Raw genomic sequence first — 72089 nt, 5'->3', positions numbered from 1 at the left:
CACTTACACATAAAACACTATACACACACGGCTTGACTTTACATTAATTCTTATCCACAGAATACTTTATTCAGCCTCGACATGACAGAACATGTGACTCATTACATGCTGTAATTAAGGCAGACGAGTGGTACAAAGATTTGAAATACGGCATGCACATCATAGTATTATATTTATAATGATGAAGAATATCCTATAAATGACAGAATTAATCTACAAACAATAAAACCCGTCACATATGTTTTGTTACAAGTATATAATACATGATGTTTTCTATCAGGTCAAATGTTAGAGGAAGCACGTGCTTGCCATGTCACACGAGGCGAATCACGTGAAAAGAACGTGATGTATGGCATAGACAGCTGTACTGTAGAATCTTCCAGAGTGTTGTTTGATATGTTTTAGCTTGTGTTGAAGAATGCTTTTCACTTGTGTGTTATACATTATTGAATGAAGCAAATTAGGATTGTTTTATAGAAACATTTCAGTTCAAGCATTTTTACATGACATCCCTCCCAGACAATCATGTACTGTTGCTGGATTGTGTTCGGTATATCCCATTGAACATCCCACTTAGTACTCAGGGTCAACTTAGGAACATCAAAAATTTGTTTGAATGATTTGGGTATGTCATGACTAGGGTACAAAACCTATGACCTTACCATACCGATAAATTCTCGCTCTTAATGCCGGCTATATAGGGCAGTATCTAGGGACATTTAAGTGGATAAAAACTGTTCAAAACTATACCTAGTCTGTTAGCCTCTTATGATCCGATAATGCTGACAGATTAGATTTCCCATGCGCTATTTGAAGGTCCCAATCACTTTTTGAAACCGTATGACAACCTTTCGCTTAGGCGACTTGAGGAAGTACTACTTAATATGAAAGGTGTAAGCCTGCTTGTGATCGCATGTAACTTCATAGTGTTATCACACTGAAGTATGCATGTCACCTTAACTAAATACTAAAACTGTCTATTGGCAAACCATTTCCTACAATCCTATTTATTCATTGTTAAAGATATATCACACTTATGTCATTACACGTGAACCTTGAGATCGTCCCCGCTTTGTATAGGTACTACACATTACCGTTCACCATGTTCGAAACTTGCTGCAAATGATGAGTTATTTTTAATTTACAAAACGATAATCGTAAGTCGGAGACATCAATATACAATGGCATGATGAAGTAACAAAAAGCGTTCCAGAACTGCCAAATTTGTGTATGTACTCTATTTAGTAAATGAATATGCAATTATCTTTCTGCGATGAAGCAGATCTGAAAAAAATGTTTATAGGTAATCGTATGAAGATACATACAACTGGCAAGAAATACACTTAATTATCTAAATAGTTAGATAAGATACAGGGTACGAAGGTAACGAGGATAACCTTGTGCTTGTATGAACAGGTACATCACATGTGTACGGATATATTATCAAGAAAATGTCAATATGCCAACACTAGTACTTATCCACGTCACCAAGAAGCGGTCATAGACCTATTTACATCCTTAGAAACAGCTGTGATAAAGTACTGTGTGTATTGGGAAGGTCACTGTTACCTCTAAATAGATTGTGACTCACTGTGTAACTGAAAAGTTTGTTACCGCCTTTTGTATATCTAACACGATCACAAAAATACGCTACTAAATACTCAGCTGTAACCATATTGATTTCCTGGTACAGATTAGCTTGCATTTAATATTTCTGATTCTTAATTCTTTTTATTTTTGAAAGGTATTTTACCTACTCCCTCAAAGTCTAAAAGAAGAATTTGCTATTCACTCGTCTTTTGAAAAATCTTTTAATTATCAAACATCTCTCTTCCACGAGTTCCCGGAACAATAAAAAATAAAAGAAAATTAGGATATATATTGTAACTCCATTAAAGCCAAAGTCTTATCAAGATATGATTCACTGAATATCGTCTTTATAGTGTCATCACATTGAAATGACAATTCTGGATATGAATGTGCATACTTGACTCAATTACAATATGTTGTCAATTAGACAGTTCTTACAAACTACACATAGCAGAAAGTAGTGAGAATAGTTGAGGTTATGCACAACAATGCACCAAAGATTTTGTGCATACACGCACTCTACAGTATCTAACGTACAACAGTGAGATAGGATCGCATATTTTTTGCGGTTTGGTAAACATGTTTGCCTTATATCACAGATTGAAAATTAATTAAGTCTTCTTATATTATAGTTTCACACCTCAAAGAGAGGTGAGTGTTGTGCCTAGAGCATCAAAGATGTCTGTATTCGGGCTAGGTATCCCATGCAACAAATATAACACTTGTGATTTGCCTTAGTATATATTTTGCGCTGAGAAAATTAAATTCAGATGTAATGGAAACAAAATTTCCTTTATGACGGTATGAGAGTTTAGATGATTCATTGCCGAAACAAAAGAGACGTCCATTGTATGTATGTATAATGAGTGTCCGTATACAAAGCTTTTAATCTGGGGAAAATGCATGATCTTCCTCATTTTAGAAGGCGCTCAGATATTTTAGAGGCGTTGTGACTGTTTATCCGCGATTTAATTTCTGTTCTGGCGGCGCCAAGTTTTAGCTTAGTTTTAGATACTCGGGTAAGCATTCATAGTTTCCATTTCTGCGACGGACACTGATCTTAGCGGGCAAGAGTGATGTAGTTCCTATCACAGGACTAGAATCTTAAAAAAAGAATATTAAAATCCCGAGATCGTTGCCTGTAACGATCACGTAATTAGGACAACAGATACAGTTCACATGCCGTATCTGTAGTGTTATAACTAAACTCAAACTAAAATAAGGTGCTTACTTCTCTTTGTTTCTCGTGACCTTTAGCAGCGGGGAGGTAAGGACTGCGCAAAGTCCGTTGCCAGTATATGGTGACATCACCAATGCCGGCTTTTCCCCTATCACATTAGCTGTAATTCAGGAGCGAAAATCTTTTAGCAGGGGTGCATCCACTAATAGTATGTTACTACAATATTATCAGAGGTAAAATCATATTACAAAACTTCGTTAAGGGAACTCTAGACAACTTATCAGGACTATTCGTCCCTCCAAACCGTTTCCATAGGAACTATAAATGCCATTTACATTCGGATCACTGCCATGTTTTATTGTAAACCGAAGCAATTCGTCGGTGTATATTTATTTTACAGGAAGGGCGATGGATTGTCGAATCAAATATCTCAAATAATTTTATCCGAAGCATTGTGATATAAAAGTTAACCAAAACAAGCTTGTAACTTACACCATAGTCATTACAAAGACTGGAGTAAACAGACTGGGAACCAACTCGTCAACATTCAACCAATGCACTGACTTCCCTTTTAGCAAGTGGCAATCAATAACATAATAGTGCTCCCCACAAACACATGTAGGTACAGATTGTGTAATGATAGAATGCATTTGAAGTACTCAATGACCAACATTACATCATGTACGTGTCTATATATATCGTCAGGATTATTACAATAATAACACTAAAATAAGTTTATATATGTAGTGACAATAATCTGACGTGCTTTACATAAAATCACGTGAAAATATCGCCTTCATTGGATAAAAGAGGACAAAAAAACAAGGTACGAGAGAAACACTGAAAAAAGATAAATAAAAGGTGGTTTTAAGATGCATGCACTTCTATGGAGATATTTTTCAAAACTAGATGAGAATCAACACGATTGTAGTCAGGCTGACTAATTGCGCTGTATGTACTTCCGCTATAGTTAAGTATGCGTCATAGATACCTCGTATACTTGTTACTGTCACGTTACAGTTAATTCAAAGCTTAGTACCAGACAAGTCAAATACAAGTTTGTAGGCACTGTCTAGGAAAATGGCGCAGTGTTTTACATGTTATTATGCATGCAGATAAGAGACATCCAATAACTTGATTCTTCTCTGCAAACATCATGACATTTCCTGCATGCAAAAAGGACTAGATTTGCTCGATAACGAAGACAATTCCTGTTATACATCATACAATATTTATAAAGAAGAACCATCTTTTATATTGTAAACCTTGATAATGACTTAAAAGCACAAGCTTTTTTGTGATGTCTTCTTGTTCAACAAAGCCTTTATCGAAGCGTTTTTACAACCATTCATCGTACTGTCAAATCAGGGTTAGTCATATTGTGATACTGTTATCTCAAGTAGTTCTAACAGTATGTGGATTTTAAAGAAATCTGAAGGTCTTTTGACCAATCTGAAGCACTCTTTTCTTAAAAAAAAACTAAAAAAACGTTCCTCTATAAGAACGCATTGCCACTCGATACAATACTTAACCCTATCTTAGACTGAAGGAATACCTTACGTTATGAGAGCTTTATTTTCAAAGAAATGTGACCGGCGGCATATCCACATGATCGTAATCTATATTGAAGCGTGTTTCGTCAGAAAGTACCTGTTCGTCCAAATTAAATAAAAAATATACGTAGGACGAAATCTTAAAAATAATCGATTTTTAATAATAATTTGATAATAATTATGATTTTGTTGACATGTTGGTATTTTTCTTGCTGCTTTTTGCCAGGTTTGGTCGTAAAATCTTCCTGCCACTCTAATTTTTCATACAATTATTAGTTTATCGAAGAGCCTCCAAATCCGGTCAGAAAGACCGCACGACGTCTTTCAGTTTAGCTTTGATATATATTGGTGACGTCTTGTCTTAACAAGTCTGTTAATGTCCATATCATACTTAATACCTTCCTAAATTGGAAACAAAGTACAAGACAGATCTGTCTATATCAGACGCTTATCTAGAACTTTCCCTACAATGAAACCAACATGAGACCGCTTTCCACCGCGCTGTACGATAAGCGTGATTTCAATTTCCTTGTTGCTATTTTTGTCAATATATGATACGTGTATGTCGCACAGATCATATTCAAGGGCCTGTTTTCAATGTCTCTATTTTTGTACAAGATGTCGACAACTGGCACGCAGGATTTCAAGAAATGCCGGCAGATTAAGGGGAAAGGGTCATGATTTGGAATTATTGATGTGATATGAGACTGGACGTCGCTGATGCTCGTTTGTATACCTGGTGGTCCTATAGTTGTTCATCCCGTCTTTCCTTGGGAATGTTATATTCTTACCAGGGTTAACTAAGTTTTACATGGCGGGTGTAGTCCATAAAGTAGAATAATATTACGGAACGCCAGGTCTTTTTCCTGGTATTGTTTTCAGCAGTCCCTGTGTTAATATTTTTGCTCCAGTTTCACCGAATGTGAGTTTGAATTAAGAATCTCTTGACATGTCTGCATTTTCCTTATTGTTCGTTTTCACATAGACAGAGTGCATGATAAGTCTCGGTTTAAAATGAAAGTTCGGGACGATTCATTACGAAATAACTCGTTGGACATTTGCAGAATAGTAATCTCCTATCGTTGGTTTTACTTCCAATCGGTACCGGTAAAGATTTTTTAACGAGATACCAAACGTAGGCAGTATAATGTTGTCGGAAGGGGTGTTCCGCTGGAGCCTTAGCAGTATGTGTCGGTGTAGTACAACTGTAAATGCCACACGAACAACCCGCAGTCCCGTGTGCACACATGTGCTTAACACATCCACTCACCTTCCATACACCGCAAGGCCGTCCTTAAATGACCGGACCCGTAGATAGGAGGTTAATCAATCTAAACCAAACCCTAGACAGCTGCATAATTACAAATCAAGATATAGAATCTTGTTCTCCTTATCGACTTAAAAAGCTAGTTACTACTTTCAAACACGAAACACTCCGTTACAATCTATATGTATTAACAACAGCTTAGATAGGAAAACACCTTTTTATTGTTGTGATGTTCAATGTCAAAGAAATAATATATCTGTCGCCAAATACGAAAAAGCAATTAAGACATGTCGGCAGTTTTCACAGCCGTGCAGGTAGAGGGTAATAATCGTACGATGTGACTAAATTGCGGCTATAGTTCTTTCTCTTTTTCATTCTAAACAAGGATTTTTCCTTATCGTCTTCCTTGACTCTGACTTATATTTTTTGCATCTACTCTAACACATATCCCTTTGCATAAGACCTCTACTTTTAGCAATAACATACAAAAGTCAACAAAAAGGTAGTAAATATTTTCTGTTTTACACACTACGGTAGTGTAAAGACTAGTCCGCACTTTATCAGTTTGTGACTGGGCGATACGTCCTGCTGGAAGCCTTTGTGCAATACACTTCGATATGACAGCACTATAAGTCAGTAATAGTTCAACTCAAAGAGGGTTACACACGTATATCAGAGCCTCAATAAAGACGAGTTCAATGCAATAACAGATATTTCACATACACTGAGAGACTCTCCATACACGACAAAAACTGTGGACAGCATGTTTATCTTTATAAAAACAAACCCATGCAGCTTTACATCCAAACGTAAAGGTTTTAATGTGAAAACGTCCCATATGTTGACTTCGCCTACTTCATCGTTGCTTTATTCCGCTACCGCTAAAGTAATAATAAATAACAAGGATATTTAGGTATCATAATATGAGGGCTCAGCAATGAACCCTGCTGCATCCCTCTGCCACTTAATTACTTATTGACCTTAGCTTGAACTCCTGATGTATTCTATATAAGGAATGTATATATATCATTGGCTATTTAATTAATGTAAGCCTATTAGACTTTTGATGTCCGCTTTAGAGAATTAGAATAGTCCTTTGTTAAAACTACAAATTCTTATCACTAGTATGCGTTCATTCCTGTCAATCACTCCACAGAAGCCATCGACATGGCCTGTACGAATTCATTTTTAATTGTTATTTTTTTTATTCTGGCAAACGTTGTACATTCAGAGGTCAAGGTCACGTTCGTCTATATACATGTGTAATACCGATTAACAAAGTAATATAAACGTGCTTTAGGGAGAATCGTGCTGTACACCACTCTACGTGACTCCGTTCAAGCCACAGTAGTTATTTTTATCGTAAGTCGACTAAGTATGTAAGGCGTCGTTTGTGTAGCGTAGTTTCACCACCAAGGATATTACAAACGTTTTCATTTAATTGTTTCTCGCTGAAATATTTTATCGGGAATTTTCTTGCAAAAATATTCGCTATATTTCGCTATATTGATTTTCTTTTGATATTTAATTTTGTTTACGCTATACAGCGGTTCGACATGTAATATAGATAACCTGGTGGTTCAAGATATTTCTCGAGATAAGCGTCTTTATCAGTATGTGTCTACATGTTAACTATGCTGGCGGTCAAACTTTAATAAAGAAAATGGTGCAACATACGCGAGAGACGTTTGGCATTTAATAAATTCAACTGCAAATGCATTGATGTTCCTGGTGAGAATTTTTGGCAAAGCATATGTCTTGGAGACAACGATTTTCGAGCATGATTCACTTATATGTTATGGTTTAAAGTACTCGAAAATTAAAATAACCATAATTTGGTAAAATGTTTCGCAAGGTGCGATGTGCACCACTAGGAGATAATTCTTATCTTAGCTTAGCTTTAAGTGACACAAGCAATAAAAATTGTAAACTCTCGACTTGATATCACCCTTTACCGCCAACTGTCAGTCTTTCACATTTATTATCGTCAACAGTATTATTAAAACTGGTGTTTTATGTCCCCTACAGGTTGATCAGCACTAAATGAGATGTTTAAGACAACATAATGGTATGGATGCCCTGCCAGTATGGCTAGGATATGACATGATAGTGAAATGGCATAATGTCAGAACATCACACCAGAAATACAAAAATATCTGCGATAAAGAAGATTTGTAATAGTCAAGAATGATTGTCTATCAGTTGCATCTACATATGTAAGGCATAGATTCTGTTAAATTTATTTATATCCATAATAAGGTGAAGCAATGTGTCTGATGAGAAAAAAAAACGAAAATACCGACATATCAACATATTTTTTAATCCAAACTCAAATATGATAAAAAAAAAAAAAAAAACAAGGGCGAAATATGAACAAAAGAAAAGCCATGAGGAGAGTCCTGAAAGTTCCTGTTCAGGAAGAGTAAGCGTCTTCTGCTTCATCGAAAACACATTGTCCCCGCAACTGAAGTTAACCGGAATTCGTTCTGAATCTTCGCCGATAACATAGACACGGACTACAGGCTAAAACACCACGGGTACTAAAACCCAAAGTTCACCACCATACAAATACAAGAAACACTATTCGGAATTAGCACTAGCTAAAGTTTATGCGAAATAATGGTCAAAGCTACTGTTTTTCAGTATTAATGACTCCACGATGACGCAACAGTGTAGTTGCCAAAGTATGGAAAGTCTGAAAGAGATTATTTAGAAATTAAAATCTACCGAAATAAACAGTAAATTAGGATTTTTATATCAATTGAAAAAACAAATATGCTGCAGAGTAATTTTTATTCTTCCATTTCAGTTTTAAAAAGCCAGCTTAATATAGCCATTCCGGATATAAATGCGTAACATGTTTAAACGCTCTCAGTAAGTACGTGATGTATAATATTTTAAATCTAATGAGATTCGAGACATGTAATATTATGTAATTGTATTTTTATAACAGGAATTCAATTTTAATGTAAACTCGTGGATAGTGTCAGGAAATTACACAATGTGTTCTAGACACGTAGTCTGTTTCACTTAGTTCACGGTACCCGACAAATTAATCCAAGTAATGTCACGTTCTCAAAATGACAACTGTTTCATTAGAAGTATTGAACGCTCTAGGCGTTCTGGCGAGCAGCGAACAGATATAACTACTGGGAAAATGTTGATAATCGATGTTTGAAAGTTTGTTCCCTGTCATCTGTCTTAAAGCCCCAATATACGTCAAAATCACAATAAAAAAACAAACTTTATCTTATTTTCCCCGTAATATATGTAACAAAACAAATACTTTCCTTTAATTAAACAAAATAAAACTGACTGTTTTCAATTTAAATAAAAATTGAAAAAATCGGAAAATAAACAATGTGGGACCCACAATAATTCATATATTACCGCTCGTAGCGATAACATTGCGCATGCGTATATTCCGCGTGTAAACATGGCAGACACAGTACAGACGTCCACCAGTCGCTTCCTTTCTTTCCAATCATACATCAGGCCAGTTCTGAATTCTTACGTTATAATTGTGCGTCGTATCGTTTCAAAACTAATTATTCCTTCTAATAATTTCCCAAAAAACTGAATGTTTATCACAGGAATACCTCAAATCTACGACAAGACTTTGCAAACAATGTTTGTAAACAAAAACTTACCGTAGACATATCTGCATGTGCTTCCTCTATAAGTAGAAACTTCAACTCTCGCGAGATCAGGTCATGAACTTTCCGACGTGAACGACAACAATCGTAATTTCGATGGCGGCGAGTTTAAAATGGAGGCGTGTTTACAAATAGCGAGTTTCAACTACTCATATATCAATACTTTATGCACAAAGTCATTGTAACTATTGTTTGAATAACTTAATTGTAACTACATCTTAGAGAATATCTCAATAATTATGTGTAATTCTACACTAAATTTTTGGTGAATGTTACGTATATTGGGGCTTTAATATGTCTTGGAATTAATATTATCCACCAACACCTACATGTAGCACAATGTAGAATTGGGAGAAGTAGAAGTTTAGAGACAGAACATTTAAAACTGAGAAATTGAAGACGGTAGAATTTCCCGTAATTTCCTTTAAAATCAAGAAATATTTTTGTATAAATATTTATAAACCATGTTAAATTTTCCTTTGTAAGCCCACTACGAATAGATAAAGTATTCCCAGTGGGAAGTATTTGAGCTTTAAAGTAACTTGTTTCATTTAAATTGAATAGAATATTTATTTTTGAATGATGAGTCAGAATGGCGTCGTGTAGCTTCCATACCTTTTTGTATCCTTGTCTTTATAATTTGCCACATGGTCCTTGATCTTTAAACTTTTATCTATTACATCAGCACGATTTAAATACATCCTGCTCGGTATTTCCGTTTCATCATTTCATGAAAATGTGTGTGTCGATTTTACTGTAACGACTTTTACATTGCATAATGTGGTATGTGGTTTTGTGATATTTCTGGTTTTGTTTTATCTGTGTACACTATTAATATTAAATAAATTTCAACATTTATTTGAGATTATGTAATATCAAGCATATTTCCAGATGATGTTGGCAGTGTTATCATTTATTTTTATTTCATTTCATATTAAAAGAGTGTTATATGGAATCTATATATCATGTCTAAAGTTAGATGGCTGTTAAATACTGTACAGACAATAGTTGGAAATATCGTATCCGTACTGTTTCCTCCCACTTGACTAGCAATGAACAAACGAACTATAGAAATCGATGACTAGGAGCCGTCCAAACCAGCTGAAACCGGCATGTTGTGGTTTTCAAACAATAATTCACGCATGCAAATTTATTCAGATCCGGAGGGAATCGTTTACTATATATAGGGGTGGACAGGTTAGGGTATCTAACAGAAATTAAACCGTCGCAGTATGAATCATGTTAATATATACAAGATTTGTCCTACTGCAGTCTCACAAGCAGGTTCGTGACTCTGGGCTGCAGCACAAGACTTTACTAAATCAATAGGTAGTATGTCTGGCTGTACAGATATCACCTCGCCCGTGTAACCGTTAAATGTAACTGCGCATGTGTACCAGAATCATTTTGTTTGCATTGCTAGTTCATATTCCGTGGAACGTTGCGGTGTATAAGAAAAAACATCGACAGAGCAGACACAACGAGTCTAAAGCAGGTAAATCTTATTAATACATTTACATTATATGCCAATTTGTTAACATTTCATATTGATAAAGTTTCATCTGTTATTTATGCCTTGTCTCTACGAAGGCCTTAAACACACGCGCCATTGTTTACATCCAAATCTATATATAACCTGGCTCCAATACAGCGCTTTTATCATCTGATTTTACATTTATGTTGCGGGTTAGCTCTAAAGTGCGAGACAATTATGACTGATCTCAATACTTGCTGTAGTAATAAGGTATATAGGATACTGTACAGTGTGTAATGTGTAATATGTTTTAAGCAATGGGTCTAGGTCATGTGGCGGTCAAAATAAAAACTAACGTCACGTCTTCATTGTTAAAGGGTGTTTGACCGCTGAGTAACCTTTGCTGGCTCAAACACATGATCAGTCCTAAAAAAATACCAGTGAGATTTAAATGTCTTTTGACGAGTGAATACACGTCATACAATCATTGCCTTTTGACAATGATAGCTATTAACATATATATTACAATCATTGTCTCCAGACAAGCCACAACAAACCTGATGCTAACTGCGTGAGCGGGTATGATTATAAATGTATGTGCATTGTGGAGGTAGTAAAACAGTGTTAATGTAAGACTACGTTGAGTCATATCTGTGAGTCGAGAAATCAGGTAACCATACAGGTGTATAACTTTTATGTGACGAGATACAGCTAGTATAACTTAACAGTGTGTGACAGCAATACAGGTCTTATTGAACAAGGATATAGATGTGTAACAATGTTACAGGTGTGTCAGTAACACGTATGTGGCCCTGATGCAATGCAGATGTGTGATATTGACATATGGGCATGACAAAGATGCAGTGGTTTTGAAATGATGATGAGTAACGTTGATGGAGTTGTGTTAAAGTGATACGGATTTATGCCCTTGGATATCAAACGAAAGCCTGTTAAATATTTATATGGAAGGAAGCAATGCATACATAATTTTACTGTAATTCTCCGGCGTATTTAAGTGTATGATCTATATACTTTTTTTATATGGTTTTGATTTTGATACATACTGTGATATAATTTTGATTTTTCGTTTTCATTTTTGTACATAAACATATGACAGGACACTGAAATAACTGACATAGGTTCAGAGCATTGATCAAAACTATTTCAATTCCCATAAACAAAGGAAACAAGGATGGGAATTTATTATGATAACATTTGACTATAACCTTTGATGCAGTCTAAACTACATAGCTATTTGTGGCGTGGATCACATGAACCTGTGTAACGTACATTGAGGCCACATTCCGCTTAATATCTATATAACGTGTTTCAGTCAGCTGCTGTTTCATTAACGTCTCGGCCTGGCACAGTGCATATACTTCTAAATATAGTCTATTGATTTTTGCAGGCGACAGATACACACGGAGCCTTACACCAGATAACGAGTCGGCATCATGAGTAATGAAGACATGGAGAACCCTGGTCAATTTATAGAGAGTTAGTACATGTATATCGTTTAAGTAGCGAGGTATTTTGTAGATATCACGCAAGACACCATATCCATTCGATTCTTCCTGCTTGCAATGATACCAGCAGTTCATAATTATAATAGAAAAAAAATCCCCGTTGTATTAGAAGTGTTCACGAGCTTCAGGTGAAGTTACAAACTAAGTGACTTAATTTCAAAAATTCAATTCAGCGATAGACAACAGCTATTTTCGACATCATCCGGCATAACATATGTCGGAAATATTTGTTTACCTGTAGGATCGATAATATCCAATGTACCTACTACCTAACAAACAATAATTAATTACCATAAGAAAAATATGTCGGGAGTCATTTTTAAATAAATATAGTTTTCAGATGTGCCTGATAGTTCTGTCCTACATTTATATGCACAAATTTGGCTTTTCCTTTGTTGATAGGTCTCAACAATATGTGTCCTTAGCGTCACTGACGAAACAGCTGTATGATGCTGTTAAAATATCTGGCTCAACTATCCACTTCAAATTTGTATTGAAATGTGCTGATCATTTGTGTTTCTTCGGTACTGTTTTAACTATTGATGAACATTATTAAATACCAGTTGTAATATGTATATATATGTTTGTCAATATAGTTATGAAATGTTATTGTAACAATATTAAATGTTACTTAGGGCCCCCCGAAGATGACCCTGGTCCGTGTTTGGCATCCGGCGAAAACACACAAATTGTACATCCTGATGTGACAGAGGAAGGGGACCGAGCTGAGGTATTGACAGACAAGAAGCCCAAGGATTGTGTTAACACTGAAACATCATGGACCACTGACGTTGAACAAAGCATGGAGAGCTCCTCTTACAACGATTCAATTACGAGTACCGACAGCAGATCTGCGCTTCTAAATGGACAGGCCGGAAGTAACGTCACCCTTCAAGAAAAACCTACCATTCTGGATATCCCATTCATACAGGTTGTGTATGAATACAATGATTTCCAGGACCTTGCCAATGTCGACCAGTACCGATCTCGTTCCAACACTATGGTGGGGTTGCTGGAAAGTCCGGCCTACATTGACTCTGTTAACTGTCCGACAACTGACCGACGGAGGCTAGCTAGGGCGTGCCGTAACGCTGTCTTGACCCTTAGTCAGGAGATTGTGCCGAAGAAAACGATAGATGTCCCTAATGACCCCGATAAGTACGATGACGTCACTCCGACAGATAAAGACGGGGAAGATCAAGGCGATTTCAATTCCATTAATCACCATATGAATAACCTGGTGTTTCTGGGTATCACCGTGTTTCTGATGGCTACGGCGATTGTTTCACTGAAGAACTTGCAGAGCAGTCTCAACCACAGTGACAGCGTTGGTTTGTACTCTCTGGCGGCAAGCTATTGTAGTTTCACAGTTTTCAGTCTCTTTACTCCATTTATTGTTCAAAGGTTCCGTCCCAAACGTTGTCTGGTGATCGGTCTCCTACCACAAGTTTTATACGTGGTGGCGAATCTTTATCCAACCTTTCAAATCCTAGTCACAATGGCTTTCCTTCAGGGTATCGGAAATGCTATCTTGTGGAATGCCATTAGTACCTATGTCACATATCTGGCACGCTCATACGCACTCAAAAATGATGACCGCACGGTTCACGTTGCCAGTAAGTATTTTGGGATCCTTTTCTTCTTCTACCAGTTTTCCATGGTAGTTGGAAACCTCATATCATCTGTTGTTCTGATGTTGGGACGTAACAACGACGCTCAAGTTCTGGCCACACACAACCTCACCGAAAAAGTTTACATGTATTCGTCTTTCAATCAATCACACAATGAACTTGTGGACAACAATCTTCATTCCTCCCAAGAAACTACCCCTGGTGTATGTGGTAGCAAATACTGCCATTCCGATAATTTAGTACTGCCAAATATGTTCGTGAAGGATGAAACTAAGTATATGTTGATGGGAATATTTGGTCTGTGTGCTGCATTTTCTGTTGTTGTTCCAATCTACTTGTTGAGCGCTCTAAAGCCCTACAGGACAACCCATGCGAACATTTCCTTGGTCTGCAAACAGTTTACGTCCGTCCTCAAGTGTACCTTAGATCGTCGCTTCCTTATGCTGTTTCTGGCCTTCATGTACAGTAGCGTTCAAAATGGCTTCGTTACCGGAGACGTTACCAAGGTAACATTCGTTTGTAATACTTAATTATGTAGTAAATTATTTCAATGGACAATTAAACAAGTGCACTGAGGAAGCACACAACAGTTTTCTTACTTTGTATTCAACGAACAATGGTCATCTTCCTCGATCGTGTGATAAAGTCATACCCGAAGTTTTCAAGTTTGTTAGGTTACTTTTGCGTGCTGTTTTATTAAATTCATTTGTCGCTTATTTATTTTCCAGGCATTCGTGACCTGTCCACTCGGTATACACATGGTCGGATACACCATGATCTGTTTTGGCGTCTGTGGAGGTCTCAGCTCCTACGTCAGTGGTTACATCAACAAACACGTGGGACACGTCTGGCTTTTGACAGCAGGTAAGCCGTGTATTTATATAGTTAGGACTTATTGATCACTTTGTCAATCATCGATAATTTTCTAATTCAATATGTTGCTTTGTTTTCTTTTCAGATGTTTTCTTTTCAGGACTTTGTTTTCAGCTTTGTTTTACTTTTTCAGGGTTTTTTTTTCAATTTTTGCCTTTCAGTTCTTTTTTCAGGATGTTTAATTGTTTTGAGTGTAATTAAGGCTGTGTGCCTGTGTGTCTTGTGTGCTGTCCAACCCTTTCATACCAATGAAGGTTGATACTTTAAAAAAAAAAATATCATTATATGCAAAAATTAAATTCATTTTAAAACAAAGGATTTGGGGTTTTATCTTGTAATGACAAATTTGATCTAATTTGATATTACGGTTATTTATATATTTGTACGAATAAACGAGTTTAATATACCTAACTTAGACCAAGTGACAACCTTCCCTTGTTCCGTGTTCAGAAAGCTTATACCAGTTTATTGTCATTGATTTACGGATCACTAAATCAGTTCATGTTAAACTAACATCGCCTGTTTTCGTTAATACCAACTTGTCCCCCATCCTACACGATCACAAATCCTTTGTCGTTTATTTCTAGCTTCTTCCAAATGCCGCGGCCTGGCGACACAGACCACTAGTCCTGGTTGGGCCGTTGTCCAGACGACAGGTGTAGGAACCCGTTCACCTGTTCACTGATTCGTGTTAACTTATTATTTCAGTTTCCGCGACTAGCACTTAAGTTAAATTCCAGTTGCCTACTGGGAAGTGCCGAACCAAAGCGTTACCGCTTGAGTCCAGAGATGATCACAAACTCAGTTGAGTTTTCACCTGATACCGTTGAGAAAAAAAAGTAGCATCATGTTCTTTTCCGACTGGACATTTCGACTTAGTCGAACAGGAGAGAACAATTGAAAGTTCCTGCATGAATTCGGACAGGAATGACCATTTATTTGGTTTGGTACAGCCGCTAGGTGAGTGTAAACCTTTTCTCGGAGGACTCTTGACCATCTGCAATCCCATGCTATGGTCAATGGCACTCCATTTTTGGCATTCTCTCTGCCGAATTTTCTCCTCGTCCTCCAATATTACCCAGGTGTCGACAGTGGAATCATGTTTCCGTGTACGTTGTTTCTTTTCCATTTTTTATTTCGTGTGAATGGTTCCAGTTTCGGCACCCTAAACATCAGAGATACAAACGAAATTAAGATTTCAATATTTCAATTCATTTTAGCTGCCATATTGAACCTGATCCTTCTTCTTGTGATGTCGCTCTGGGTACCACGTGACAATGGCATGATATTCTACTTTATCTTGGTTGGTTGCTGGGGCCTGGGGGATGGTATTTGGATCTCGCAAGTGAGCAGTAAGTGAAGTTTCTTTTTTTTTAAATACCATTGGTTTTCCTGAGGCATTAATCCAACGTTTCAATAATTTTAATGTGTTGTGTTGGCAAACTTATCTGGTTGTCTAAGGTACTGATACACTTGTGTTTGTAGGTCTGATCAGTGAGGTATTTCCAGACTGTATTGAGGAAGCCTTCGCGGCTCAACGGATTGTCCAGGGCCTTGGTGGAGCCCTGTGGTTTGGTCTGGCCACGTCCTTGTGTATGATGACCAAGATTGCATTGATGGTTGTACTGTGCATACTATCTATTGGCCTGTACATCCTCCAGGAAGTCATCACTAAACACAGGCCGCCTATTGAAGACAAGGCCGAGAAAGCCACTGTTTAAAACATAAATTTAACAATAAGGGTATATTATTATTGTTCTCATCTTTTAAACGTGTTTCCTAGACTTTTACTCGTAGAAAGTCAGTTGAAGAGATATACTATATTCCGTGCATTAACATATGTTTTTATCGCTTTTTCAATATTTTTTAATAGAAAAGACGTCGAAACATCGCAAGACATGAAATTTTGAAGAAAGTGAAACCTTTTATCATGACAATATATGGCTGCAACTCGTTTTTGATTTGAAGAAAGATTATTTTATGTTACTTTACATAACGATAGACCTTACAGCGAATCCGTTTCTTGTCAGTCATTGATATATTTTTGTTAGTATCACCTTTTCTGTAATCACTATGTTATTATGGTGTCGATTTGTCACGCAGCGTGAATCTAATTGATAACAAGTATAAAGGAACAGTGATGATGCCTCATAACATCTAGTTACCAAGGGCAACGTACAAACATACACTTTAAGTCATTCATGCGAATCACAATGAAAATGTTCAGTTGGAATTCATAGGTCATTGTTACAGTCGAGCCAATGATTGTCCATGATGTGTCATAGGTCATGTCTATACGAGATGCTTTCAGGTTGAGTATATACACTCTGGAAAGTTACATAGATGGAAGGCGACATCGCCGTATTCACAATCTCCGATTTTAATATTAGTTTTAAGTTCAAGTGTTCTGTACTAGATGTCTTAAATAGCTAATCTGAGTCATCATCGCAAGTTTTGACGTCACAGACCTTGTAGTAGCCTTGCCCTGTTCGTTTTTGGATTCCTTGTCGTAGATATTTTGCAAGCGATTTCTCGGTGTATAAGGACATACATTGTCATTAGATAGCTTAGTCGGTAGATGAATTAACTGTTTATTTCGTCTAGTCGGATCTTTTTAAAATCTAATATCTATATCAATAAATTTAGGTAGGGACTTGTGCAAGTCTGTAGTTTATATCAAGGATGAGTTCGCTCATGGAGGGTTCAAGTTCGACTCAGGGTTACGATTGTTTGGTGATATGTATAATGTTGTGTACAGTGTATCGTTGTTGATACGTTAAATTGTTTATCTCTAAATTCCATTAAAGTTTTGCTATAATGTACGAAATTATTTTCAAAAAAATAATCTTCTCCAAAATATTTTTTCTCCAAAATTTAACTTTAGAGAATGTGAATGATGTCAACGTGTACATTGTATTGAATGGAATATTGATTGTGTCAGTTGTTGAAAACGACATACTGTGTATGTCATTGAGAATGTTAAGGAGCTACTGGATTAGTATCGTACCGAACGTGCGATTGTGAAAAGTGTACTTGCTTTTTTATGTATTTATTGAAATGTGTGTATATACTTGAATGGATCGTTAATCATTTGTATATAGAACTGATTCTTATTATCAGACGTTGAGGAGTACATCTCGAAATCAGACAAGATATAAACTTTTATTTGCCTGTAAGTGCTATTGGACAGCTGTTGTAGGACACTACCTAATGATTAATATTTTTTTTGCTTGATTGCTATGTTAAATTGGTGCTTTTATTCAGTAGGCATTCTCGCATAATATTTCTGCCCAGCGTTTTTTTTTTTTTTTTTACTTTTCTTTTCATTTTTTTATTTAGTAAAAACGATTATATTGTTTTAGAACATTATTCTGTTATGATGCGATGAATGGTTCCATTTGGCGATCATAAAGAGAAATATTTCAATCATCCTTGTGGTGTATTTCACGTCATTATAATAAATTTCCACATCTTGTTTCATGGCTTAGAATTCCATGACAACCAGGAAATTATACGATAGCCTGTTACTTGTAAATGTACACACATGTACACGAACTGGGCATAACGAATTCGAATTTGAAATTTATTATTTGTTTAAAACCATGAAAAGGAATCCTGAATACGTAATAAGGGTCAGTACCTGAATTGCAGGGAGTTTCATTGTTACTTTTATGTTTTGAGATCTCTTTGATTCTTTTCATTTTTTATTTCACGTATATCTTAATTTTATGACAGAATTACCCTATTTCCTTTTATTTCTGTAAATCTGTTTTGATGAGCATTGTCTTTTGTGACCAACCTTTGTTCATTGGTTGTTTTGTTATCTTTCAGACAAATGTAGACTATTATTTTTGTGGCTCAGATGGTATGAGACCTGTTTATCATGGTACTCAAGAAGTGATACTTTTACATCATAGAACCATCGCCACTGTCAGTATTTCGTTAAGATGTACCTATACATTAAGTGTTTGTTAAATGAGCAATAAAATTGAAGACAAAAAAACATTCTTGTTATCTTAAGATCTTTATTTCAAACTAGGTTTCCATGGAACATTTATATATAATATAATGTGGTATATCATCTCCCTCCAGATTTCATTATGTAAACAATTAACCGGACGGAATATCCATGCTTTCACCTAATGAACATCGACGCGTCAAACGATAAAAGATTTATTGTTATCTAAGTAAACATCAAAGCTAACGAGAACACGCCGACAAAGTAAGGTAATAAAGTTTGCTCGTAAACTCCTCGTTACATAATGTCGAATTATCACTTTAAGAAACCACGTTTTTTGTGTTGGCCTTGAAATATTCACTTTCATGTTAGCAAAAATATATCAAACAGGACTACCTTACAGATCACTGTAGCATTATAGCAGAAAATCACTAATGTTTTATTAGATATTCAAGTTAAATTGTTTCTGTTTCTAAAATGGTTGTGAAATGAACTGTTTTTACCTCCTCTCTGTCAATAATACAATTCCGGTTTTCTAAGAAGGATGACAATTTTTCAGTATTTTTTTCATTATAAGAATACATTGAACAACTGAATGTGCTATGAACACTACATGCTGTGATGATACTACAGGAAAAGGATTAGTCACTACACAGTAGATCGTCATTTTACTGCAGACATTGTATTGATTGTAAGACGTATAACACAGCAATTAAGCATTGTTCCAAATAAACAGCAGACGTGAATCCTGCCTTGTAGTAAAAAAAATGGTCGGTATTATACTGATGTAGTGGATTACACGGTAATAAAGGAGAAAGTTTCTTCCCTAGCCAGAGGAAAATGCAGAAAACAACAGGAAAATACCAAAATGTCAACATACTCATAATCCAAGTTTAAATTCAACAAAACTATGGCAAAATATGAATAAAAGATTTCTGAAAACGTACAAGGAGAACAACCCCATAATCATTTCTGTTAATGCTCCATAGATGCGATGTTTTTTCTCCTTTTTATCTAATTACCGTTTATTAAAGACAAACATGTACATATTTTTATCCTCGAATTCGTGAAACAAAGGACACATACTGCAAACTGTAACAAGATTGTGCGAGTTATTTCCCCTTACAAGCAAAATATTATGTTCACGAGTTGCTGCCCTTTGCGCGCAACATTGTTAACATGTTTTATCTTTATATTTGACTTCGGTAATGGATTCCTGATCATATGCAAGTTGATATTTGTTGTTCTGAATACAATTATATATTTTTTTTACTGTGTAATAATCTGTGATACGCTATCACTGTTGATCCTGTATCGTTAAACATTTTATGTCAGCCAGCTGAATGTACGTTAACTGTAGAAACCAGTTGCACTTTGTGGGAACATGCATTATACAAACTGTTGATCAGAAAAGGTCTTAGATTTGCAATCAAATCATATATATAAATAACAAATACTTTATAAAAAAACATATATCATTAAACATACAATTTTCCTGTTCTGTTACCTTCCCTTAATTAAAGAATATTCTATCTTTTGAGTATAATATATTAATGTTATCATATTTTATATTACGTTTCAGGACTGGGCAGAAGTAATAACTTGTGTCCAACCACACTGTATATAATGTTGTTAAAAGGGATGGCGTTAAAAGTCTTAGGTTCTGTACTGTAATGGAGCGTATAAAGTGAAAAACACGCCAAAAGCAAAGAAGAAATATACGGAGGACACAATCATTAAAATAATCGTCATGATAATCAGCCGACATACATATGAGATTTAACTGCGCCTTCTGTTCCCTGCCTTGTTTTTGTTTTCATACGAGTCTGAACTTACCGAATAGCTTATCAAAACAGATCAAAGAGGCCTCGCAAAGTCCTTCATTTTTTTTCTTTTAGACAAATTGATGACGTCGTGTTTAAATAACAACGATCTTTACCTACAACGAAACCAACATGGTCGGCTTTCCACATAGCTGTCTGATAATTGTAATTGAATTTTCCATTTCTGGACAGTTACAACTCTGCAACTAAAACCTATGGTGTTTACATGTTGTTTAGATATTCAATTCCCTGATTTCCAGGATTTGTCAACTTATAAACTCATAGCACCGTTTTTTTAGAGGTGCAGGTTTGTCGGCCATCATAGCGATCTTATTCTGGTTTCATTCTCCTTAATTATTCAGGTTTCTCCGTGTAAATTATATTGTTTCATATTTCGATAATAATCTGATATTTCCCAATGAGATGAGTATGACAACTGTAAAACCCTCACCTTCAAAATTTCCATCAACCTGCATTTTAATATCAACATAATATCTACACTTGGTAATCTAATAAATATCTTACAGAGAGAGCAACTAGCCAAATTACATCTTACATATCTATCCGCGATTTTATGTTTGATCTTTGCGGCGGATTGGCTATTTATCGATAATGTATTCGTTCGTAAGAAATATATATCCATGTTAATTCATTTTAATGGTTCGAATTATCACTGCCTACGTGAATAAATACTTGTCTAAATTTGTGCAAAACTACATAAACGTGGATATCTACACATGAGGTAAATTTACACTAAATACCCGGAAGTCATTCGGCCGCGTTAATTTCAGCCATGCCTATTAATTTGTGACGTATTACATACATATGAAAATATACATCAACTATGCGGAGGTTCATTGGTGTGGAAATAACCCCATGCCTATTGAAATCGTGAAATGACCCCCGCAGAAATAAACAAATTTGCAGTATAAGAATATTGTACCATGTTTCTCTATTTGGTCATTTTATAAATGATATCATGTAATGATAGTTCTTTATGCATTTTGCATCAACGCTACATTAAGAATATGAAATATGGGGAGTGACCTGAAAGAATTTTAATCTTAAAATCTTTTCTCCAAGTGTTCGTTTATACACCAATTGCAAAACGTGCTTAAGGTGAAGCAAAAAAAATCACTATAATTTACTGTATATGTATTTATAGCGACCGGGAAACGTACACAATATAAGTATTACAAACCACAGCTCACTGATGAATTATCCTACACAGTTATAAAATACCCATTTTATTGATGTCATGGATATAAAAACATTTCCCGTTAAAGCCGTGTCTTGGTATAGTCACAGTCATCTCTAACATTGTGTAACAGTCATATTGAGGATTTTATATCAGTTTCCCTGCCTTCCGTATGTTAGACATTATTTGGTATGTTAGATGAAACCTCACGTGGAATTTTACGAAATGGGAATTCTGTTTGTCACATGATCGTTATTGTTTGTGATATTACATAAAATATTGCATAAATTGAGATGTAAAAGTTCGACATTTTGACGAATCTGTGTCTCATTGATGAGTCTTAGAAGGACGAAGTATCTGTATTTCGCATGCCTTTTCATTGTTTGGCTCGACTGTATCATTTAACTCTAACTTTATAGAAAAATGTGTTATTCTTTCGTGTGTTTTTGCAAATCTGTCACTGATTTAGTCGAAACGTACTGACAAATTTGTTATCCGGTAAAGTTGAAGCAGGTTGGATCCGACACCCAATAACACCTCCTCCAGGTGTTATTCAACTTGTAGTCATAACTCAATTATGTAATGAATACTATGTTACATTACTGTTCCGAAACATTGCTTTTCAAGGGACGACAGTCTCATACCTCCTACTAAAACTCAGTGATAATGGGTAGTTAAATTATTATTTTTGTTCTGTAAAAGTTGTCCCCAACGAAGGTAATTTTTCGTGGTTAAAGAAAATTTTACAATTCTGTGGGATCAGTTTTTCGTGCTATCGATGTTGCAGGAACATATTACAGAACAGTCTTATATTGTTCTACAGTTTCTAACGAGATCCTACCTCCAAAAGTTAGTGTAAGTCATATTTTTCAAGATATATTTGTAGTGTTTAATCAAAATGTCTTTACCTAATTTAGATGGCTCCCAGAATCAATAGGTAGATGGAGAATAGAATAATTCGATACAGTAAATACTTTGTGTATGTACATTGGAATAAATCTTCCCTGGAACTATATTTGACTGTTCAAATGCAACCGCGAAAATTAGAACCAAGCGAAAATAACATTTACAGTATTTCATGGTGAAGCTGATACATGTGAAGCCAGAGATACAAGAAACGGTTATGTTTGTGTCTGTAGACTGTTTGCAGAAGATATTGTTAGACTTGGAATCCAAGCAAACGTTTTATTGGTAAGTAGATTTCTGTTAAGCACAGGGATTTTTTATTCTCCGTCTAATTTTCCGTGGTTGCTCGTGTAAATCTTTCTTTTGTACATATTTCGCACTAACTTCGAATTAAATTAACATTCTGTTGACATGCTGTTATTTCTTTGTTGGTTTTTAATTTGGCGGATTCACTCTATATAAGTATATACACATTGAATATTTACCAATATAAAGTAAATAATTAATGAGAAATGTTCTCCATCCGCTGTTATCTTTAATCATATTGCATCTGTCATCACAAAACACATTGAAAATGGATGCAAGTTATTTTGCGGATATTAACAAAACTTATTTCTTGATCCATACCTTAATGAAAAGTTGACAGTGTTATACATCACATGTTATACATAAAATATGTTTATAAGTGGAAGATAATTGCATTCACAGTAATTAAATCCGTTGTCTCTATTCACGTGTTTAGTTGGCAATTTTTCTTGTGAAATCGTTTGACGACAAGTGTCACCGAGACACCACAGCAAAATAAGGAACTCATAGCAGATGAAAAAAGGACGAGGGACACAAGAACAGCTAGGAGTACACTAAGTATACATTTGTCAATGTTAGAAAGGCGTACACAGTGGTAAATTCTCTCGATTCTTCAGATTGTCAATTTTAGTCTCCTTCAACGACGAGAGCAGGAAGATGTAAGATACACAGTCTTTAATACATAAACATGCACTGGATGGTATGTGTTAGATGCTCGTATTTTTTGCCCGTTGTTATAAATCTGGTTCCCATATGAGAAAGGGACATTGCTTGCTTCTATTTAGCCTGAGTTCCGAGTTACATTGTCTTATCGTCCTTTTACGTTGACAGTGGTATTCACGGAAATTTTTCTTTTATATTTTGTGAATTAAGGTTCTATTTCAAATACACTACAAGACCCTTATATTTCTGACCTGGTTGGGAACCAGTGTCATACTGCGATTGTATATCTCTCTTACATTAAATACATCATTACGGATACCAAAATCCTACAAAGACTCCTGGCATCACGAGAGAAATATCTTCCTTTACTGCTGTCAGGTTTCATGTCGACCCTTTGTTCAAATTATCCAGGCTTGGTTTTGATTTTATTTTCTATTGTGTATGATGTGATAGATGTTTGGTGTCTCCTAGTTGATGTCTACCTTTACCTACCGTACCTGTAATCAGAGGTACATTCCTGCTGCTAACCTCCTGGACATGATGGAGGCCAGGCTATGCCGCTAATTTGTCTTATCTCCTCGCTCGGTTTACCATATTCCATGCGCAAATTGAAATCAAATTCACATTAATTGAACGCACGAGAATCGTATAAATATTTATACAAATGACCGACCATCCGCCTCTGTGTGTCGACTACTTCCGGTTGCTGGTCCGTTACACGGATATCCGCATTGTTTATAGCACACAAGTACAGATCAGGAACTGTGTCTACTGACTGACACGCCAATCCTGTACCCAAAAGTCTGCACTAGCTGCCTTGTGTATGTTTCCTACTTGAATAATACATACGAAATGGTTATGGGCAAATACCTAGTATTTTGTATAGTGATTCAAATTTTTCATTTTCTTTTTCAATTTGCTTTCTCGACCTTCTGTAAAATTCACCTATAAGATCTTTCGCCATATATCTATTTAAATACCATAATGAGAGGATAAATCACACTATCACAAATGTTATGAATAAATTGATAAGGCACCCAATGTCTCTCCCATTCATTACCTTATATTAATCATTTCAAAGCTGTCTTACGTAGAGACTTATTTAGATTGCATGTTTTTCTTTCGTAATTGTTTACGAAATTACTTAAACAATATTGTCATTTGAACATTTAATATCAAACATGTGACATACCGGAATGATATATTTACAACTCGTGTGACGAGAAACAAACCACTGCGTAAGGAACGGGAACAGACATCAGTGGAAAAGACAGCTGGGACTGGTAGAATATAAGGTATAAATGCAACACAGAAATGTATCTGTATCTCGTTCGTTTTCGTTTACAATTTTCTGTTTAATCTATTTAAGTGTTCCATTCATGACGTAAATTTTCTATGTTATTTCCTGTTGGTTATATTTGTTGTTGGTGATATTCATGTTTTATTTCCCATTGGTTATATTTGTTGGTGGTGATATTCATGTTTTATTTCCCATTGGTTACATTTGTTGTTGGTGATATTCATGTTTTATTTCCTGTTGGTTATATTTGTTGGTGATATTCATGTTTTATTTCCCATTGGTTACATTTGTTGTTGGTGATATTCATGTTTTATTTCCCATTTGTTATATTTGTTGTTGGTGATATTCATGTTTTATTTCCCATTGGTTATATTTGTTGGTGATATTCATGTTTTATTTCCCATTGGTTACATTTGTTGTTGGTGATATTCATGTTTTATTTCCCATTGGTTACATTTGTTGTTGGTGATATTCATGTTTTATTTCCCATTGGTTATATTTGTTGTTGGTGATATTCATGTTTTATTTCCCATTGGTTATATTTGTTGTTGGTGATATTCATGTTTTATTTCCTGTTGGTTATATTTGTTGGTGATATTCATGTTTTATTTCCTGTTGGTTATATTTGTTGTTGGTGATATTCATGTTTTATTTCCCATTGGTTATATTTGTTGTTGGTGATATTCATGTTTTATTTCCTGTTGGTTATATTTGTTGTTGGTGATATTCATGTTTTATTTCCTGTTGGTTATATTTGTTGTTGGTGATATTCATGTTTTATTTCCTGTTGGTTATATTTGTTGTTGGTGATATTCATGTTTTATTTCCTGTTGGTTATATTTGTTGTTGGTGATATTCATGTTTTATTTCCTGTTGGTTATATTTGTTGTTGGTGATATTCATGTTTTATTTCCTGTTGGTTATATTTGTTGTTGGTGATATTCATGTTTTATTTCCCATTGGTTATATTTGTTGTTGGTGATATTCATGTTTTATTTCCCATTGGTTACATTTGTTGTTGGTGATATTCATGTTTTATTTCCCATTGGTTATATTTGTTGGTGATATTCATGTTTTATTTCCCATTGGTTACATTTGTTGTTGGTGATATTCATGTTTTATTACCCATTGGTTATATTTGTTGTTGGTGATATTCATGTGTTATTTCCCATTGGTTATATTTGTTGTTGGTGATATTCATGTTTTATTTCCCATTGGTTATATTTGTTGTTGGTGATATTCATGTTTTATTTCCCATTGGTTATATTTGTTGTTGGTGATATTCATGTTTTATTTCCCATTGGTTATATTTGTTGTTGGTGATATTCATGTTTTATTTCCCATTGGTTACATTTGTTGTTGGTGATATTCATGTTTTATTTCCCATTGGTTATATTTGTTGGTGATATTCATGTTTTATTTCCCATTGGTTATATTTGTTGGTGATATTCATGTTTTATTTCCCATTGGTTATATTTGTTGTTGGTGATATTCATGTTTTATTTCCCATTGGTTATATTTGTTGGTGATATTCATGTTTTATTTCCCATTGGTTATATTTGTTGGTGATATTCATGTTTTATTTCCCATTGGTTACATTTGTTGTTGGTGATATTCATGTTTTATTTCCCATTGGTTATATTTGTTGTTGGTGATATTCATGTTTTATTTCCCATTGGTTATATTTGTTGTTGGTGATATTCATGTTTTATTTCCTGTTGGTTATATTTGTTGTTGGTGATATTCATGTTTTATTTCCCATTGGTTATATTTGTTGGTGATATTCATGTTTTATTTCCCATTGGTTATATTTGTTGTTATATTTGGTGATATTCATGTTTTATTTCCTGTTGGTTATATTTGTTGTTGGTGATATTCATGTTTTATTTCCCATTGGTTATATTTGTTGTTGGTGATATTCATGTTTTATTTCCCATTGGTTATATTTGTTGTTGGTGATATTCATGTTTTATTTCCCATTGGTTATATTTGTTGTTGGTGATATTCATGTTTTATTTCCCATTGGTTATATTTGTTGTTGGTGATATTCATGTTTTATTTCCCATTGGTTACATTTGTTGTTGGTGATATTCATGTTTTATTTCCCATTGGTTATATTTGTTGTTGGTGATATTCATGTTTTATTTCCCATTGGTTACATTGGTTGTTGGTGATATTCATGTTTTATTTCCCATTGGTTATATTTGTTGTTGGTGATATTCATGTTTTATTTCCCATTGGTTACATTTGTTGTTGGTGATATTCATGTTTTATTTCCCATTGGTTATATTTGTTGTTGGTGATATTCATGTTTTATTTCCCATTGGTTACATCTATTGTAGGTGATATATATATATATATATGTATGTTTTATTTTCCTAGCTTTTAGTAATTTATACCTGTCACATTTTTATATCCGTTTTTAATATTTTATATCTATATAAATGTCACGTATTCTCCTTATTTTCAAAATACTTCCGGTTTTGATTTATCTCCCCAATACCGACCGTCCGTCAATATTAGTGTTTTTCTGTTATGTGATTACATTAACAAAGTGATTAATAGCATCATTGTCTCGATTTTTACCGATAATAGGTCGTATTGTAATAACACATATGAAACACCGACAATCGTTGAATCACGTGCCCTATTTCTATTACAATAAGAATTAGAATGTTGCAAAAATAACTCCCTGTTTGTGACCTAAATATTTTCACATGGAATGGCCTATATATTCGCGAAAAACTTTCTACCATGAGCTATTTTATCTGACCCGACATGTTATTTCAATAAAAAAATCGTACAGTTTCTGATTTGGTGATTATAATAATAAATCATTTACGTTCGTGTAAAGTGTTCTGTTTACATTTTTGTACAGTCATTTTCAAAGTTTTTTTTTATTATTATTACTAATTTCAAGGCCAATATAAATCATTGGTATTATCTAGTAAGATCAAATAAAAAAAAATCAAGATAAAAAATATCTTGATATTTCATTTTCAAATTTACCCGGATTTAAAATGTGCTTATTTCAGCGAAGTCACTGAGTAAATAATCGTTAAATAATTACTATCGGTCTCCTTAAACAATATATCTCCCTTATCTTGTCGTAGTATATACACTAGATGTGGATTCTGATGTGCTCCCTCAGTTCCCACCACTCCACACTGAACTCTGTACTGATTCCAACACATGCTTGTCACCCTTTTTTGTGTAATTGCTCTATATTTTTCAAAAGATAACATCAAACGTTGATTGTATGTTTGGATTGAAAAGTTGTATTTTCGGACGATGTATATCGTATATGGGAATGCAAATTGAATAACATTCACAATTGACGAAAATCTAGATCGTAACTAGTGAGAAATGCACATCTATCTTCTATTTAATCCATACAATTTATATCTATCATGAGTAAATCTGACTTCTGTTCATATTTGCCCTAGTTTTATTGAAATTGAGTTAGGATCATGATTTTTGTTGACAGGTTGGTATTTTCTTATTTTTCTTGATTTTTTTCCCTCCGCTAAGGTGGGTGTTATATTATCCTCTGTAAATACCATCAGGTCAAAACAACCAAAATTTTATATGTCAGGTTGAATTAGTCTGCAAGTCTAGTGTGGAAGTTACATCCTTTACTGTGGAATACAACATTAGTGTAATGTATCCGTTATTCATTATAATAGATGTTTTTGCATTTTTTTTTTTTTTTTTTGTATTTCAATTAATACGGTATTTGCCATGGAAGTTTAGCTTACGGTTAACCTATTGTACTTATCACAGAAATATGTGGAATGCGAAAATATATATTTTAGTTTTGTTCAGTCTTCTTTTTCTTTAACAATAACAATTAATAGTAACAGTCCTTAATTGCAAAAATACTGTAATTGTTTAATAATGTTACTTATATAAGTGTGATTACAATAAGTAATAATAATAAAATTTGTATTGTTGAAATAAATCCCATTAAACAAAGCGGGCATTCCACATTGTCCTCTAATTTGAATAAGCATTTTGTTATGAAATAAAATTCATGCAAATATATTGTTATGTAAATATGTTGTTGTTCTGTTGCAAATACCAGTAAAAAAATTCTAATCTCTTCATATCACTTTCTGTTCTTTTCGAAATTAATATGGATTTTGAACAAATGTTTTTCAAACAACCAATATTAAAATAATTATTTACATTATTCTAATGTAGAAACAAACCTGACATAATTGCGATATACATGTATATTACCCAGTTTTTTAAATATCATTTTTAGATAATTTTAGGAAAGAATACAAATAAATAATAAATATGCATGCACAATTTAAAACATTTCATTTAGGAAATAATTGTTTTCAATAAAGCATAATGTTTATTTAACATCTCTCATGATCTTATTAGCAGTTTTTATAACAACCAGTGACGTGTATTTGTTTAGCTATTTCACCGATTAGATCCAAGTATTCGCTACACAGTGTCGAGTTAGGCCAGTGTTTAGAAAAGTCGCGCACTCGTCTTTCACGTAGAGACAAAATCACCGTCAGACTCCGGGGCTTGTTTGGACACGAGTTAAATATTTGTTCCTAGCTCGTATTCAAACCATAATATTAAAGAACTACTGGATACACAACCGTTCAATGAGGATCAAACACAGATCTGTTGGAGGTTGCACGAGCTTTACTTGCCAAACGCGCTCTTGCACGTGTCAAATTCATATCCAATTATCATTAATTGATAAATATTTTGATGTCAAAGTTTGCCAACATACTTCACTTATTTTACAACAAAAACAGTGAATTTATTAAATAGAATACAGATGAACTGTTATCTATTAATATATGTTTCCACCATTCCTGATTTTGATGATTATCGCCTGAAAAAAAAAATTAAGGACTTTTGGTTAAAGGTCTTTTTGCAAGAAATTTCATTGTAGAATAATGATAATTTGCTATGTTTAAATATCGAATATTATATACGGCAACTAGTATTGATAAAATAAATCATTGTGATATCTTAATAAAAATTATTCGAGAAATATATAATTGCTAATTAATATTCTCTGGTACATGGGAACAAAAATATCGCTCTTATTTGGATTTAGTTCACATAATATACAAAACAATTTAATTCATCTCGAGATATGATTTCGTAATACAATATTTATATAAAATAATGCTTTAACACTTCGTCACACAGCTGTCTCGTCCTCTAATGACTGAATTTAAGTTTTAATCATTATACATCTCTTTTTGGAGCAACTGCGACCCTCAAAATAAAAAGTGGGGATAGGAGGTGCATAAGTCTTAAAATTAAATTAATTTGGGATATTGGATGGTTTCCAAAAAATGTCAAGTACCTGTGTTTATTCTGATTGATAACCACCATTCAAAGGAATGCAGGTTACGTCAGACCCAAGGATCTTAAAAGTCAAAGCTTACTAGCAAACAATAGTTGTACTACATGGTTATGCTTGACTGAACGGAATACGAAATCAGTAAAGCAGTACCCCTCCTGTCAATTTCATTACATTAATTGTATATTTACCTATCTATTTTTCATTGTTCATATTATTATTTTAAACATTAATTTACAACCTACAATGTTACACATTCAGTTTCATCAAAAGTTAACACCAATTAATTATTTCCCATCGAATCAAGTTTGGATTTGAATAAGATATTCATTTCGGGTAATAAATCCTGTCTATGAAGCCATAACAGATTTTATCTCTTCCCTGATTTAAAAAAAATGCATGGGAAGATTAAGACACATTTTTGTAGCTACATTTCTTCCACACACGAGTCTTATGAAACACTTATTTTCAATATGCCAGCAGATTTTGGATATACGATTATAAATGGCTATACTTAACTTTTTTATCTGTGAATTAAATCTAATTTTCATATTATAGTTATGCAAAGATTTCCGGTGTAGTATTTCTACTGTAAAATGATGGTGTATTAACGTAACTGTATTTTTAAGACTATGTTGCCTGAATTTCTAGACCTCGGAATTATCAAGGGGAAATTAATTACAGTTCGAATTGACAAAATCCCATTTTAGTTCGTCGATAATAAGACAATAACAAGATCAGAAAATTAAATGCAAGGTCGTTACAGTTGCCGGAAACAATTTTTTAGATGTGTATCGTTTCCCCTCGCTCGGTAGTAGCTGCTGTGACAAGATAGACTCCCAAGGTCAACAATCATTTTGACTTTAAAAATATAGATAAATTTAAGTCTATCTTCAGCTACATTTATACATGATTTAATCGAAATAATGTTGTTATGCCTTTCATTATTATGCATGATATTCCGGCATCAATTTTATGAAAAATCTAGAGTAGTGTCATTTGTTTGAATCACATGGTAACGAAATTATCTCAACTAGGAATTTTTAAGTATTAAACGCATTAATAGATACGATATGAGTGGAATTATGAATGAAGTTGTATCATTTAACTGACATTAAGGATCAAGAGTGAAGAAATGTAAAAATAATAAAACAAAATCTATAGTTTACACATTGCATTGTAATAAGGTCATTCTGAGTAAATAAATCCACCAATAACAATAAGGATACACAATGATGTTTATGCACGTGAATAAATATAACAACATCAAGATAGTTACAAAATATACGTTTCATAATATATACGACGTGCGTGCGTGTTTTCTTGTATGTATCGTGAACAAGTTTCAACAAATAAGAACAGTTTTTTGCAACATCAAAATGACTCTACCTTCATTTAGCATCTAAATGTTTCGGCTAATTCTATAACAGCTCGATGTAAACTTTCCATTTTTTATTATCCGTAACGTCAGTCCATGGTTTGCACACACATTTTATGAATCAGACTTCAGTTGTTAATTTTATTTCTCGTCGCAATATAAAATACTTACATTAGTTGTACTTATTCAATTCATTGTCGGTTATAGTTATTAAGGGACCAGCCAAATGTAGGTTAATTCAAATCAATGATGTATAAAATTCATACATTACGAGTTTATTTTCAAATAACTTAAAGATTCCAATTCAGCAACATAATATGGCATTTAAAAAGGAAAAAGGGCAACATTTGTAGTGGAAATAATTCCTAACTGTAACATGCATTCTGATTCAGTTTAATTATCACATTTTTTGTTTTCAGTTATAAATACGGATTGGGCATAAATCGTATCAATCAACATTTGTCCCACAAAACAAAGTGAAAACACTAATATATATGTAAATATAAATATGCACGAAGATGGTTTTTTAAGATAAGAGCTAAAACCATAGAAATGAAGGGCAATGACGAATGCAACCAATATCAGCATATGTCTGTCTAGCGCAGACTCCCTGTTCTGTTTAGATATTCATACAACACTGAATTAAAGAAATCCTTTATATTTTTGTTAGTATTACGTTGACATCTATTATTTCCATTTCAACTAATTTTGGTCTTTTATCCAAAATCTTTCATTGTTGAATATAAATATATATATATATCTCGTCCAAGCTTTATATTATATATCTATATATAGATATATAATATAAAGCTTGGACGAGATATAACAATATCTATATATAGATACATAATATAAAGCTTGGATTATAACAATATCTATATATAGATATATAATATAAAGCTTGGACGAGATATAACAATATCTATATATAGATATATAATATAAAGCTTGGACGAGATATAACAATATCTATATATAGATATATAATATAAAGCTTGGATATAACAATATCTATATATAGATATATAATATAAAGCTTGGACGAAATATAACAATATACGTACCACTTCAGTGTCTTCTATGTAAATTATAACAAATTGATCATCTACATATGTTTTGAAAAAAGAGGCTAGTGTTCAAGGGTTAATTAACCTGTCTGTCAACAGTGGTGAGAGGTGACGGTGCCCGTAAAACCAGGACGCTGAACCTGGGTGTGTAATTGGTGTGTTCCCTGCTCGTGCAATGTATCACTTGGACAGCTGGCATGAAATTAACAACAGGTCGTACGTTTCAGTCGCCATTGCGAAAACTTTGTTTATTTGTTCTGAAACTCATCAAAATATGAGCGGGAGTATCTGGCAGACATTAGCATGAAGGATTCCTATCGTATGGACCGCCCAACCTAACATGTCGTTAAAATCACATCCACCTTTGAAGATGAAATAAAACCTAGTGATGCTATACGTTTGATAAATTGGATAGTTAGCTGGACGTTTAAATCGTTAATGGGTATTAGCGTGCTAACAGGGCTGGAATGGTTTCCCACAGAAAGGAGTAGATTTCCGCATTATCATCATTTGGACTTAAGTATGTAATAATTGTATAATTTGAAGTTATTTGCATTGATTATCAAAATTCGTGATTTTCAGTCAGAATATTGAATAATACCGGGTCATCTATATTCTCTCTATATTACAACTCCAAGGACTTGTAGATATTAACTTGTGAATTACATATACAACATATACAGTCATGTATAGTGTTAAGGTATCATTTGTCAATATCATCATATAGCCAGTTATAGAAAAGAGAGTGGATATCTACATCAAAATTTGACTACTAACACCCAACATCCCCTTAAATACAAACTTCCAATGAATTAACATAAAGCTAAGCATTGATTTTTACATAATTATTTGTGATAAAATATCCAAAGTTTTCTAGATGGGAATATAACACTCATTTTAATATATAGTCACATGAAACTGCAACATACATATAACTGTGCATCTGTATAATTAGACCGGGCGAGATGTTATGTCACAGTTCCAGTATGATGACATTACAAAACCGCTCTTGTGTTACCCATTATTCCTGGACACTTTTTTAATCATCATAGTCGTGGCCAAAATAAATAAAACCAAACTATGTTGCAGTAAACACTACGAAAACAGACATAAATTTAGTAAAACAACCAAATACTACTACAGACTCTTTGTAGCTTGCAAAACACTATCTGCACTGGAGTCGAGTATGAGTGGTCAGAACTTGTTAATATCAATGCTCCAGTAGAAGGGAAGAAAGTTCACTTAACTGTTTTTCATATTACTGAAGATCCAAATATTAAGTTCTTCAAGAACAAACTACTGCATAAACTTCGATGTACAAATGACAAATGATATAAATATAAGATCAGAAATGACAAATTCTAGGGATCAATAATCTGGTGATAACTATGATGTATTGAATTTGTTCCTCTAGATAATTGATTGTTATACACATCTAGATGCAATAACTCAAATTTGTGTTTACCTACAGCCATGAGATGTATAGCTTCTGCAATAGATGTTCTGATTACATAACGTTATCTGCTTACACTTACAACGAACTTGATTTAAAATAGAGAAACATTGAAGATGTTTTCAAATAATTAACATCGTTGGTCTTTCTGCCTCGGTTCTTATGATACCAAAACATTTCATATAGTGTTCATCTATGTGTTAACGCTGTATGACAGTCCTACTAAAGATATGTACTTTTTAATTTATAAATTATTAGACAATACATTTTGCGGAATCGTGAAAACACGAACTGCAAATTATGCTGTATCTTTTCTTGCTTCCATGTTGTATTCCTGATGAGTAAGAAAAACACAAATACATTCTCACATATACTGTACGAAGAAACGTAACTTCTCTCAGGAAAAAATTTCAACTCAGGAAGATTTTTATGCCAGTTATAGTGGTTGTTTTATGAATATCCATGACGTTGTTTAGTTTTGATCTCTTCAATTAAGTATGGTAGAACCCTGGACCAAATCTAGGAATCTGGGTCTACCAAAGTGGCCTCATCTCCATTTTCTATAGCAATACCTTGTTGGCATTGTCCTTGTACTCTTTAGACTACTGGTTATTCAAGGTTATTATCGTGTTAACGTAATAAGAATATAACGGCTTGACAGCTTCGGTATTGAAACTGACAATCCTAAAGGATTTAGCTAATGCCCTAAATGAGAACAAGGTTAACAACATAGCCCGCAGGCATATTAACGAGCATCAAACACACATAACTTCATATTGCGCAATCCATGATATTACTCTATACTATGAAACTAATTATATAATCAATTTGTCTGCTTGGAAGAAAATTATTCTTTTTTATGTTTTTACTAAAGTATGCTATACAGTTCCGTCAGATATTTATATTCTGGGCAAAATTGTTCTTAATCTGTTTTAGACGATAGTTTTAACTACCAGATATACACGGAAAAAAAGTATTCAAATATCCAAATTGCAGCTACTTTAAAAAGTATTATGTGAAATATAAAAGTAACAAATTTATTGATATTTGTGTTTATATATTGTGCCTTCATAAGAAGTGGATAAATTGAATAAAAACATATATTTTTGCTCAATTAGCCAACAAAACTTGCCCAATAATAATATCTTATATACCACGTTGATATTTTTATTGAGATATCAGATATTGACTATGAGGAGAGGTACAGTAAAAATTAGATGTAAATTTCCTCATTCTCGCCCTTTTTCTTGACATGTGTATTATACGCGCCTGTAGAACGATGAGGAACAAATTGGTGAGATGTAGGGTTTGTCGGAATGTCGATGCGCAACCTGATACTGTAGAGCTGTTTGTCATCGCTATCGGGCCGTGATCGCGGTAATTTCTGATAATTTCCATCTTTCCACAGATCCCAGAGAAATATGGCCGCCGGGCTCCAAGAGGCGAGCATGCGCATAAAGTATGGTTGTTTTCAAGGTCTTTGCTGCGTTTTATCAAGACCACCTGCTAAAGAAAGATTTATATTTTATTAGCAGTATCTGCAACATCTATAAGATAAATTAAATATCATAACACTATCAAATTTTCTTTTAAGAATGATTCTCGTATAGTAAAATCGCTGCGTAGAATTAACATGTTAAATGTACGTGCCAAACTGCAGCAAACCCAAGTACGGTGAATGCCCAAGTCATTTCAAAGCCATTACATCAATATCGATACTGTCTTAAAACATAGTACAATCACGCTATGACTACTCGAAGTTGTATTTTGAGACAAATGCTTCTAAATTTCAACAAATGTCAACATTACACTACCGATAGGTGTTTCAATAAAAAGTAGAAAAGCAATCATGAACAAAACAGAGAGAGAAACAGCAAAGTGATGCAAAAAGTAATGGTAAGTAATATTAATGTAACAACAGGTAGTACTGTTACAACAAATAGTAAAACTAATGTAACAACAAGTAGTACTGTTACAACAAACAGTAAATGTGACAACAGGTAGTACTGTTACAACAAACAGTAAATGTAACAACAAGTAGTACTGTTACAACAAACAGTAAATGTAACAACAAGTAGTACTGTTACAACAAACAGTAAATGTAACAACAAGTAGTACTGTTACAACAAACAGTAAATGTAACAACAAGTAGTACTGTTACAACAAACAGTAAATGTAACAACAAGTAGTACTGTTACAACAAACAGTAAATGTAACAACAAGTAGTACTGTTACAACAAACAGTAAATGTAACAACAAGTAGTACTGTTACAACAAACAGTAAATGTAACAACAAGTAGTACTGTTACAACAAACAGTAAATGTAACAACAAGTAGTACTGTTACAACAAACAGTAAATGTAACAACAACAAGTAGTACTGTTACAACAAACAGTAAATGTAACAACAAGTAGTACTGTTACAACAAACAGTAAATGTAACAACAAGTAGTACTGTTACAACAAACAGTAAATGTAACAACAAGTAGTACTGTTACAACAAACAGTAAATGTAACAACAAGTAGTACTGTTACAACAAACAGTAAAACTAATGTAACAACAAGTAGTACTGTTACAACAAACAGTAAATGTAACAACAAGTAGTACTGTTACAACAAACAGTAAATGTAACAACAAGTAGTACTGTTACAACAAACAGTAAATGTAACAACAAACAAACAGTAGTACTGTTACAACAAACAGTAAATGTAACAACAAGTAGTACTGTTACAACAAACAGTAAATGTAACAACAAACAGTAAATGTAACAACAAGTAGTACTGTTACAACAAACAGTAAATGTAACAACAAGTAGTACTGTTACAACAAACAGTAAATGTAACAACAAGTACTGTACTGTTACAACAAACAGTAAATGTAACAACAAGTAGTACTGTTACAACAAACAGTAAATGTAACAACAAGTAGTACTGTTACAACAAACAGTAAATGTAACAACAAGTAGTACTGTTACAACAAACAGTAAATGTAACAACAAGTAGTACTGTTACAACAAACAGTAAATGTAACAACAAACAGTAAATGTAACAACAAGTAGTACTGTTACAACAAACAGTAAATGTAACAACAAGTAGTACTGTTACAACAAACAGTAAATGTAACAACAAGTAGTACTGTTACAACAAACAGTAAATGTAACAACAAGTAGTACTGTTACAACAAACAGTAAATGTAACAACAAGTAGTACTGTTACAACAAACAGTAAATGTAACAACAAGTAGTACTGTTACAACAAACAGTAAATGTAACAACAAGTAGTACTGTTACAACAAACAGTAAATGTAACAACAAGTAGTACTGTTACAACAAATAGTAAAACAAACAGTAAATGTAACAACAAGTAGTACTGTTACAACAAACAGTAAATGTAACAACAAGTAGTACTGTTACAACAAACAGTAAATGTAACAACAAGTAGTACTGTTACAACAAACAGTAAAACTAATGTAACAACAAGTAGTACTGTTACAACAAACAGTAAATGTAACAACAAGTAGTACTGTTACAACAAACAGTAAATGTAACAACAAGTAGTACTGTTACAACAAACAGTAAATGTAACAACAAGTAGTACTGTTACAACAAACAGTAAATGTAACAACAAGTAGTACTGTTACAACAAACAGTAAATGTAACAACAAGTAGTACTGTTACAACAAACAGTAAATGTAACAACATGTAGTACTGTTACAACAAACAGTAAATGTAAATGTAACAACAAGTAGTACTGTTACAACAAACAGTAAATGTAACAACAAACAGTAAATGTAACAACAAGTAGTACTGTTACAACAAACAGTAAATGTAACAACAAGTAGTACTGTTACAACAAACAGTAAATGTAACAACAAGTAGTACTGTTACAACAAACAGTAAATGTAACAACAAGTAGTACTGTTACAACAAACAGTAAATGTAACAACAAGTAGTACTGTTACAACAAACAGTAAATGTAACAACAAGTAGTACTGTTACAACAAACAGTAAATGTAACAACAAGTAGTACTGTTACAACAAACAGTAAATGTAACAACAAGTAGTACTGTTACAACAAACAGTAAATGTAACAACAAGTAGTACTGTTACAACAAACAGTAAATGTAACAACAAGTAGTACTGTTACAACAAACAGTAAATGTAACAACAAGTAGTACTGTTACAACAAACAGTAAATGTAACAACAAGTAGTACTGTTACAACAAACAGTAAATGTAACAACAAGTAGTACTGTTACAACAAACAGTAAATGTAACAACAAGTAGTACTGTTACAACAAACAGTAAATGTAACAACAAGTAGTACTGTTACAACAAACAGTAAAACTAATGTAACAACAAGTAGTACTGTTACAACACACAGTAAATGTAACAGTAGTAATAAATGTAACAACAAGTAGTAACAACAAGTAGTACTGTTACAACAAACAGTAAATGTAACAACAAGTAGTACTGTTACAACAAACAGTAAATGTAACAACATGTAGTACTGTTACAACAAACAGTAAATGTAACAACAAGTAGTACTGTTACAACAAACAGTAAATGTAACAACAAGTAGTACTGTTACAACAAACAGTAAATGTAACAACAAGTAGTACTGTTACAACAAACAGTAAATGTAACAACAAGTAGTACTGTTACAACAAACAGTAAATGTAACAACAAACAGTAAATGTAACAACAAACAGTAAATGTAACAACAGGTATTACTGTTACAACAAAAGGAAGACCATGGGATTGGAAAGTAGTACTTTGATAAGTATTGTAAAAATATGACATTGTTTTAAAATAGCAATTTCTAAAAAATTAACACTATTAAGATGAAAACATTGTTGTAACAAAATGTTACAATGTTATAAAAAGAGACTGTAATAAAAAAAATTAACACCGGTATAAAAATCATCACAACAGTCAAAACATTAACACCTTTTTTTTAAAAAATCAATATTGTTGTTAAGAGTTGGTAAAAAAGTAACACTGCTTTAGTATTTGATGACAAATTATCACGTAGTAGTTTTAGATACCGTTTGAACGTGAAAGAGATCATCCTACAGATGTTCTTAGAAAAGCGAAAAAGAATCTTAATCTTTAATATATTTTATTTTGAAAATGAATTTTGATATCACAATTCAGAAATGACTGTTTTGTCACGACGCCATTGGGATGTAAGGGAAAAAATAGAAGAAGAACAAGAACAACAACAACAATGACAACAAAAACAACAACAGCAACAGCAACAACAACAATGACGACAACAACATCAAACTGACGTTGTCTGATAGGTAATATCACGCCTTCCTTCGGTGCAAGTTTATAATGTAATTTGAAACAATTCATTAATTTGACATAGATGTTATCACCTTTACAGGACGGGATGTATAACCAATTCGGTACTTCATGTCCTGTAATTACTCCGAGAACGAGAGCGCGTGCTGTGAAGACTTTACCAAGACAGTTCAGGGTTATAAGTGTGTGAGCCGGCAGAACTAACCACAGGACTCTCACATTCACGTACATTAAGATAAATGGCGATAATGTTCCGAAAGTCACTTGCCAAGCTATCTTATCTAACTCGCCCATGTTTTTATCCTACACCGCTATACCTCAAGCTCTGCAACAGACAGAACAGTTTCACAAAAGAAAATCTCGGTATACGCGATCATACCTATTTAGTTGGCTTTTTGCAGTAGATCTAGCATCAGTTGGACAAATTAGTCACACCTATCTCCGAGATTCTCATAATCAGCCAATCAAACGCCAATTTAAAGGTTAGAGGTTATCATAAAGACCCCTGCGTGAAATCGTCAAGAGATTGTAGAGACGAAGTTAACTTGACAAATACAAAGCCCAGACCCCCAAAAAGTCGGTCCCCCCGCTCGCCACACACGCAGTTCGGCTTTGATGGGGGGTTTTATCCTCTCTCGCTGGGCAGACATAGATATATGAGTATTTAAAAGCTACGGATTTAAAGATTATGATCAAATTCATAGAGAGAAAAAGATAGAAATGGAGGCAGTAAAATGGCTTTGAACTTGAAAGAGGTATTGATTGATGGTAACTAGCGGTAACAATCTATAAGTCTCTGTATCCTTGGAGGCGAAGCGAAAACCTCACAGGAAGGAGGAGGGCGGGGTGTAAAACGACTGGTGAGGGACCAGAGCGGTCAGGTCACGTCGAATCTTCACAGTTTCAAATAAATCATTCTTGTTTTTTAATTGAAAATTCGCAATGCCCGACTAGGTCTTTAAATTTTTGGAACCTATGTCCTTAGTTATCAACGAAGAAGATGACATATGTACAATGTGAGAACATAGATTCCTCGGAGGTTAAAATATAGGCCGGAAATCTCGGTAAACTTAACAACTCTTAATGTGATATCTTTTGTCAAATAACTTTCAAAAACGCTTTGTTTATTTGTTCATTTAATCCAGACTATAACATATTAGAAAAGAAACAAAAGGATGTGTATGAGATTTAATCTAATTATTTAAAATCATAGCGTAATGACAAAAATATACAGGAGATTACCTCATATTTCTTTTTGAAATGCAGCTGTACATATATAGAAATAATATCTGTTATTCTAATAAAATAATGTTATTATTATTATAATTTGTTCTTGTATATTTATTTTGCATATTTACGTAATCATTACGTCTTTAATTATATAGATATCATCATCTGATAACAGCTATATTTTTTTCCTTTCTTTGTTGCAAAAACATAATTTGACGAAATTCTCTACAATAATTAATTTTCGTGGTTATGTTTTGGTTATCGATTGGGTACTCTAGATCAACTAATTTAATTAAAGATAAAATGGCAAAATTAGTAAAACTAGATTTCTTGGGCATTATTAACTCACGAAATCAAGCTCCCATGATAAATATATTTCTTAATCACGAAAATTGGACTCCACGAAAATATAGTAAGTATAATCTGGTCCCCATAAGTATGTGTTATACATTTAAAGGGGCGTAGATATTAGATCTGGGAGAGATTGGAGTGAGGTAGACTAAGCTGTGGGCTGATGGAAAGGGCAGAGAAAAGAAGAAATAAATGACTGAAGCAAATTAAGGAATTAGTGATCTGATATTAAAGTTAATAGCTCTAAACCTACAGTACCAAACTCAGAAAATAACATTCAATAATCGGAAATAAATTGACTCTTCCTGGCCTTGACAAATTATACAGAATATAGTAATAACAATAATTCTTTCCGGACTCCTCTGAAATTTTTTCCTAAAATGTCCATGGTGGTCTCACATGTTCTGAATAATACAAGGTCATAAGTCACACTTTCTATTACTGTCTATAATTATCACAATATATTAAAGTGCTAATAGTTCAATATTTTCTAAAAAAAAATTTTATGAATAGTAGGTTGTCCCATTCGGGTGTCATATTTTCCTAAAGATAAAAAATCATTATCATTTTGTATAATACTTGAAATATTCATTTCTAATCAAAAACATTAAAACTTACCTTTGAAAGGAAAATTATCTCGAAGATGACAGTTGAAGTGGAAATTTAACTATTTCCATTTGTTGGCGTATCTTTCTACTTCATTCACTGTATTTTTCCCTTAAACGGTTATCGTTAAAACCAAAGATATTTATTTAAAAAAATGGGGAGTCAGCTATACACAGCATATTCCGAAACAATATTTATAGATAAAGTATTATTTTATTCAATGCACTTTATTGTATCAATGTTTATCAAAACATCGCATCAATATTATCCGGAGTGTTTACAGAACCAAGCGTTGTATCAAGGTGATTTATGTAATATCACATACGAGCACTTTTTTTATATAGAAGGACAGTCTTTTTTTTCTAAATAGAAATTCGTAAACGAAGGGACAAACTGTACATATTTATCTTGTATTTTCTTTTAAACGTTAATGAAATAAGGTTTGCTTGCAGTACATAAACATGCAAGAAAAGTGTGTCAAACAGCCATTCAGAACTTGGACATATTTGAAATATAAAGAATTGGAAACTATTTCAGCAGGAATGAGAGGACTTACAACATTATACAGTAAATAGCCTTTTCAAACTGTGAGACACAGTTATTTTGTTTATTTTCTCCTATTCATTCTCAGAATTAATGTTTCATACCAGACATAAAAAAAACAGTTATCAGTTCAAATAGTAAGCTTCACCATTCTGATTGTTTCGAGGGCGCCCCCTTTACATGACAAACTTAGGCCAAACTCTCCACCAGAAGCAGGCGGCTATTGAGAGGAGGGGTCGAATTTCCTTGCTGCTGGTCGTGGGGGAGAGAAAGTCTTACCCGTTATCTGTGATAATGACTCCGATTAGCACCTCCCCTGCCGGCAGCTCTTGTCCAATCAGATACCACCTTTTCAAACCACCACCACTAAGCAATTTGCTGCGCTAATTTGCCGGTATATTATGCATAAAATGCGAAATACATGTCATGGTTAATCAAACGGACGGCGTGCATACGTATGATAGAGCTATCAGGCCAACCGTATATCTATCTGACACCAATCTAAAACAGATAGGCCTATCTCACCACCGAGGCTGCAAGGCAAGAAACCCGTACATCTACGTAAACCAGTCATATGTTGTGTTATATCTGCTGTTTGGTATAAAGATGACATTTTAGTTCTGAAGAAATTTCAACAGTTGTACGGTGAGAAGCTGGGGGGATTCTATCCTCTCTCGCGTTTTACTGGCAAGTTTACACAAGTCGTATACAAAATAATAAACATGGATGCAGCAGAGGTAAAGGACATTACCGAACTCAGAGGAGTTCTTCACTGTCAGGAGGACGGATTCGTCCCCAAGAAGGAGCCATGTTCTGTCAGCGAGGAAAACGATTCGGACGACGAATCCGATGATATACCCACGACGACGACATCGTCGATGAGTCCCGACTCTCCTTCGTCCACACAAAAAGGTGTGAAGAAACCAGGTGTCGGAGTGAGGCGACAGGAAAAACCACCATATTCATACATCGCACTCATTGTAATGGCGGTACAAGCGTCGCCAAACAAACGTTGTACTCTCAGTGAAATTTATCAGTTCTTACAACAAAGGTTTCCGTTTTTCAGAGGTGCTTATCAAGGATGGAAGAATTCCGTCCGACATAACTTGTCGCTTAATGAGTGTTTTATCAAACTTCCTAAAGGTCTCGGTAGACCAGGTAAGGGACACTACTGGACCATTGATCCGGCTGCAGAGTTCATGTTCGAGGAAGGATCCTTTAGGAGACGACCAAGGGGATTCCGAAGAAAGTGTCAGGCGCTAAAGCCTTTCGGAATGTTGGGAGTTAATAGTATGGGAGGCAATCCTGCTATTATGGGGACACATTATGACATTTTTCATCAAAATGCAAATATGGCGTCGATGGCAGCGATGCAGACGTGTTCCGTCGCTGCGACGACACCGAATTATGACACAAGTGGGATGATGAGTCCTCAAAATGGCGGAAGTCTGCAGCATCATGCAAGTTATCCATCAATACCACAACATAATATGTCGTCCAACGTCAACTGTGGAGGATTCAACGTCAACATGGCCGTCAACGTAAGCGGTCGATACGGACCGAGTTGTGCGATGGCTGGAATGGACAGTACGGACTATAGTGCTACGGCCAATTTGACCAATGCTATGTACGATCGTGACCACTCCATGCAGGGTGTCCTTCCACCTACCTCTTGGTCCTCGCAGCGTTACATCAAACAGCCCCTTAGCCCCGCTGGAAGTACCGGATCCGTCCCTAGTATGTCCCCTTCCTCTTCCGGTGACCATTCGCCCTATGGTCACGTTCCAACCGCGTCGACGGAGCCCATGGATCTGGCGTTAGCAGGTAAGTTGTCTCTTAATACAAACGTTCTTCTTAAATTACCTGCATTGAGTTTAACGCACATTTCGTCTACCCCAGATTTACGTTATTATTATTATTATCTTTAATCATTCGAAATTATGGCTCAAATTCTGAGCAAAATATAATGGCGTATTATGAAGAAAGTTATTCTTTCGTATATCTAATGCAAATACAAATGTTTGTAATTAATTCCCAACATATATTTCATTTTCCAATATATTCGTATAACAAATATGAATGATATCATTACACGTGTACATCAACATTAAAATCATTATAAGAAATTGCCAGATTTATAATTTTCCATTAAAATGCGCAGAAGTGTTTATACAAAAATACCATGAACTATAAACATCATTAGAGATATTCAATCAGGTTTTATATTTTTCAGAGACTGAAAAATAAGAAACTTAAAATATTTCAAACGCAAAGTAACATTCGACTTTGAATTTTTAGATAGCAAAATCTAACAAATAATTTATCTGAGATCAACACAGAAATCATTTATTCATTTCTTACAATTTTGTTGCTGTTATCGCAGAAACTCGAGAGTACTTAGCCGACAGGCATCACTGTTTTTACTTCAATACTACAAAAATTTTGAATGTAATTCATTTTAAAGATTAAAGTGGTGCTCACAGAAGAGAGACAGGGAGAAAAAAGAACTCCGATTTAGCGCTGTCTCCGTGATAACATAACCTTTGGCATGAAGTGTCATCAATTTGATGGAAGCACGTGTGCTGATGTATTAAAAAAGATACATATCGATAACGAAATTTGGAAAACGATATTTTAATGAGGTTGCCTTATGGCAAGATGGACGAAAATATTCTCGTGCCACTATGAATAAAAGCCGGACGTCGGATATTCCGAATACAAACGTTGGGTGGACTACGATCTGTCAACATGACGCTAATCATTTCGGAGTACCTCACAAAAAATAATACAATGGTCGTTTTCATTCGGGAGCCTTTCTCCGCCTGGTTTTTGGTATCCTTCATCAGAGAGCTCCCTACCACAGGCATGTGATTCAAACGCATGTAACATTAATCACAATTTCCTACTTATCAATCGTGTTCCACATTTCTCCCTTTTCTGCTCCAATTAAATGTGGTGCTAGTCTCAGAGAAACTCGCTGGCAGCATTTAGACCTATGTAGAAAATTAACTATGACATTTTAACTTGAGGAACAAACGGTGTTTGATTCTGCAAGGCAAGCAGTAGGGACTCTGGTAATGCTTGAACCGCGGTCCCAGTAGGTTAGTGGGGAATGGAGTCCGAACTATTATCAGAACTTCTTTTCAAAAATAATTATCCGTCAGAAATGTGATATATTCTTTGGGGGAAAATAAGCTCTAACTGGACAGTATAAATGACCGGAACTAGATCAATTTTCACTGATCATGTACATTGATTTTAACTTTAATAGCAAACTATCCCGTTTTGATATTTATTCAACCGTAAAATACAGCGAAATTGAAAAACAAATGATGCATAAATTAGATATATTTATAGTATCGGTAATACACCAGTAATTATATTATCTATCACGAGACAAATGTTGATATGTTATGTCAACAACATTGACAAACTGCAATAATTGATTTTTCTAAAAAAAAAAAAAAAAATACGTTACCTACTGTTACATGAGGCTAAAAACACGTTTTTTCAATTTTTCAATTCTTACTTTGAAGTTCTTTTCTTAAAAAATAACTCCTTAACGTGTCATATACACGTAGTTTATCACCAGTCAAACCCGTGGACAGCAGATGCTAAAAATCTCCGCCATCTAATCCTAGCTATAGGGCAACGGGGCATGGGAATCACACCCAACTCCAACTTTCACAGGATTTGGATCTGATTGTGTCATATCATACAATTTATAGATTCTGAATTAATTCGTGCATGCTATGACGTATATCCGTGAGTGTCCGCCATGCGAGCTCCCCCTCCCCACAAGACGTGGCTGTTATTACCGCCTCATCTCAGACAGAACAGGACGTTAATGGTCTTGTAAAAACCTCCCCTTGTCGAGTTGATAAAACCAAACGTAATTCCGGAATTTAGAACACACAGGTTTTCTGTTTAAAAACTACGAACTTTTTTTTATACATACGAAATTCCTTCTAAAGAATAAATGAAGTTGTCTTCATAATTTAGGGAGTTTTTTGTCAGCTCGTAGGCGGTACAGTATAACTTGGGCCTGTTCAGTGCTAATTGCCCTGACGAGGTCCTCGCTCCCACATAAACAAACATTGGTAGGGTTTTGAACGTCGATAATGATCAGTATTTATAAATATGATGATATACACGTAAATAAAAACTTTGGAAACATGTTTAGGATCATTGACTCTATTCTAAAGTATAAAAGTCTCGCAGAAGAACCCCAAGATTCGTTAATTGTCCCACAAATGCATTTAACTGATAAATAATTTTTGACTTTGATAATGCGTCAGTATGTTTCGGCAAATAAAATTAACTTCTGAGTCTGAAAATATAGATGTTTTTCATTGTAATAAAATCATTTTAAAAATTTACCTTAAGGACTTTCGATTTCAATTTCATGTAAAACAAATTACAAAATAAGGAAAAATAGAGAAATGTGAATATAGAATTAAGCTTCCGGTTTTGAATTTCTCTAATTAAGATAACTATTTATTTATTTATTTATTTATTTATTTATCAAACCCGTCACTTATTACACGACACGTATTGATAAAGATCCACACCTATATAACAGACAAAAATATATTGAAATATCAACAAATGTCTGTTTATATCTAATTCAAATATTCTGTCGCAGAAAAATGTTATCTATTTTCGATCAATTCTTATATCCATCAGAAAAGTCTCCTGTTTTGACGTAATTGCAATAATTACACATTATTCAACATAACATTATACACAAACAAACGATAAAGAAACAGGAATTTGCCTCTCTGTTGTGAAGTCTTTTTTCTACAATAACTTTCATAGCCTAAGTTGAAATTCTCAAATATGTATGATATTACCTGGATATAGTAATATGTCAAAAAATAAAAGTTTTGTTGGTCAGCCTACAATACTGAAAACGAAACACGGATATATCGTCAAACTACATGTACTGGTATATGACATATTGATAAACACGCTGTATCTGTAGTACTCCACTGTACACAAATTATCAGTCTGAAATGACCTATAAGTCGGGAGACATTCTCTCTTTCTCGATTAAAATGGACGATTCAAAAGTTGTGACGAATTTGTGTGCATCTTTATGTATAATGAGATATGACAACCAAATTCCGTAATAAATATGCTAGGTATTCCTTTTTGATTGAAGTAAGAAGTAAATGTGAGAGACATCTTAAGTTAATTTTGTTGGTGTCTTTATCTGTGGTCATAAAAATACCGACACGTATTCGACATTTACATAAAAACTTATCTCGGTAAGTTATGTGTTGGAGAGTATAAAATTGTATATGAAATCAATGTTTCAAGTCAGAATAATCTTTAATATTAGTCTGACAATTGTTTGTTTTCTCATCATCCATTTAAACACAGGAAATGCTGTGAGAAAATACTGTTAGCGTCCAGTTAACTTTTAGCTGAAGTACATAAACCAGTTCCAGATGAAACTGACATACATTGAATTTAGCATCTAGTTATTATTTTTAATTCTGGTGAAATGTTAAATATTCTTAAGGAGAAATAATTATGACTTTCATGTTTAAAATGTCCTGACGATTATACAATTTATATCGTACATCAGACAAACAAACATACACATTCATTTTAATCAGATGAAGTGATGCACTCGTGAGCTATTTCATTTACATATTTAATTAAATATTTTTCATCTTTTCTGGTGTGCCTATAGTTTTGTTAAATATAACATAGGTAATAAAAATGTTAAAAACTCATCTAATTCAATCTTTACATTTTTTCTGATCTCTAAGATCTATAGATAGAGTTCCAGCAGGATATTAGGTTGAATAATTGGAAGTTCTCTAAATAGCGTTCCAGCAGTATTCTATGTTGAATAACTTGAAGTTCTCTAAATAGTGTTCCATAAGGATGTTAGATTGAATAATTGGAAGTTCTCTAAATAGCGTTCCATAAGGATGTTAGATTGAATAATTGGAAGTTCTCTAAATAGCGTTCCCGCTAAAATTTAAGTTGAATAATTGGAAGCGGCAAAGCTATAGCTCGATATAACATATGTATGACAACGAGTGGCTCTATATTCGATACATATAGGACGTCAGGCATCAATAAACTTAACTATATACTGATCTGGGGACCCGGGACAGATCATCTAAAACTTAACAATATTCTTATCCATCTGATCTGGGGACCCGGGACAGTTCATATAAAACTTTACAATATTCTTATCCGTCTGATATGGGGACCCGGGACAGATCATATAAAACTTTACAATATTCTTATCCGTCTGATATGGGGACCCGGGACAGATCATATAAAACTTTACAATATTCTTATCCGTCTGATATGGGGATCCGGGACAGATCATATAAAACTTTACAATATTCTTATCCGTCTGATATGGGGATCCGGGACAGATCATATAAAACTTTACAATATTCTTATCCATCTGATCTGGGGACCCAGGGATAGATGTTACAAAACTTTACGATATTTTCATACGTCTGATCTGGCAACCCAGTGACAGACACTGATTTGTAATAAAAATGGCGTCAACCCGTCCTATTCATTTTCCTTCCTTTTTTCTTTAATTTTTTCAGAAAGTGAAGATTGATGTTAACGATTGTGTATAGAATATATTTAAAAATTAAACATACATGAACAATTTAGTCGGAGATAGGCCCGACTGATAGAAATACTGGTGATTGCATGTAACCCTGTTTTGATAGAAAGGTTTCGTTACGTTTTAAATTGTCTCCCCTGATTAGACAAAAAGACAAGTAGACGTGCTCTATAGTAGGGCTATGTTGCTTGTAAAATGTTGGTAATTTATCAGCCAGATCCTTACTCAGATTTTGACCCCCGTGAGTTCTAATTTCGTTGAGAAGGGTCTCTATGCGTCTTGGGGATAATACTGACACTTGTACCAACCGTTATACTCGCTAGTCTGTTTTGTTGGGGGTCAAAAGACGGATGTGACGTGTTGAACATTACTGGTGACGTAACACGCTTGTCATGATATGATCAATACACAGATCGCAATTTAGATAGAAACGCCATAGATATGACACGTCATAATCATCTAATCTCCATAGGCGCGTGACTTACGCGTCCATAAGTGTTGTACAGTGGTGTTCATCTAATTGTTATCTGTGATGTATCTCTAAACCCCTTCTACAACACGCCAGCACGATCTTTTATAAATAACTTACAATATCGTTGTTGTATATTATTTTTATTAAAAATAAAAGTATAAGAAAGAAAAGATAACATTTGTAACAAACGAGTATGGAAGCCACTGGGACACATACAAAATATTAAGATGTTTCCATATCAACTTTATAGGATGTAAGCATTTTAAAGTATAATTCGGCATTCTAATGCTTATTATAAAACTCATAGGTTGATAATGAATCAAATAAAATTTCACTTCGGCGATGGTTAATGCTTAAGCTGATATATCAGTTTAGAACTGTAGGTTCCATTGACTGAAATTCATTTTTGACAATTCACTATATCTTCTTATGTCGACTACACACGATATTTATAGAATATGTCGGTTTGATTATTATTTCAATGAGTGTTTTGTTGCCATGAACGAATATTTGACGTCATTAGAAATTGACTGAAATCAAATTTTGTATATAGAAAGAAAAATAGTATCTTTTGTTTAGAGTACATGTACAAGTATGTATTATGCAAAATAATTATTTCACGGAAACTTATCTATCAGTGTTTTGGTGATGATTTATTTCTATTTTTTTTTTTTTTTTACAAAGTCAAAACCTTGCTCACTCCCCACCAGCGTCCTACCATGGGACGCGGCCCATATATACATTCTCGCCACGGAATAATCAAAAGCTATCACATTATTAATCTGTAATGGTAATGCTGATCTTTTAAAGAGATATCTTCAGGAATGAAAACACGATTTTCCACGCCAAGACAAACGAGCCTGGATCTAAAGAAATTGTGTTATTATTTCTTCTCTCAGTTTTCGTCGCGTTCAAAATCAAAGAAATAGTGGATAAAGTGTTGCTTGTATGCCATATTTCTCTGGGGAATACACTGACCCAGCAGTGGGTCAGTTTGAAGGAGATTGATGGGCCATCGATACGATAGACGGACTCTGGACACGATCTGATGATAATGGCTGGCGCTTGTTTGTTTATTTTGGCCTCGCTATCACGCGGGGAAACCCCAGGATGTGACGTAACCGCACCGCGTTCCCCGATGTGCACGTTTTCTCCCCTCGGCATTGATCGACGGATACCTGTTCGCATATCAGACTCCGGGTGTGTAAACCGTAAGAAAAACAATCCCTCGAATTATCGGCTTTGATGAGGTTTACCCTTCACGTTTCTTTGTGCTTGAGAGCAGGTCGTCTCAACGATCTCAATTTCTCTAGACTTCCGTAAAATATGTAAATCTCCAGAGAAAAACAACACAGCTCTTTATACTAGCTGACCGCGTTTCTATAACCTGTAGAATGTCCAGAAATAAACGGACTTTTGTTTATTCGTTTTAATGCCGAAGAATGCGTTAGAATTAACCATTACAAAGACTGCAATTTTACTTTTAAATTTTGATAATAATTGAGATTTCAGACAATGATGTGATTGGAATAAAAAGTTTACATCTTCAAACCGATCAGCATAAGACATATTGAAAAACATCGTTATAGCTACAAAAAGACAATATCAAAATACAAGACATGAAACTCTAATGTCTACAAAATACAATATAAATATATAATTTTTTCGCAAATGTTCCCCATTTTCCAGATTTGTGTAAAGTCTCGTGATATCCAAATACGTGTACACGCCGCTGATGGTAATGAATATGATCTGGGTCTTAATCGAAATTCCACATTGAATATTAGTATGAAAGACATACCCCTGTGTAATAGATCCTGTCCTACCCACTGTGTAGTGGTCAGTAATGACGCATAAGTCGGCACGATTATCTATTCTCGTCTGTTACCACGACAGTAGCCATGTGTCCAGACCACGCTGGAAGAATGTGCCCTGTCATCCCTGCGTTGCACTCCGCACAGCTAACTTGTAAGCGCGATTTTTTGGTATTACAGCCAAGAGTTTGGATTGGTAAACAAAAGCATATTCATATATCTATTTAACTTTCCTAAATATAGTGGAGCCGTTTCAAGTTTTCGAAGTCTAGCGAAACAAACCTTTAGGAGCTAAACCTATCCTACAGTTTTTATTGTAAGTTTTCTTTGTCAATAATGTGCCAATGTTTCCTTTACTTGTAAAATCATGATACTGAAATATACCTATTTCGTTGGTTTTGTTTCATAAGCGATGTTATGTACTTTTATCCATTATGTGCCAAAGTGGCATCAAAGCACACAAAATTAATATATGCAATATGTTCTTTCCTTTATTGTGATATCAAGACAGCTAGACAATTTTCAATGTCGCTTATAAAACTTTACATTAAAGCTTGTCTGTTATGTTTTTCTTTCTGTCTTTAAGATGACGATTAATGTCACTTAAGCTGTTATTAATATTTACATTTGATTGAATGTGGTCATTTTATAGACAGAAGTGTTCATAAAAGTGTTAGAAACACATCCACCATGGACATGGTGAATTAAACAAGTATTCCTACAACGTACCCAGAATTCTTTCGTTCAAAGAAATAATGCAAATTTATTTCTCTCGTTACCATATCAGACCTGTTAATAGTGGAAACTAAAACATTTCAAAATGTGTTCATAAATATGTTGCATACTTTCATTAATTACATTACTGGTCTGTAAATATCATCCCCACTTCATGGAGAGATAACTTTTTATGGACATGCTAGAACACAAAACTTTATACATGATAATTATAACTGATAATAAAAAAAAAAAGTAAAAATGCATTTTTACGTTATGCTATAGTACGTTTCATTAAAACTGGAAAACATTCAAATTGCTTTAAATTTCGAGGAAAGTCTGTAAAAATAAGACAAGGAATTCATGTAAACTTTATACGGAAACACAAAGGAGAGTATCACATTTGTAGTGGTTTGTTACTCTCTGCTGTGACGTTGTGACCCTAGAAACTAGGGACACCTGTTTGTTAGCGGTCTAGGACGTAACTATAATTAGACTGGATTTGAACAGAAACATTATCCCCCATGACGATTCTGAATTACAATTAGCAGGCTTCAGTAAATCATGAGGACTCCGCAACCTGTTGTCATCAACAGTTGGCGAACATTATCCCAGTAATTAAACATGGGTAATGGGGACGATAAGAAATCAGTTTATGATTTAAACGGCTGATATAATACCGGGGAGGGAGATGGTATGGATTTAACCAAGTAAGTAGAAACAAATGATATTCCAGAAATGTGACAGAAGAATGCGATAATGGTGGGATAATGAAAGAAACTTACAGAGAAATACGGCAGCTATGGACGAATATGTGAACACACATATCAAATATTTTGTGATTCTATAGCAATACTGATTTGTTGTCATCATAAAATTTCTTCTGTAATTCAGAACGTTTCTATAGAAATTTGATAACATTGATTTTTTATAAAAATTAATGAAGTTATATAAAGCAAAATTGTTTCGAATCAATTGAAACCGGAAACTTTGTCGATCAGTAAACCCAGTACACTGTATCACACCATCAAATTTAACTATCGTTTTTCTCGTGAAATGACGAGAGTCGTCAAAGATTCAAACAAGCAAAAGAAAATAAATACAATATTTATTAGATGGAAAGGAAAAATGTTAATAAAGATGAAGTCATATGTATTTGAAATATTCAAATAACGAATTGTTTTCCCAGTCCGAACATGTCAAGCGATTTTCAACAAAAGTTGAAGATGATATCTAGGAACTAACACTGGCTATACAGATCCAGTGAATAGCCGTTTAGATGGACGTTGGAGGGAGCATTAGTGCACGTAACACAATGTCCACTGATACTGAACAATAACGAGGTAATTGAGAGCCTCTCCTAACCATCCTACCTCAAACATCCCGGATCCCCAGCCTTCTCTGATGGTGGCCATTTGTTCTGTAATTAGGATGCTTGCCAATAAATCCTACGTCATGTCTCGTATCATACGTATGTAGACAATACACATATCTACATGGACTAATCAGACATGTTATTGGTATGCTGTAAACCTAGGTCGACTTTCTAGAAAACGAAATACTTGTTAGTCGGCCATTTTGAATTATTTGACTAATGTAAATGTGGCAGTTTGTTCAGTAAACGAAATATTCAGTTTATTACTAATGGAAACAAATTTCCAATTATAACACTCTCAATATAACATCATACACATGCTTTTATATATGATATTGGTTTTTAAGAAATTATCAATTATTCTTTGGGAATTGTTGTTCAAGGTATAATTATTCCGTTAAGCGATAATTACTGACTGTGCAAAAATGGTACATGTAAAATGACGGAAATTGGAACAAAGATAGTGTTTTAAACTGTGAAAGTGTTCGTTGACAAGAAGATAGTAGTATTTACATTAAGACGCTATCTTTAAAATTAAACCCAATAAATCCAAGTTTTCATATAAGTTACACATGTAAATGCGTTCCTTCCAAATGCATAATGTTGTTTTGTAAGCTTTCTTCTGTGGAAAAGTGACAAAATCAAAAACATTTATCTTTATTGTTTTCTGTGCTCAATTTGATAAATAAGTATGTTTTATAATCTGGTATAATTATTTAAGGCAACGCTCCCTCTGACAATTACTTTTATTCAACATCCGCATTCCTCAGATTTTAGATTAACCGGATGTATTATATCGCTACAATTTATCATTTTGTTTGAATGTTTCCCGTGTAATCATACTTCTTAATCAAAATGCAGTCTTATCACAACTTAAACTTTATTCAAATTGAAATAAATCATTAAATAATGACAGAGCAATCAGCCACCTAAAACAGCCATTCTGACGGGAACCGTCGCCTTTTCCTATGGCACACAATTCTGTCATCGCACCATTATCTGACCTTAATTTGTCGCATTAAATCCTCATGGTCATAGTAGAAATGTAGCACATACTTATTTCAAGTCATTAATATATTTAATGTCTGTCAACAAAATATAGATTGATAATGTTTTACCTATATATCTGCTTAGAAACATGATATATCTAGTGTGAGATATGAAATGTACATATTTCATAACAAAAAGTACACTTATCCAAACTCGAACATTTTATTTACTTACTGTTCTTGTTTTCTGTGTTATTGATATAAAGTGAACATTTTCTATGACAAAACGTGCACTTTTTTAACTCAATAGAAAGAGTTTCCGGTTCATTTCTAAAATTTAACAGTAGATTTTTGAACGAGAAGACATCTATTCTGGGATTGTGTAGACAACGTAAGAACTTCTATTTAACAATCATGTCAGAAGCACCCTATCTAATCGTACCTTATCGAACAACATGTTAAATTTGTCTACAACATAAACCACTCGCCACTCCTTGCTTGTCTGAATCTTACACTTATCGTCCGAGTGATTGACTGTACGGTCAGTCACCTTCTCTGACACTTTCACTCAAGAAAAATAAAGTTTACTTCATCTGTTCTATATGATACATCAAACAATTTTTTTAAATAACAGTTTTACAAAATTCTTTACTTTGGGGCCTCCTTTTTCATCTATAAAACATGTTTGGAATTGTTTCTAGTCCGATGTTTCAGGGATGACATATGGATCTGCTGCAAATAAGTAATTGTTCAAAATACTAACCGAAATAAATATCCCTGTGCTCCTTGTATTGGACAATCTCTGTATATTGCCATCACAATTTCCTGATATCGTTCGTCAGGAAGTATGGCGGTTCAAGATTCGCGTGAAGTTCTGTTTGTTTTTTATTTAACTCTTGCTATCGGCCAGACTTGCTTGGAGGGCTGCGAATCTTTTCTTTCGAAACACAATTAACATTCAATAAAATGGAGCATAAGGATGGATGGCTATATAGATCTGACTTGTAAGTTAACAAAGAAATCTTTACATGCGTATTCATAGGTATTAAAATAAACCAAAATGTCATTATTCATTCGAGAACACCAGAGTAAGACAAATTACCAGCAGTCAACCGTAGATACCCTGGAGACAAGAAAAACAGGACAATACAATTAGCTAATCATGATCCATTCACTCTTGAAACGACAAATATGTGAAGACGCCGTAGAATACAAATTTAAAGTGATATACATTAGATCCAAACAATGAGCTGTTTCGTCCTTCTGGGGCTCGTCAGTGGTGATCAAGGGGCCTAAACTTTGACGACTAGGAGGCAATTGAGGAAATCCCAATTGATCGAAAGAAAAGCTAAGATCTAGATGGGAAGGTGCACAAGCCTTAGAATTCAATTCATTTCGTAATTTCCATACTTAAATGTTTCGAACAGAAATTATTTTTAACTGATATTTGTTATACAGTGCAGAGGGATTTTCGAGAGAAATTGCGGTATATAAAGACGTCATTGCTGAGATCGGATTTCTTCGGTGTTTTACATTAGCAGACATCTGAGTTATTGAAAATAATGGAACAGATTTTTTTCCTTTATGTTCTTCCATATTACTCCTTAATAACATGTAATGACATGTACTAAATATATATTACATAGAGCAGATAGCATCTTAATGCTGAGGTAAAACAGTCATCGGGTCATGTACCCTTGTTATGTGTATACAGGAAAAAACAGGCAGCTAAACATAAGTGAGATGTTGACATTGACACGAAATATTCTGTGAATGTACAGAAGCATCAGGACACATTCGGAATAATGAGTGATATGCAGGCGCCGAATGTTTAGTTTTTGAAATACAATTCAATTTTTTACTTTTTTCACATGGGTATATATATAGGGGAGTTCTGAGATGAAACCAGCGATAATACTATGGGAGTCTTCGGAATGATAGGGAGGTTGATAACTGGGGCTCTACTCTGCCATATGTTAATACTTGTCTCTCCGCCGCCGCTTCCCCAGATATCTCACTACCTGTGTGTTGTTTTAACACCAGAGGGGTCAAAATAATTTGTGAGCGCATGGCCTCTAACTGGTGGTCTGAAATACTGCTAAATATCGTATGGTTTACCAACAGGATCCAATTTTATTTACAAAGAAGAATTACCGATTTTATATTATTTTAGATTATGCTTGAGTATTTCAATACAAATAAAGGGGTTGTAAATGTCAACTGCCATGGAAGGGGGGCCAAGTGTAAAAGCAGATGGTTGTTAACCGATTCCCTCCTCCAGTGGACCACCCGGCGTCTAGTGTTTATAGACTTGTACACTAGTTCGGCGGAGAAGAAAATATAGACAAACGGTATAGAAAATAACAACTTATATATCAGTATTGTGTAACTACAACTTATATATCAGTATTGTGTAATAACAACTTATATATCAGTATTGTGTAATAACAACTTATATATCAGTATTGTGTAATAACAACTTATATATCAGTATTGTGTAATAACAACTTATATATCAGTATTGTGTAATAACAACTTATATATCAGTATTGTGTAATAACAACTTATATATCAGTATTGTGTAACAACAACTTATATATCAGTATTGTGTAATAACAACTTATATATCAGTATTGTGTAATAACAACTTATATATCAGTATTGTGTAATAACAACTTATATATCAGTATTGTGTAACTACAACTTATATATCAGTATTGTGTAAAAACAACTTATATATCAGTATTGTGTAATAACAACTTATATATCAGTATTGTGTAATAACAACTTATATATCAGTATTGTGTAACTACAACTTATATATCAGTATTGTGTAATAACAACTTATATATCAGTATTGTGTAATAACAACTTATATATCAGTATTGTGTAACTACAACTTATATATCAGTATTGTGTAATAACTTATATATCAGTATTGTGTAATAACAACTTATATATCAGTATTGTGTAATAACAACTTATATATCAGTATTGTGTAATAACAACTTATATATCAGTATTGTGTAATAACAACTTATATATCAGTATTGTGTAATAACAACTTATATATCAGTATTGTGTAATAACAACTTATATATCAGTATTGTGTAATAACAACTTATATATCAGTATTGTGTAATAACAACTTATATTAGTATTGTATAAAACAACATATATATCAGTATTGTGTAATAACAACTTATATATCAGTATTGTGTAATAACAACTTATATATCAGTATTGTGTAATAACAACATATATATCAGTATTGTGTAATAACAACTTATATATCAGTATTGTGTAATAACAACTTATATATCAGTATTGTGTAACTACAACTTATATATCAGTATTGTGTAAAAACAACTTATATATCAGTATTGTGTAATAACAACTTATATATCAGTATTGTGTAATAACAACTTATATATCAGTATTGTGTAACTACAACTTATATATCAGTATTGTGTAACTACAACTTATATATCAGTATTGTGTAACTACAACTTATATATCAGTATTGTGTAATAACAACTTATATATCAGTATTGTGTAACTACAACTTATATATCAGTATTGTGTAACTACAACTTATATATCAGTATTGTGTAATAACAACTTATATATCAGTATTGTGTAATAACAACTTATATATCAGTATTGTGTAATAACAACTTATATATCAGTATTGTGTAATAACAACTTATATATCAGTATTGTGTAACTACAACTTATATATCAGTATTGTGTAATAACAACTTATATATCAGTATTGTAAAATAACTTATATCAGTATTGTGTAATAACAACTTATATTAGTATTGTATAAAACAACATATATCAGTATTCTATAATAACAACTTATATGTTTCAGTAGTGTGTAACAACGTGTGGATCAATATACATTTAATGCTATGTATATAAAGATATATAAAGCTATATTGACGTGTAAATTATATGATATAAAGCATTTATAATATTAAGGATTGGGTTAAAGCTGGATACAAAACAGTATAACATTGAAAACAAAAAGATAATTTTCTGTCAGAATCCTTGAAGCTGCTATGAAAATTGCCATGGAAACCAATGCATCACTTTAATAGTGTTACATCAACAGTTTTGTAACTTTATCGAGCTTAGAAGATTGATTTATTATTCCGACACACTTCCATGTGCTAAAAGAGGTAAACATACAATACAATTATGCTTGTGTATCTTGTCGAAAACCCCTCATATAATGATTACACTCATACATGACGTAAATAATATCAAATAAACCGTTACATATATAGGAAGATAACGTCAAAGAGTACAAAATATAGAAATATACCTTTACTAATATACAATACATAGTATATCGAGAGAGAACTTTGATAAATACCTAGAATACCGAAATGTAATATATGATGCTACCTGATAACAGCGGTAATTGGTTTTAAAGATTCCTACAGTTCAGTACGTTTTCGAACTAAATATATATTACAATTGCCAATATATGTTATGAATAATGAAATGAACTAGTATCATTACAATAGATAGTTTAGTTATAAACTTGATTATTTTAATTTCCCTATTATGAAATTTCTATTTCTGGATAGCAATATACCTGCATCCCAAACCTACGGTAGTTATATGTCACAGTTGATTCGATATTCAAGGACCTGTCCCCATTATAACGATTTTCGTGCAAGAAGTCGTCATCTGACGGACAAACTTGTAACACAGGTTTTCAAATGATGCAGGTTGATAGGAACTATCGGAAAGTTTTACGGTCGTCATAGAGGTCTCATTGGGAAAAAATCTATTGTTTTGAACGAAATTAAGCTGGACGTGTTTGATACTCGTTAGTTTGCTTATTTGTGCCGTTTTGTACACCTTGTTTTTATTTGAGAACGTGAACAGGTGTCGTGGTGCCATGCTAATATTTTCATGTTGTTTTTTCTGAATACTGTAAATGGTGTATCTTTCGAGGGGCTCTTATTCTCGAGAATGGAATGTTATCGCAAAAAAATGATTTCTTTAGCATAGAATTAGTAAACAAAATTTATAGTTTGTTTTATAACGTACCTGAAAGATATACTCTGTTTTAAATCTGTGACGAAGTTTTGAACGATGGAAATGATAATCATTTCAGTATATATATTGTGGCATATGAAGTTTGTAATTTACGTTGCCGGTACGAGACGCTTCATTTGATGTGTTTTAATAATATATAGAAAGATGTTGCTATATTAACAAGTTTGTGTTTCTAAACGAATTTAACAAAGAGAGTCTTTATTCTATAACAAAGACTAGAGTGTAGCATTTAACAGATTACCATTTGTGGCAGATATAATTTCGCTGAACTCAATATACATCACATTCTTTGACGTTCTATACGTAGTTACCTCTGACATACCCAGTGCAATAAAAGTTATTATATATGATCTATCTCTATACAAGGAATTCTGATCCGTCTCATGTGTTTAAATTATCTTTGTCAACAATATCTACTAAAATCAAGCTGTCCCACATACATGTAGCTCTATAAGAAAGCATATAGCTAGCATTGTTACATCATTCTATATATCTTAATCCGTAGTATTGCACACATTAGCTATCTTGATACCAACCAATAATTTCATTCTTTGTTTCTCTATGTTTTTATAAATTCCTCCATATTTGAAATTAGTATTTGAATTTTCGATAATCTACATTTTTGGCGATAATTCTCAGTTATATAATAAAATAATGTCATTCTTGTTTTCATCTCATGCTAAGTTTTACCAAGTTTGTGCTGATTACCGTATATTTTAGATGGGGATTTTTGCGAAAATGCTGAAACGTTATGTTCGCATTTTTTGCGCAAATCAGATTTAGCTAGTTCATTGTCTGCGAAATTTGAAAAAAAACTCTCAAAATTCATGTTATCAGCTAACTTTATTTATTTCAAATTTAGACATATATAATTCTTTGAAGTCATTTCATCAATTTCAAATAAAATGGGGAATCATGTAAAATAACCCATTGGTCTTAATATATTATACCACATTATGACCTAATATCACAAAAGTTTACGCTGTGAACGGAAGTTTTGGTTTTGAAATGAATGAATATGCATGTCATTTTGAACTTTGATTACATTTTGAAATGACAAATTATATTTTCATTTCTCAGATAAAAAATATTCTCGCAATCAGTAAATGACTAGTTAGCATGCACCAATGAAGCTACGTGTGTAAGCTTGGCTTGATCGTTAAATATCACAAATCGCGACCCAACAGCTGTACACTAGACGATACCATTTATGTAATGTAAAAAGTGCTGAAGGATAGGTTTGACGAAAAATCGGAGCAAGAAGTCACGGGAAAAACACATTTTTGCGAAGCGAAACATTAAACAGACGAAATTCTTAGTGTTACTATCGCTAGGTTTCTCATAGCGATATGTCGCAGCATTACTCAACAAATCGCGGCCAAGTAGTTAAAGCTATTTCCAGATCCGTATGTCCGTAGGTGCTTTGTCTTATCTTAATAATCCGCTCTTTTTTTACCGATTCGTAATTTCTACGATGACATTTACCGTCGAGTATCTCCACCAGCCAATGTTGTTTAATGCGGCTGCTACGCTGTTGGGAATCCGCCCAGTTTAAGCATTCGTGTGACTCAGTTTATTTACAGATTTAGTCTCTGCCCTTTTGTTTGGTTTCTAGAAAATGAAATTTGCGTGTTTGATTTAATGAAAATAGAAAACATTTATTTACCGAATTTGAAAACAGCGATGATATATCTTTTCTTATAAAACCTGTTGTATTATCAAGATAATATTTTAAAGGTGATTCTTTGTTATATTTTTCAGGTATGAGACTTCCACCTCAGAGTTATAATCAAAACACGTCATGCGACCGGAAGTCATATTTTCCCTACAGTACCAACGGCATGAATACATCTCTTCACCATTCTCCATATTTCGAGAAATGTGCGATGTGATCACGTGACGTAAGTCTTGGAAGTCTCATCATTAATTGTCATTTTTCCTCGTCAACCATCGTTCTAAACAACAGGTGCTCAACAAAAACCGTCACAACGGCGAACTGGACTTGACCAATCATTGCGGATCATGTCGACGTTTTAATTTATTTTCTTACTTATTAACTATTAACTCCTATTATTGTATGACGAGTGCGTGTCTGTCTCTAAACCGTGTCGTGTTACCACAGAATCTCATATCAGACCCACAAACACCCTATCGGAAAAATGAGAAACTTTCCTTTGATCAGGAAATCGAGCAATCAAGGAGATATATTCTTTAAAAAAAGAACCAATTCAATGAAGTTATCTGGCGACATTGTATTTGAAGATGGAGCAGTTCACGATCCCGACAGAAATTCACATAAATGTGAACTCTCTTTCTGTGATCTCGTAGTAATGTGACGATGCGCACGGATATACACTTTTACATGTGTAAATGTTGTGAAACTGTGAACGTATTTTTTGATATACAATTATGTTGTACATATTAATAAATATATATTATATTGTTAGAATAAAAAAAGACTTAAAACTTATGTAATTTGAAGATGTGTTTTTTCTCTTCTTTTTTCACATTTAGTTATTTAGTAGTGTTAATCTCGAAATGTTTTCTTTCATTTTGCTTTTAACAAACGAGTTATTACTACTTCAGTATAAATTAGGTCGATACATTACATGTATATCGGATATAACAAGTTCATCTTTTACTGAGGCATCATGTATACATTTATATCATGAAATGTTATCAACATTCTTTGGGAAACAAAATACAATGTAATATTTACCTTGTGTTTGTGTCACCCGTAGTCAGTTTCCCTTAGAACTTTGTCACCTTAAACAAAGTACAAAACCACTGCGCAGTCACCTCTTCATTATCATCAACATGATATTAAATCTATGTACAATGAAATCATTTAATTTTCATATTAAAAGAAAATCTACCAACATTTTACAAGGAGAAATGACCTAAGAACAGCTGTCATATTTATTTATTAATTCAAAATCTAGCTTTCCACAAAGAATGAAATATAGATTGCCGTGTAAATACTTAATATAATATCAGTAATTATTCATAATATGATATCGTTGAAATTTGTCGTTATAGCGTTTATCTATTTACGAAAATCTGTTTCGTTCTTTGTAAATAGTTTAATTTGAAATACATTAAGCATGACAGCATAACATGTATCAGTTCAACACATGACCCGTAGTTGCTCTGGAACAAGCTTTACTCTACAAGTAACGAATATATCTGGGGAAAACTCTCTTTATAGTTCGGCTATGCGCTAAAATATTTGGTAACAAACTTCATAATTGCGACTAGGCTTGACATATCGTCAATTTTATTGAATTTTATGTTTGACGGTTTTTGTCCTACCCGCAGATCATGGAGAAATTTTGCTCGAATGATAGTGGGGGAGTTCTATTTCAACAAATGGCAAGATGCATTGAATATTGCCATAATGTTGAAAACTTTCAGTTCTTTTTATTCCAAGCGCAGATCTAATTCTCTGGATTACGCATGGATGTTAGGAGAGCTCGTAAAACTATCGATACGAAAGAAATATAGTGGTATGTAGGCTATGTAAAAAACATCTGCCCATATCCCTATCCATTTTCTAATCCAGTGTTCATCATTGTTGAAAAGTCGCGATAAAATTCTAGACTTCCTCGTCAATCCATTAGATGTATCAGAGTATGTCCTGTTCGATCACCTATCAGAAGAAAGACAATGTCATTCTTTACTTGGAAGTAAAGATAATACATACCGTGAGCGAGACAAGTGGGCTACAATGATGGTTAATATTACTGACCTGGTACCATAAATGAACTCTCTTCTATAGGAATTTAACATATATATTTGTTATTAAAATACATGCTGTGTGTTAATCTCTGCAAAGAGGAAACAAAGATAGTCTGTACGTCTGCCCTCATCAGCACGATAATTCCTTCTGTTAACTCGTTTTGTAATACCCATCAAGTGGCCTTGGTCGGCTTTACTTTCTCATTGTTGTTAATATTGATATCAAAGCAGACACTGTCATATTTGTCTTTGAAAGTGAACATAAAGTCATACAGAGTATTCAGTGAGTTTCCATTTTCGTGGTAGATTTATGAAACTCGTCCTGAACATTTTGCTTTTTGCTGGCAAACTAATGTTTGTAAAATCTAGATTTATCCTTGATAGTTCATTTTATATCATACATTTAGACATACTGGAAGCAATTTCTCCGGCCTTCTTACTTAATTTCTGTTTTATAACGAGTTCCTGGCGAACTTCCTGATCCTGGGAATATAGAAAAATGTGTACTACAGAAATGTAAGTTACAACTTTACAATGTTAAGGTTTTCCATGATCGACTGTAATATCCTATATTTTCGCTGGCTCAAATTTAACGAATTTTCCATACAATACGAACACTGAATTTCGAGAATAAATGGGACTCAATAAATATTCTATTATAATCCGTTGAAATATGAGTATTCACAAAAGTATCACCAAATTCTCAGCGACAATTAATGAGTTTTGAATTCGTCAGATTTTAAAACACTGTAAGAACATTGTGTATAAATTAGAATTACAGGGACAAGTTAAGATTTTATGACGCCATCATAGTGGGTGTGGCTGCCTGGAGGACAAGACCTGCTGGAAAGACATTCCACCGTGGTATTTATGCGTAATAATGTCCAAGAGGGTTTATGCTTATATTAGTGAATTTTATCAATACACAAATTAATATACACTGTGCAAACCATGTTTGGAGTTAAGACATAAGAACATTCTCAAAATCATCAATATAAAGAAAAAAAAACACAGAAAAAACGACTGATGGTAAACTATTCCAGCTGAAATAATGCGACGTCAAAGGACTTGATAAAACAGGTTAAAGAACATTTTAGTCAAAAGATAATCTTTGAAAGCCAGCATCCTGATTTTGAAAGTCTTATATTGATATTGTGACCATGAGGAAATAAACTTCTCTTATACCTTTAACAGGTAAGATCATGTTTTTTCCGGAGTGTAATCACCTCTTAGCGCCGTAAGTTTGAGACAGAACAAAGATATAACATCACATTAACAATTCACTGACGACAATAACGTTTAACAAGTTAATACTGTGAGGTATTGGGACAACAAAAACACAAATGAGAACCTAATAAAATCAGCAGAATAAGAGAAAACTAATCATGCACTCCTTTGTTGGTGAGATAGGGAGATCCACACCCTCGGAAAAAATGTTCAAGTTTCAACTACGAGGCTATCAATCTTAAATTGCAATAACGTTTGCATAATGGAAGAAATCTAGATATACTTTTGTCCTTTTGTATGAAAGGAATACTTGAAAATAAGTTATTTGACTTTGAGTGCTGACTATCGATCTTATGAAGATATCCAAATAACGTTTTCCAAGCTGTGTCCGTTTTAGACAAATTCCATTCATCCACTGCAGTAAGGACATTTATATTCATTTTTAGTAGATTCTTCCAATTGCTAAGTTCAGCTAATATCAACAGGAACGTAAAGTATCACGCAATCGGAATGACATACAATATAATTAAATATCTAGCCGCGATTAGTTTGTTCGATTAAAATATTCACAAATTAGTAAGTAAAAAAGTACGGATGCTTAAAATAAAGATATACATATTAACGATTTCAAATCGTGGAACTCTTTCCATCTGTTCGTTGACCACTGAACTCATGGAGATTAGTTTGGTTATGTTATGGCGGTTGTTCAAATGAACATCCTACAGTATTTTGTTATGATTTAACAAAATATTGAATTCGATGATAAAAAAGAGGGTTTTTGTTAAAAGGCATTCCTTATTTGAAACAAGTTTATGAAGAAACTTAATGGGAAACGTATATTTTTCCATGGTAATAAAGTAAGCTCCGATATTCAAAGTCTCAGATGACCAGATTACCCTGAAATTACCGACGCATATATACCATGTTTAAACAAGGTGAGTGTATTTTCAGTACAATTATTGATAGACAGTGTGGTCCTCCTTTAGGTATGAATTTTGAATGCAATAGCGTAGCATATTTCTGACTTTCGAACGAGGAAATTTCCTTTACTATGTAAGTGTCTTTCATGTGATTTTATGAAGGGTAAAGATCAGTATGATTTAGCGATATATGTTCAACAACCTACTTTACGTTCGATTCTAAATATCGATTACATGCAAGAACTTAATATGTTGATTTAATCACCAGGACTTTGACGATCAATATTTATTACATAATGTCATCTTTTTATAACACATACCCAATTAAGTACGAACTCTGGACATTTTACAGTGATTCAAATTCCTCGAGGACACTTTTTTGAAATGTTTGTCAGTTTCTGTAATGTATAGATAAGAAGCGCTTTTTCTAATATTTACAATAACTGATAAACACATTTTGTTTTACTTATTTAGTTTAAACAATATTTTATTCGATATTTACCAATATTATACGCGCATATTATACATGTGGGTGGATGTGTATAATATATAAGTTTCTCTCACAAGTACAAATAAATTCATTGACACCAAACTTACACGGAATGAATAATAATGAAATTAAACTATTAACATATATACGCGTGGTGAATCGTGACGCCGTAAGTTGTTTACGTGTATAAATAACACATTTTGTTAATTTCAATGAAATTTCGACAACGAGGAGAATCGAAAAATTATCGCCAGGATCAGAGGATATGACAACAATTGAAGTGATATTAAAACCAAAATTTGGGAGACACCGAAAACGATTTCGACAGATAACTGAAAAAGGAGAGGCGCCGAGGAAATATAAAACCGCACGGAGAGCCAAGGACACGTGAAAATAATATATATGTATACACAAAACTGTAATGAAAACTGGAGACATAAATAACCATTTAACAGAATGCACATAAATATAAAATAACACATTACAAAAGAAATAAGAAATGAGGAAAAAATACAAAACAATTAGAAGTACTGAATAATGAAATCAATATTCACAATTTTAAAAAATGTCCAAACCCTAATAATGTAGGTACATGCATAGGTATTATAACACGATATGATATTACGGAATTTATTGGATTATGAGATTAAAGCACCAGTTTGGTATTTCTTTCGATCAATATTGGTTTTCATATGTCGCCTTCAAGGTTTCAAAACTTAGAAACTTAGCATCACTGACGATTCCAAGAGAAAACAACAGCTGTATGATGCACTTTATTCATAATTTGTACTGTAACTAATTCTATTTTTTGTACATAATGATATTTGGTTGGTTGATAAAAGAAAGAAAGTTTTTGGAAAACAAAATGTTTTTATGCATGCTAACATCAGTAACATCAAATATTTAACAACCATGTATGTATATATGAATTTCCCCGGGCAAACTTCTAAAAACGCAAATGTAAATTTTAACAAAGTAATAACAGGGAAAAAACTTTGAATATAAACTGAAATTATATGAGAATAAAAATATGGGAGGTGAATATAGAGGTACAATACAATATAATATAGTGTAATGACATCTGAGTTTAAAAATGTTTTGTTCACTATTCAACAGCATTACACATGTACATTTATTACTAATGGGTAACATCCTTAGAGTTTACATTGATTCCTTACAAGTACATGTCAAATCCAATGAATCCTTCGAACTGGAAACGTCCTACTAAAATGAAATTAAGAAAAATAGTTTAGCAATAACGTATATAAATGTGGTGAATAGAATTCATTGTAGACATAATTCGTGACGCCTTTAGTTACAAACACAAGTTGCGTTATAATACTAAGTACAAGAATATGACACCTCACAATAATCTTCATATTTAGAAACAATCAGGACAAAAATATTAGCTAAAATAGTATACTTTGTTTGATATCATTTTGGATGGTCTAAAATATTTCTGTTTTGAGTGAGCATCATTTTATGTTTTCAGTGGCAATGATATGTATTTGTACGACCGTATTCTATCTGATTGACACAAGACAGGAACATGTTAACAAGGAAGACGAAACCAGTTTTGATTTGCACTAGAAATCAAAACGAAGAAAGACTAATTAATAACGTTAAATAAATATCCGAACTGGTAAACAGTTAGTCTTCAGATGATAAGGATCTTGTACGCGGCTTCTGTCTATGTATTAAACAAACATTTGCTTCGGACAGTGGGCGTGGCTTCTTTTCCAGTTGGCATAATGTTGTAAAGATATGTTCCTTTCAGTTACTGGTTAGAATGAGATATACCATGAAACAGGTTTGATAATGTACATGTAATTATTCACATATATGTTATCTGTAAAAAAATAATTGCCATTAATTAGGTCGATGTAGAATTGTTTCATTCGAGGGGCAGTTATCTTTTATTTATTGATATGAACATTTAGCAAATAAATGAATAAAATAAGTAGAAGTCTATTCGAAGAACGAAATCATCTTCGCTATAAGAAGATAGAAATCAATATACATCTACCATCGTTAGTACTTCATTAGCTGCAAATTGTGTACATTTTCTTCAGATCATCAACGTCAAGTCTACATGGATATAAACTGAGTCAAAATAATAAGGAAAGCATGCTTTCTGTTGAAGTTACATTTTCGAGTATTTTAGAATATATAACTTTATATAAACTTTGTAATACAATAATAACATAGATTGGAATATAAAAAAAATACAAACTAGCCTACCAAACATACAGTACAAACATATATAATCACTGTTAGTACAGTAAACTATTTTAAACTTATTTCAGAAACATACATTAAGTTAATGCTTTCATTCATTTCAGCGCTGTTGGACCCATTGAGTGCAGAAGAACTAGGATTAAACATGTTTTTAATAAGTTCGGTATTATTTAATAATAAAAACGGTAGTATAATGGAGTACAAAATTGTAAAATGATAATTTTGATTAAATTGCTAGCGATTAAAGTTTCACATAATTTTGGAACTATAGCATAAATACTGATAGTTTTTATTACAATTTTTAAACACATTAACGAAATTACTTTTTCAATTAAACATTCCGTTGGGTTATGCAAATGTTACATTCCTTTATTAAAGAATTAAGATTCAATTATTAATTTCTTGACACATACCGATATTATCAACCATTTGAAGTCAATACTGTCAGCTGCTAAATATTATTGGGCCTGTAATAACATTTATTCTGCAAGTTCTAATGACAGCAACTATATATTCCTGACAATACAAATACCCCCGTTGTCATATGACAAAATGTACAATTAAATAATTGAGTTTTAAGTTATAAAAAGATTATTTACCTCCTCGTTAAAATTCGATGAGACGACAGAGAAAATGTGAAAGACATTAAATACGAATCATTCAACAATATACATCTCAACTTTACATCAACCTCAAAACTATTTTGCTTTTGTATTCGACATGGCCTTATTCTTTCTGAGGTCGTTATGTGTTAAGTGCATGTGCGTAGCTTTTGGCGCCGTTTTGAGAAATTATAAAAACAAATTGAAAAAAGTCAAATACGTTACTGAAAAATATGGTGTTATAAATCAGCGAAGCATTCTTATAAAGGTTTTTATCTGATGGTATTCTAGCAAGGTGAGCAAAGAAATTATATGTTTTGTGTTTAATTATACAAACAACCCAACCTTCAATAACAATTGATGAACATAGTATTGCATTGTGTAGAAAATACCAAATCAAATTAAAACAGAAATCCATTTCAACTTAATAAGTAGCCAATGACGAGAATCAGAGAAAAGGCAATTCTATTATCAATTTGAGCCATTTTGAGGTCACTCAGTAATAAGCGCGATTATTTAGCAGGAAGATAGATTCAGATCACCAGCGTTTATTTTATAATATGATGTCAGAAAATTGTTTTGGATCAAAAAGGAGACGATTGTGCAATGAAAATTGTAATGTTATTACAAATTGTGGTTAAATTGCAGTTTTTATCATCAATTCATGTTATAACAAATAAAAAGAATGAATAAACAATCAAAAGGACTCAAAATGGTCACATAGTTTAATTATATTTTCCAAATTAACATCCTTCCTTCATTTGACCACTACGTTCGTTCATGTCTGTTAATGATTTATGACAGACAAACAAATTAATAGAATAAATTAAGAATTACATACGGCGTATGAAAACAATGAATTCAAATGAGCTTTATCCTACAGCCGTTTCGTCCTTCAAGGTCTCGTCAATGAGGCCAAGGACCAAAATGCTTAAAACCTAAAAAGCTATTGTGGAAAACCAAAACTGGCTGATATAAATGTAACCTGTAATTCAATCAAATTTTCCAAAAATAGGTGTGCATAAAATTCAAACATGACTTATGTCAATCATCTTAAAACTAATTGTATGTGCTTTCTACCAGAATATTTGAGCCCCTGAATTGTGAAACTTTCTTTTGTTAGCTGTTAACTTCCTTGGTGTGTCTACATTTCCCATGAGCGTCCGCATCCTAGAGGTTAATTTATCACCGAGTAAAAGAATGGAACTTTAGGTTCATGATGTAATACAGCCAATGTAATCATCTGTGTTCACTTCTCAGCGGTGACGTCACGGTAAAGTCGTGGACATCGAAATGGCGATAAGCCTACCGAATACTGTTGCCCGTGTTTTCAATGAGAATTATTCTTTTTCTTTATACAATATAACATTGAACATGCTTGTTACTCGTTAGTATATCTGTTGGTTTCGTTGTTGTTCTCATTTGGGAACCTGAAATTACTTCGATTGGTTGAGTTTTTTTATGGGAGGAGTCGTCGACGAAGGACACATCGTCTTATTCTCACGAGTCTCGGTGTTAATTTTTCTGTTGTTCATATTTTGCCTTCATTGTTTTAACTTTAGTTTTGATGATGATGCTGTTGGCATTTTATTTTCTTTGTTTCTTTGAATACCTAATGGTGACTTCAGAAAAACTTATTTGTCAGCCATTTTCTTATATGAATTTTCATAAAGATTAGGTTTAAACTATTCGCTGATGTTGTTTGACAATTAGCTGGAAGATCTCTCAAAAATATTGAATACGTGAAACAAATTCGACTTTTAAACCCAACCACACGGATTCCAAAAAGCTCCAGCAAATTCGAAATGAACAATATTGAAGTGTGTATATAAAGAGGTCTATTCCAGAAACATACCTTACACTACAAGTCTCTCGGTACTATACATACCCAGAAATGTCCTTGACATTTCTTAGAGATGCTACAAGTTCATTACATCTACACTTTTACAGTTTTTAAGTCTTCGTGTAAATTTCTCTTTTGTTCTTATTTTAATTGAACATGGATTATGACTTTGATGACATGTTGGTATTTTCTTGATGTTTTTGTTTCATGTGTCTGGTTATATATCTTTTGTCTTTCTTCTGTTTGCATTTTGTCAATCTTGTCCATATTAAGTCAGAATTTCTGTTATCATTACAGTCTGGTATTCTCTTCTCGATATTATACTGATCATTACCGATCATTATAAGCCAAGGTGGAAGCATTTGGTATTCATATTTTAACCTCGCGGATTTAATCTAAAATTCAGTCTTTTACTATTTGTACAAAGATGACACAAGATTCAATTTACAGGTAAATGAAAAGAACATAGAGTAAAATATCAAACTTCAATAACTCTATGATTTTGACTCTATACAAATTTAATGTACAGGAAATCTGCAGGAAATTTTAGAATTTGTAATAGTGCAATTAGTCCTTTTACGTATTCTATAAACTTTTATTTCAATTTCTTATTTTTAGCATGTACTTGTATCAATATGCTTGCCTTTGTTCAAAATAACAAAAGCGTTTCTGTTAAAGATCAAATCAATTTATCAACTCTTTAGACATTGAAGAGTTTTAAGATATTCAAATTGTACATGAACAGGAAATTAAAGTTTTACATAAATGTGTATCGTGATCATTATCGGTCATATTTGATTCTTTATTTCTGAATTGATTGATTGGTTTCCTTTTATATGTTTGCCTTTGAAAGAAAGAAAAAACCAGATTCGATTTTCTGAGGTTGGTACTAATGGGCTAATACAATACCATATACATCAGCGTAACACAAGTATGGACTTAAAGGAAATCAAGACTTGAATATGCCATTCGTCTGTTTCCTCAGAATATGTGGAAATTGCATTGTACCTATTCAGAGGGATAACTGGGAGTTCCATGAACTCCACATTGCTTGCAGAAAAGCGTGGTAAAATATAAACACACGGAACATTAAACTCTGTGGTCTTGGAACATTATCTTGTATTAGAATCTAAAACATTCCCATTTTTCTCAATTTTCTTTGAATCTTACATTTGTTCGTGTCAGTGAGCACGTAAATTTGTTTGTAATCGTCTCTATCATCAGCCGGGAATGTCCTCCCTCCCCTTTTCTCTCTCTCCCTCTCTCCCCCTCCTTTGGACATGGAACCACAAAGCGAGAAATCGTTCCCGTGTCACACGGAACTAGATTAATGGCCGCCACGAAATACTATGTGTGGTCCTGGGATTGCGATTTCAAAGAAAACAGACAATATGCGGGAAGGCCATTGGTACGATTTCTCCGCCACATTTGCCAAAGAAAGCACTTGAAAAGCAATTGAACACATGCGGCAGGGCAATGTGGCGAGGCGAGCGGATCTGCAGCTCACATGGGTTGAGAGGCAGGCCTTATTTTATCTCCATCGTCTAGAGAGTGATCTCCTGGTGGAATCTAAAATCAGAAGAGAAACACGGACCCAAAACTTGAGTCTACAAGGAACGTACCAATAAAACAACAATTTGTTGAAGATTTGTGATCACAGCAGGAAAATGTCAAAATGCACATATGATTGACGTAAGCGATACTCTCAGAGTCTGCCAGCGTTCCATCGAAAGTGGGCGTGTCACGATGACTGACGATGATTGCCGAATATAAACAATCCTTTCGGAACACGGAC

The 72089-nt window shown here is 33.5% G+C and overlaps 2 protein-coding genes across 3 annotated transcripts; both read left to right on the top strand.

The window, feature by feature from the left end:
- Window positions 1–10637: 10637 nt before the first annotated feature.
- LOC132555033 (protein unc-93 homolog A-like) lies at window positions 10638–18755 on the top strand. 2 transcript variants are annotated; one of them, XM_060219370.1, is made up of 6 exons: window positions 10638–10741; window positions 12129–12217; window positions 12882–14383; window positions 14606–14741; window positions 15971–16102; window positions 16236–18755. In XM_060219370.1, exons 2-6 carry the CDS (start codon window positions 12175–12177, stop codon window positions 16469–16471), a joined length of 2049 nt encoding a protein of 682 aa, XP_060075353.1. In that variant the 5' UTR covers window positions 10638–10741; window positions 12129–12174; the 3' UTR covers window positions 16472–18755. The 2 variants fall into 2 exon arrangements, with proteins under 2 accessions (XP_060075353.1, XP_060075354.1); XM_060219371.1 differs by lacking the exons at window positions 15971–16102; window positions 16236–18755 and adding an exon at window positions 15459–15654.
- A 23987-nt stretch (window positions 18756–42742) lies between these two features.
- LOC132555015 (forkhead box protein F1-B-like) lies at window positions 42743–61677 on the top strand. The gene is made up of 2 exons (XM_060219349.1): window positions 42743–44007; window positions 60998–61677. Exons 1-2 carry the CDS (start codon window positions 42906–42908, stop codon window positions 61126–61128), a joined length of 1233 nt encoding a protein of 410 aa, XP_060075332.1. The 5' UTR covers window positions 42743–42905; the 3' UTR covers window positions 61129–61677.
- Window positions 61678–72089: the final 10412 nt, after the last annotated feature.

The sequence above is a fragment of the Ylistrum balloti genome, unplaced genomic scaffold (genome assembly GCF_031769215.1).
Source record: "Ylistrum balloti isolate Yb309-2 unplaced genomic scaffold, AGI_CSIRO_Ybal_v1 Utg370450, whole genome shotgun sequence".
In the NCBI taxonomy this organism is placed as follows: Eukaryota; Metazoa; Mollusca; class Bivalvia; order Pectinida; family Pectinidae; genus Ylistrum; species Ylistrum balloti.
Note: the sequence above shows the minus strand (reverse complement) of the source record. Positions and strands in the feature narration are given on the sequence as shown.

Excerpts from the sequence above, each read along its gene's own strand:
- LOC132555033 (XM_060219370.1), top strand. The coding sequence starts at position 12,175 with ATGAGTAATGAAGACATGGAGAACCCTGGTCAATTTATAGAGA. Across the intron at positions 12,218-12,881 it reads CCCTGGTCAATTTATAGAGA|GGCCCCCCGAAGATGACCCT; the intron begins GTTAGTACATGT and ends AATGTTACTTAG. Across the intron at positions 14,384-14,605 it reads TTACCGGAGACGTTACCAAG|GCATTCGTGACCTGTCCACT; the intron begins GTAACATTCGTT and ends TTTATTTTCCAG.
- LOC132555015 (XM_060219349.1), top strand. The coding sequence starts at position 42,906 with ATGGATGCAGCAGAGGTAAAGGACATTACCGAACTCAGAGGAGTTCTT. Across the intron at positions 44,008-60,997 it reads CATGGATCTGGCGTTAGCAG|GTATGAGACTTCCACCTCAG; the intron begins GTAAGTTGTCTC and ends TATATTTTTCAG.